At 37.3% G+C, this 72,089-nt stretch overlaps 2 non-coding genes across 2 annotated transcripts; both read right to left on the reverse strand.

Annotated features, from left to right (window-relative positions):
* Positions 1-33,666: 33,666 nt before the first annotated feature.
* On the reverse strand, positions 33,667-33,773 carry LOC120281419. The gene has a single exon (XR_005542568.1). It is a non-coding gene; the product is annotated as a small nucleolar RNA R71 (small nucleolar RNA).
* A 36,667-nt stretch (positions 33,774-70,440) lies between these two features.
* LOC120281178 lies at positions 70,441-70,547 on the reverse strand. The gene has a single exon (XR_005542510.1). It is a non-coding gene; the product is annotated as a small nucleolar RNA R71 (small nucleolar RNA).
* Positions 70,548-72,089: the final 1,542 nt, after the last annotated feature.

The following is a 72,089-nucleotide window of genomic DNA, read 5'->3' on the forward strand; positions in this document are numbered from 1 at the left end:
TCCTAGGGAGAGTAATGTCCAGGTGCCCGACCTCCTATCGATTGCCTCTCCTATCATTTCATTGCCTCTCTTTCTTATTTCCATTATTTTTATTTGCATTGATATTGTTCACACCATTCTTGAACCATCTTCATTATAGTTAAATAGCAATTCTTGTGTTTCTGAGCACTATTTCCTGTGGATATGACAACCCACTCAACAGGGTACTTTATTAGTTTGACAACCCGTGTACTTGCGGTACACATTCGCAAATGGGTGTGTCAAGTTTTTGGTGTTGTTGTCACGGAATAGGCGTTTTGGAAGCATTTTGCACTTTCCTATTTTAGCTATTCATCACTAATTCTATTTCACACTTTCTTAGTTTCCATCGTTCTAATTTGTTTTTTTCATTTGATTTCAGGAAAAATGATCAACATAACCAAACTATTTGACACAATCACAGGAATGGTTAAAGACATAGAATGGAAAATTCAATTGTTTGCAATAGAGTCCACTTCATGTTGTTCCATGCAAGAACAATTCACAATCAACCACCCCATGGAAGAATCAATTGTTAATTACACGATTGAGATTCAAGATCAAAATTGTGAGCTAGATAGTGTGCTAGATCAGTTTGGAAAGTCTGCACTACCATCTGTGAGCTGTCATTTGGAAAACAGCTTTGAAAGGGTCCTTGCTCAATTTGATTCTTTCTGTTACAAACAAAGGCATGAAATTTTCTCAGTGGAAGTTTTGAATATAGTCCAGGCAACTTGTGAGACAAGAAATGTAGATTTTGTTCAAAATCATTCGGAATCACATGCACAAGCAAATGGTTTGGAGGAAGTGCTCGAATAAGATTCGGTATAGTTCAAGGAAATTGATAGATTGAGAGAGAACAGATTGCGACTGTCCATTGAGGAACCCCTTCATTTAGTGCTTAAAACTTTGCTGGCGCATTTGGAATATGCTTTCTTGATGAAAGGATCAAGGCTTCCTGTTATTGTAGCTTCAAATCTCTCGGCAGATCAGAAGGATAAGTTTGTGAGCATGTTAAAAAGACATAAATCTGCCATTGCTTAGAATATTTCAGACATAAAAGGCATCAATCCTTCATTTTGTACTCATAAAATCTTAATGGAGGATAATTACAAGTTTGTGATTCAACCCTAGAGAAGATTGAACCCAAACATGAATGAAGTTGTTAAGGTAGAGGTGGTGAAGTTGTTGGATGCAGGAATTACATACCCCATCTCTTATAGTGCATGGGTGAGCCCAACTCAAGTTGTCCCAAAGAAAGTGGGATGACAGTGGTGAGAAATGAAAGGAGTGAATTAATTCTAGCTAGGATAGTTACAGGTTGGTGTGTCTATATTGATTACAGAAGGTTGAATGATGCAACTCGAAAGGATCATTTCTCATTGCCGTTTATTGATCAGATGTTGGAGCGATTGGCTGGGCATCAATTTTATTGCTTCCTTGATGGTATGTCAGGATACTTTCAAATTCCTATAACTCCAGAAGATCAAGAGAAGATAAGTTTTACTTGCCCCTATAGTATCTTTGCTTATAGAAGAATGCCTTTTGGGTTGTGCAATGCACCGGCGACGTTCCAACATTGCATGACGGCTGTTTTTGATGATCTCCTAGAAGACATCATCATGGAGGTGTTCATGGATGATTTTTAAGTGTTTCGAGAGAGTGTTGAAGAGATTTGAATAGACGAATCTTTTTCTTAATTGGGAGAAGTGTCACTTTATGGTCCAAGAAGGCATTGTATTTGGTCATATGATTTACCAAGTGGGAATGGAGTCAGACAAGGTGAAGATTGAAGTCATCGGAAAAATCTCTCCACGTACAAATGTGAAAGGAGCTTGAAGTTTCTTGGTGCATGTGGGTTTCTACAGAAGGTTCATCAAGGATTTTTCGAAGTTCACTCAACCATTGACAAAACTCCTTGAAAAGGATACTCCCTTTGATTTTGGGAATGACTGTTTGGTTGCATTTAACTTGTTGAAAGAAAAATTAGTACAAGCACCGATTCTGATCATGTCAGATTGGAACGAACCCTTCGAGCTCATGTGTGATGCAAGTGACTATGCTATTGGGGAAATTTTGGGTTAGATGAAAGGTAAGCAGTTCTAACCAATCAATTATGCTAGCAAGACTCCCACGAGTGCTCAAAAGAACTATACAACTACGGAGAAAGAATTTCTAGCAGTGGTGTTTTCTTTTGACAAGTTTAGGCCATACCTCATCTTATCTAGGGTTACTGTATTTACCGATCACTCGGCACTCCGTTATCTTATGAACAAGGCTGATGCAAAACCGTGGTTGATTCGTTGGATCATATTATTGCAAGAGTTTGACGTGGAGATAAAAAATAAGAGAGGAACTAAAAATGTGGTTGCCGACCATCTATCTTGGTTGGAGGGGTGCAAAGGTCAAGAGTTGTCAAGCAAAGAAATTAATGATTTCTTCCCCGAAGAATACATATATGCAGTTCAGAGTTGAGAATCAGAGGGCGCTTCCTTGTTTGCAGATTTTGCGAACTACTTGTCGGGGAAAGTAGTTAAGCAGGGCCTCACATTCCAATGAAAAGAAGAAGTTCTTCAGTGATTTGAAGAATTACTTCGATTCATACCTGTTTCGCATTTGTGCAGATCATGTGGTCCAAAGATGTGTAATAAGGGAGGAAGGTTAGGATATCTTAGCACATTTCCATTCCGGGCCAGTTGGGGGACATTATGCTCCAAGTAGAACTGCTGAAAAAGCATTAGCTGTCGGGTTCTATTGGCTGACTTTATTCTAGGACGCACATCAGTTTGTTCTTCGATGTGACAGATCTCAGAGGGCTGGAAACTTATCACGACGGGATGAAATGCCTTAGAACCCGAAGTAATTTTGTGAGGTGTTTGATGTGTGGGGGATTGATTTCATGGGACCATTTCTAAAGTTTAATGATAGTCAATATATTTTGGTGGCGGTGGACTATGTTTCTAAATGGGTGGAGGCTCAAGCTCTACCTACTAATGATGCTAGAACCATGTTTAATTTTTTGAAGAGGTTGTTCACTTGATTTGGAACTCCATGAATTATCATTAGTGATTGAGGAACTCATTTCTGCAACACTCAACTTGAGAAAGTGTTGAAGCGCTATGGAGTGCATCATCGCCTTGCTACCCCGTACCACCAGTAGACAAGTGGTCAAGTGGAAGTCACGAAATAGAGAGCTTAAGAGAATCTTGACAAAGTCTATGGAATAGGGAGAACGGGATTGGTTGGAATGCTTGGATGACACACTTTGGGCTCACCGAACGGCATATAAAACAACGATAGGGACCATCCCCTATAATTTGGTATATAGTAATTAATTCCATTTGCCCATGGAGCTCGAGCATAAAGCCTATTGGGCCATCAAGGGAGTGAATTTTGACTTGAACAAAGCTTGGTAACAAAGATTGATTCATCTCAATGAGTTGGTTGAGTAGAGGATGAAGGCATATGAGAATGCAAGGATTTATAAGGAAAAAATTCGGAAGTGGCATGACAAGCATATCAAAAATAAGAAAGAATTCAAAGTTAGCGATCAACTATTAATGTTCAATTCTCGCTTAAGGCTCTTTCTGGGGAAGCTAAAGTCCAGATGGTTTGGGCCATATACCATAACTGAGGTGTCACCCCATGGGGCTATTGAACGGACATCGGATAAACCTTATTTTGGTGGAGAGGTTTGTAAAGATGACAAGGAAGTATTCTTTCTCCATGAGGCCCCGTGAGGTAAGAACAGGTATGTCAAGCTAAGTGATGTTAAACAAGTGTTTATTGGGAGGCAACCCAATATCTTTACTGTTTTTCTAGGTTTTAGTTTACTACTTTTGTAAATAAGGCTTTGAGTGTTGGTGTCTTGATTTTTACATGCAATTACTATGTTTTTCTTGTGGATTATCGGTGCATTTGTGTGCTTAATTATGAGTAGTGAAGTTTCTTGGTCATTTGAGCTTGTCTTTCATGATTCTGTGGTTAATGTTGCAAAGTGTAAGCAGGCTTTTAGTATGTATAAATGTGCAGAAATTTTCTGCAGAGTCTGTAATTTTTTCTAAGTCATCCAGAGAAGACATGGTTGTGTGGAATTTCCACATGGCTGTGTGTTTCTATTCAGAGCTCAACTTCTCTATCCCGAGAAGACACAGGGGCGTGTGAATGCCCCTGTGAATGACCTTGTGATGGTCATACACCCATGGGTAATTTCAACACAGGTGTGTGTTTCTTTGCAGAGCTCAGAGCTCCATCTCGAGAAGACATAGGGGCATCTGTCTGCCCTTGTGGATGACGTTGTGATTTACACATGGCCGTGGGTAATTTCCACACGCCCGTCTGAAACTCTGTAGAGAGTTCTCATCCATCCCGAGAAGACACAAGGGCGTGTGAGTGCCCCTGTGAGTGGCCCTTGTGAAGATCCACAGCCATGTGGAATTTCCACACGGGCTTGTGAAACACTTAGAGAAATTTCTCTAATGGACAGAAAAGCCATAGGGGCGTGTGGGTGCCCTTGTAGGTCAGCCACACAGGCGTGGGGAATTTCCACATGCCCGGTGTTGAATTTCCACACGCCCATGTGGATGCATTCAAAGAGAGTCAGAGGCTATCCCGAGAGCACATACGGGCATGTGTATACCCTTGTGAAGCTCCTCTCTGGATTCACACGAGCGTGGGTAATTTTCACACGCTTGTGTGGATGTGTAGACAGTGAAGAGCCATGATTTTTTCTTTATTAAATGCCAATGCCTCTTCATTCTTTAACTCCCCACACTCAAACATTGTCTCCTTTTACTCCCCCGACCCATCACCATCTATATAGAGAGTTATAGGGTTGTTTGCCGGCTGTATTCAAGGTTTTTCATCTTCACTTTATCAGTAAGCCCTCTTTCTCCTTTCCTTCCACTAAACTTGATTTATTTCTATTAAACTGGTGATTGTTGTTTCATTTGTATGTTAAAATGGTTGTTGTGTGGTTTAGAGTGTGTTTTAAGCAAAATTTTGATGTAATTTTGGATTTTTACATAGTGGCCGTGCCGTTTTCATGCCCCGTGGATCCACACGGGCGTGTGGAATTTCCCCACGACAATGTGGATTGTTTTGTGAGTTTATTTGATCGATTCTCTATTCAATTTTTGCAGATATGGCTTCTAAAACAAAGAAAGTGGCTGGCAAACGTCCTATAGAGACTCTCCTAAGCTAGAGCATATGGAATTTGCGATTCCCGAGCATCAGGCTCGGTTTGAGAGGCTTTCAAAACTCAAGTTCGGACAAACATAATTCCTCGACTTGAGTGAGCTCAGGGAGGTTCAGTTAGATGATGATATGGCCGACGAGGTCGAGGAGCTATTGTCGATGGGCAGTTTGCGCAGATTGTTGTCTCTTTGTGACTCTGCCATCTGTATGTTGACGTTATGGGTGCTGGCGTCACTTAAGTTCAATCACTCTTATTAAAGTTTTGACATCATAGATTCTTTTCAGTTTAGAGCTTTCGGACATTACCACATCAAGAGCATGACTCAGTTCTCGATCTGACTTAGGCTCTATGAGGAAGCATTTATTGATACAGAGGATTATGAGCAGCTACCTACAGACTACCCTGGCAATTTGATGCCACAGCATGCATATAGAGCACTATGTAGACAGGGACAGTATGAGCCGGGGGTGTCCAAGGCCACTTGTCTTTCCTGACCTACATATTGTTACATTCATGACATACTGAGCAAGTCAGTGAACAGCTGTGGTGACCGTACCTGTTGTATCATTTGGATGAATGCTGGCCTTAGCTCAAAGTTCGGCGCTGTAATCGAGGATCGCACTATGCCAGATTGTGTCCCCAATAGCGACGGCCTCGTGTAATCAGAAAGTGTTCTCTATTGCTCATGCTGTTTTGCCATGTTGTCAAACCCTTCAACTTCCACTTCAGCTAGATTCGAGGGTTCTTGCATAGGTTCATTACCCTTTCTTCTGAGTGTACATTCAAGTTAAGGATCACCTTCAATTAATATTGAAGGGTTTCCTCAGGTCATAACCTGGAGCTGTACCAAAATAAAGAAAACAAATTAGAACAATGATAGAATAAGAAGATGTGAAGTAGAATGAATGATGAATGGCTAAGATAACAAACTACAAAGTAACTCTAAGCGCCTACTCCCTGGCAATGGGGCCAAAAACTTAGCAACCCTACATGCACAAAAGAACACAAATATATATGTATTAGTGCTTAAACCTGATAAAAATAATGCTCATCATAAGGAAAGAAAACTTCGCATTCTTAACACACAAGCACTTATCAAACTCCCCCATACTTAAGCTTTTGCTTGTCCTCAAGCAAAAATAAAACATTGGAACATAGAAGAAGTAAAAACTGAAAGGGCTTGGCCTTAGGTTCACCAAAGCATGCAAGGAGAGCATTCTACAAGAATGAGAAATTTCAACACTAAATACGAAAAATCAATGCTCTAGCTAAAAACTTGAATAAAAAAGGACAACAAACCCGAGATCGTGTAAGTGCGTGTAAACTCACTCAAATAAACCCGAAGTATACTCCTCAAAGTTCTAAGTGCAAGAGACTTATTATGTCTCCTAATTAACACTTAATGAGTCGTGGAAATCCTTAAACACATGGTCCCAAACCTAAGGTCAACCGTGGCTAACTCTACACTATGTCCCGGCGGAGAAATCGATCAATCTCAACACCTCATACTATGTAGAGTTGCAAGATGTTATAGGGATACCAAGTGATAAACACTATTCCAATGTATAGATCTAACCCTTTGGTTCAGGTGGAAGACCCCTAGTCACAACTAAGCCCTAGGTGCTAAAGTCACTTCAACGCTTCACTCCATTGCCTATGCAACTAAGCCCCAACGGAGGTCATCCGTTAGCCCATTCACTCTACTATGACCGCAAAGAACTCTTAGAATGTGGAGGTAGGATAAATCACATCGGAGGGGAAAGGGGACGCTTCGCTACCTCTCGACTCACACTTTTGACCCTCTCCAACCTTGCTTTGTCTAACCCTCATGGTGTGTCACTCATCCACAAAGGTTACCAAGATGGTCTCTCAACCCTAGTGCCACTCTAATGGAGAAATCATTCAACAAGCACTCAAGATTAGAACTTAATTAGAAACATCAATTAAGGAAATCATAACAAAAGGTCAATGAAACAAAAGGCATCCTAAGGTTTACATAATCTAGGTATTCAGTAGGGGTTTTGCTCTCCATGGAGCAAGATATAATCAATAATGAAATAAAAAGTAAAAATATGCAATCCATAGTTAAGCCCCCTTGGTATTCATGTAGATGGTCTTGTGTAGTGGCCTCGTCTTCTCCAAAGGTCGCCTTGTCTAGCCTAGGGCACACCTCACCGACAAAAGTTCCCCAATAACTATCTTCCAAGAGAAACGCGGTGTCAAAGCTGTAGAACCACTCCAAAAGCCTTGCCAAAGCCCCTGTAAACCCTAACTGTAGGGCTCTCAAAAGATGGAGAAAAGATGGGAAAAAGAATGCTGAAATCGAGCTGAAAAATGGCTTTAAATAGGCTGGAATCGGGCATCAACATGGGCCTATGGATGTTCCACACGCCTTGTGGAATTTCCACACGGGCATGTAAAATTTTGACACGCCAGTGTGGATTCTCTGGAATTCTAATTTTTGGCTGGCTGTGAACAATAACTACTACATTAAATTGCTACAACGATTTGCTATATGAATCTGCTACTGTACCTCCCCAACCGCCAAAAACTCTCCTGAATCCACTTTTCATCGAGGCAACATAAACGGGCACACGTTTATGCCATAGATCGCGTCGATTCTTCAATAAACGGGTTCATTGGTGAAGATCTTGCTATCAATGCACAAGTTAGGATACGCAAATGTAACTGCCTTCGTGCCCCTCCAACTCATTAAAATGGCTTGAATACATGGAGGTTGGCAAACATTCATGTATCTTAGAGCCCCACTTGTGTCTTCGGGTTTGTTGCTTCCAAGATTCCACCAAAATAGTACGTTCACGATCTACTTTTGGCTTCTTTTCTTAATACATAGCTTCACAACACTACATGAACAAAAGAACACAAATACACATGTATTAGCACTTAAACCTGATAAAAGTCATGCTCATCGTAAGGAAAGAGTACTTCACATTCTTAACACACAAACACTTATTAAACTCCCCCACTATTAAGTTTTTGCTTGTCCTCAAGCAAAAATAAGACATTGAAGTATAGAAGAAGGAAATATTGAAAGTGTTTGGCCTTAGGTTCACCAAAGCATGCAAAGAGAGCATTCTACAAGTAAGGGAAGTTTCAAAACTAAATACAAAAAAATTAATGCTTTAGCTAAAAACTCGAATAAAAAAGGACAATAAACCCGAGATCGTGTAAGTGTGTGTAAACTCACTCAAGTAAGCCCAAAGTTACTCCTCAATGTTCCAAGTATAATAGATTTATTTAACTACAAAACGTAACAAAACAAAAAGATGGTAGTAGCTTCACACATCCTCTAAGTTAGCCCTTTCCGAAGCGGCCGCTAAGGTAGCTTTTCACACTTTCGAGGTAGTAGCTCTTTCTACTGGGGTGGGAGCTTTCGCTCATCCCATGAGATAGCTCTTTCTCTCATTAGGGACATAACTAGTATCCGACTTATGAAAGTAGCTTCATATTTCATAGGTGGTAGCTTTTTCCACCCAAAATGCATAACTAAACAATATATCTATTTATATATATATATATATATATATATCATTTTAGCAAAATAACACAAGAAACAAAACTAATTAGTCCCTTAAACATCAAACTTGAGTTTCTAAAAGAGTTTCATGAGCGAGTGGTGCAACAAGTGTCAATCGAGGAAAATTCCTAGAAATTCAAGAACAAACTAGAGCATGAAAGCATTCAATGTTAAAATTCTCCTAAACTCAAGAATATACTCTTTGCAACTAAGGTGAACCACCATTGGCTATGTGAGCATGTATGTCAATCAAAATTTATATAAAGGACATATGCAATGTGATGGCCCCTCCCACCCCCACACACACACACACCCACATTTAAGATGTATATTGCCCTTAATGCACACATGCAAGCATAATAAAAGTAATACAATTTAAAACACATGTGGGAGTGGGCAAATGAAACAATACTCCCCTGACTCCTAGTGGTGCGTCTGATGGAGCTAAATCCTTGGGAGTTGAGTTCCAATGGGTTGTGAAACACACACGGCCAAGTGTACCACATTGGCCATGTCCATGAGTAGTTCTCAATTTCCATACTGACAAGACCATCTGCACGCATACACAAGGGGGTTCAGTGAAGCTCAATAAACAAAAACGACTCGAGAATATAAAAGATAGAGCAATGAAATACAACTCAAGACAAAAATAAAAGATAAACTCAGAAGGAAGATCCTTTATGAGTATACAAGTCCAAAATAAAATTCAAAAATAAAATACGAAAAATAAGAACAAAGAAGGTAAAGATGCCTCAAGTGTCGGTGTCAATTGTTGGTGCATTTGTTGACGATGCTTGTGAAGATGATGCTGGTGCTGCAAAATAAATGAAGATTGGGTCGAATAAAAGAGAAAATGAAGCTTATCGACGAAATGAGAATGAAAGAATAGAAAATGGCCGGAAAACTCAACAACCCTCTAAAATGACCGTGAGAGATCGGGAGAGTGAAAGGACGTGTTCTTAGAATGTTTGGTAGTGAAAAGCTGAAAAGGCAAAATAAATTTATACAGAGAAAACATAGCCTTTTTGAGTTCTGTACATCCACACGGGAGTGTGGAAATTACCCACGCCCGTGTGACTCCACGGAGAGATGCACATGGGCAAACGCACGCCCCTGTGGTTTCCCGGGATGACACCTATGCTTCTGAATGCAAACACATGGGCGTGTGGAAATTCCCCAAGCCTCTGTGCCCGACCCACAGGGGCAGACACACGCCCTTGTCTATTCTCTGTCCAACCCGAGAAATTCTTCAAAGTGTTTCACACGCCTATGCGGAAATTCCCAACGGGCATTGACATTGACAGGGTAAGCTCATAGGGGCACCCACATGCCCATGTGTATTCTTGGGATGGAGGAGAGCTCTTCTGTAGAGATCCACATGGGCGTGTGAAAATTATCCATGCCCGTGTGGTTATCATAGGGTCATCCACAGGGCGCGAGTCCATGCTTCCTGTGTTTTCTCGGGAAAAATCACAGTCTATGCATGAACACGCACGCCTGCATAAATTACACACGTGTGTGTGACTGTCACAAGGTCATTCACAGGGGTGAGTCCACGCCCTTGTGTCCTCTCGGGAAGAGCTCACAGTAGAGACTCACGGCCGTGTGTTTTCTATGGATAACTTTGAAAAACTGTAGGCTTTGCAGAAAATTCCTGTACATCTCAATACACTCAAAGCCTGCCCTGTCATGCAAAATATAGCAAGGAAAACATAACAAACTCGCTCAAACGACCAACAACTTCGCCATATACATTTAAGCACACGATAACACCAAATGATCCACAAGAAAGGCATAGCAAAAGCATCTAAAAGATCTAGACACTAACACTCAGAGCCTTATTCATGCAAATACTAACTAAAAACTAGAAAAACATTAAAAACTTGGGTTGCTTCCCAAGAAGAGCTAGGTTTACATCACTTAGCTTGACGTACCTCTTCCTTACCTTATTGGGGCTTGAAATGATTGTGTTTATCCCGACTAGAAATTGCCCAGCTACTTCCTTTAAACCAAAAATCTACTTGTCGGGGCAGAATATTTGTTGGAGAGTCCAACTATCTTACCTTTGTCCTCCAAGGAAACAATTTGGGTTGGGAATTTTCCAAGCTTAGCACAGATGGATCATTGGATGGCTTCAATCTCCTACACACATCTTCTTTCCAAACCCGAGTCTCTTTCATGCAATTTATGAGTTGATCAATCCCTAAGAGGGGTGCTCATTCCATTACCGTAGGATTTACTTCTTCTTCCATTTCAACTTGAAAGCAATATGTCTTCGTCGACCCTCCTTGCATCATTTCTTGCTCACAAACATACTGTCCATTCAAACAATCCTCACATTGAATGAAAGATTCTTCTAGCATCCCCTCAGTCTCGACAACATCATACTCCTTTCACCCAACTTCTTCATTGCTGATCACTACCACATCATCTCTATAAGGAACTTAAATTGCTTGCTCAAATGCTTGTTGTTCCTTGGAGAGTGTGTCAAGTATCCCTCCTAACTGATGCTCAAGATTTTTATATGAACCTTCATGACATCTTGGTGTGGTCTCCATATTTTGGGCGCAGACATTGGATGCTTCAATAAAGTTAGGTAATACTCTTTGCAACTGAAGTGCATCCTATCTGAGTATCTCACCCTTTTGACATTACTCTTGAGGTGCTTCCCAATATTGTCCATCACTATTCCACACGAAGTTTGGGTAGCCCTTTTCAATTGGATGATATGTGTTGCAACAAGAAATGCTCTGTTGTTGTGAAGCAATCATTCTATCCACTTTTTCACTCAGAGATTCAACTCGAGAATACAGAGCAATGAGCGGATCAATCATCATTTAAACTCCTTGCAAGAAAAGGTAAGACATGACAAAAGAAAACAAATGAGAATGATGGAATAATAAGAAAGTGTGAAATAAAATCAATAATAAATAGCTAAAATAGCAAAGTGCAAAGTGCTTCTAAAATGCCTATTCGCTGGCAATGGTGACAAAAACTTGACAACGCCTCTTGCTTGTGACCCGCAATTGCACGGGTTTGTCGAAGTAATAAATCCCAGGTGAGTGGGTATCGTATCCACACTGAATAGTGAATAGAAACATAATGATTGCTATTTAACTAGGATGAGAATGAATCAATGATGGTTTGAATAAGATTGATATGAAAAGACTAAAATAAATAAGAAAGAGAGGCACGATAAAATGAGAAGAAAGACAATCGATAGAAGTGGGATACTCGGACAATTCTCCCCCTAGGATTAATGTTTTCAAGTGCAAGACCAACTATTATGTCTCCTAATTGATGCTTAATGAGTTGTGGAAATCCTTAAACACACGGTCCTGAACCTAAGCTCAACCGTGACTAACTCTATAATATGTCCTGGCGGAGAAATCAATCAATCTCAATACCTCACACTGTGTAGAGTTGCAAGACACTCTAGGTATTCCAATTGATAAACCCTATTCCAATGTATAGATCTAACCCTTTGGTCCAGGCGAAAGACACCTAGTCACAACTAACCCTAGTTGGTAAAGTCATGTCAATGCTTCACTCCATTGCCTGTGCAACTAAGCCCCAGCGGAGGTCATCCCTTAGCCCATTCACTCTACTATGGTAGCAAAGAACTCTTAGAATTTGAAGGTAGAATAAATAACATCGGACGGGAAAGGGGACGCTACGCTACCTCTTGATCCTCTCCAACCTTGCTTTGTCTAACCCTCATGGTGTGTCATTCATCCACAAAGGTTACCAAGATAGTCTCTAAACCCTAGTTTCACTCTAAGGGAGAAATCATTCAATAAGAATTCAAGATTAGAACTCAATTAGAACATCAATTAAGGAAAGCATAATTAAAGGTCAATGAAACAATAAGCATCCTACGGTTTACAAAATCCAAGTACCCACTAGGGGTTTTAGCTCTCCATAGAGCAAGATACAATCAATAATGAAATCAAAAGTAAAAACATGCAATCCATAGTAAAACCCCGTCGGTATTCGTGTTCATGGTCTTGTGGAGTGTCCTTGTCGTCTCCAAAGGTCCTCTTGTCAAGCCTAGGACACACCTCACCATATCGGTGCCGATGAAAGCTCCCCCAATAACTATCATCCAAGAGAAACGCGGTGTCAAAGCCGTGGAACCACTCCAAAAGCCTTGCCAAAGCACCTCTAAACCTTAGCCGCCGGCCTCTCAAAAGATGGAGAAAAGATTGGAAAAAGGTTGCTGAAAAAGGATTGAAAAACGGCTTTAAGTAGGCTGGAATAGGGCATCCACAAGGGCCTATGGATGTTCCACATACCCTTGTGGAATTTCCACACGCCAGTGTGGATTCTCTGGAATTCTGATTTTTGGCCCGCTGTGAACAGTAACTGTTACATTAACCTGCTGTAATACCCCCACCAAAAACACTCCCGAATCCATTTTTCATCGAGGAAATATAAACGGGAACACGTTTATGACATAGATCACATCGATTTTTCAATAAACGGGTTCATTGGTGAAGATCATGCTATCATTGCACAAGTTAGGATACACAAATGTAACTGCCTTCGTGCCATTCTAACTCATTGTAATGGCTTGAATACATGGAGGTTGGCACACATTCATGTATCTTAGATCCGCACTAGTGTCTTCGTGTTTGTTGCTTCCAAGATTCCACCAAATAGTGCGTTCACGATCTACTTTTGGTTTCTTTTCTTAATACTTAACTTCACAACCCTACATGCGCAAGAGAACACAAATACATATGTATTAGCGCTTAAACCAGATAAAAGTCATGCTCATCATAAGGAAAGAATACTTGTATTCTTAACACACAAACACTTATCAGAGTAGCCTCGTCATCTCCAAAGGTCCCCTTGTCCGGCCTAAGGCACATCTCGCCGGATCGATGCCGATGAAAGCTCCCCCAATAACCTTCTTCTAAGATAAGCGCGGTGTTGAATCCATAGAACTACTCCAAAGACTTGCCAAAGCCTCCCAAAACCCTAGCCGATGGTCTCTCAAAAGATGGAGAAAAGTTGGAGAGAAGGGTGAAAGATTTCTTCCAAAATCGGGCTGAACCGCGGCTTAAATAAGGTTGGAATCGGGCATCCACATGCCCCTGTGGATTTTTCACACGGGCCTGTGGAATTTCCGCACATGCGTGGGAAATTTCCAAATGGCCATTTAGATTCTCTGGAAACCTGATTTTCGGCCGGCAGTGAACAATAACTGCTACAATGTATTGCTACAGTGATTTACTATAGTACCTGCTATAGTACTCCGCCAAAACACTCCCATACTTTTCATCGAGGCAACATAAATGGGCGCACGTTTATGCTGTAGATCGCAACTCTTCTTCAATCAAAGGTCTCATTGGTGAAGATCTTGCTATTAATGCACAAGTCGAGATACGCAAATGTGATTGCCTTCGTGCCCCTCCAACTTATTGTAATAACTTGAATATATGGAGGTTGGCACACATTCACGTATCTTAGAGCCCCACTTGTGTCTTCGTGTTTGTTCCTTCCAAGATTCCACCAAATAGTGCATACACAAGTCGAGATGCTCATGTAGCCAATGGCGGTTCACCTTAGTTGCAATGGTTATATTCTTATGTTTAGGAGAAGTTTCAACATTGAATGTTCTCATGCTCTAGTTTTTACTTGAATTTCTAGCAATTTTTGCCCAACTGACACTTGTTGCACTACTCTTTCATTAACCTTTTTGGAAACTCAAGTTCAATGTTTAAAGGACTACTTAGTTTTGTTTCTTGTGTTAATTTTGCTGAAAAAAAAGTTATATTTGTTTTGGTTGTGCATTGGGGGTGGAAAGATCTACCACCTATGAAGTACGAAGCTACTCTAATAAGTCAGATACTAGTTATGCCCTAATGAGAGAAAGGGCTATCTTATGGGTTGAGTGAAAGCTACCACCCCGGTAGAAAGAGCTACCACCTCGAAAGTGTGAAAGCCACCTTAGCGGCCGCTTTGGAAAGGGCCACCTTAGAGGATGTGTGATGCTACTACCAAATCTTTTCTTTCTTTTTATACATAAATTAGTCCCCCTAACTTAGAGATTTGAGGAGTATACGTTGGGTTAACTTGAGTGAGTTCACACACACTTACATGATAGTTGTCCTTTTTTATTTGAGTTTTTAGCTAGAGCATTGATTTTCGTATTTGGTGTTGAAATTTTACTTACTTATAGAATGCTCCCCTAATATGCTTTGGTGAACCTAAGGCCAAGCACTTTCGATTTTCCTTGCTTTAATGTTTTACTTTTGCTCCAGGACAAGCAAAAGCTTAAGTGTGTGTGTGTGTGTGTGGGGGGGGGTTTGATAAATGGTTGTGTATTAGTAATACGAAGTATTCTTTTCTTACAATGAGCATTATTTTTCTCAGATTTTATCACTTATACATGTGTATTTGTGTTTCTTTTGTGTATATAGGGTTGTGGAGATGAGTATAGAAGAAAAAAGCCAAAGTAGATCATGGAGGCACTTTGTTGATGAAATCTTGGAGTAAACAAATGCAAAGATACAAGTTGTGATCTAAGACACGGGAGTGTGTGCCAACCTCCATTATTATAAAGCTAATACATGTTTTGGAGGGGCACAAATGTAGTCATATTCGCCTGTTTTAAGTTGTGCAAAGCTAGCAAGATTGTTGTAAAATGTGATTGTTATTGAAGAAGCAACGCGATCTACTACATGAATGCATGCCCATTCATGTGGCCTCGATAAAGAGTGTGGATTCGGGAGCATTTTGGTGGAGTACTATAGCTATTTACTATAGCAAATTATTGTAAGAAATTATTGTAGGGACTTACTGTTCACATGCCACAGAAAACTGAATTTCCAGAAATTCACATGGGCGTGTTGAAAATCCACACGCACTTGTGGATGCCTAATTCCAGCCTATTTAAAGCCGTGATTTAAGCTGATTTGGGAATCCTTTTTTCCATCCTTTATTCATCATTTCCCCATCTTTGGAGGTGCCCGTGGCTAGGGTTTAGAGATGCTTTGGCAAGGTTTTTGGAGTGGTTTTAGGGCCTTCGACACCGTGTTGCTTCGGAAGTGAGTTATTGGGGGAGCTTTCGTCGGCATTGATTCGGCGAGGTGGGTCATAAGCTTGACGAGGGAAACCTTTGAAGAAGATGGGGCAACTCCACAAGACCATTGACACTAACATCAAAGGTGTTTTATTCATGGATTGCATATCTTTACTTTTGATTTCATTATTAATTGTATTGTGCTCCATGGAGTGCTAAACCCCTTGAGGGTACTTGGACTTGTAAACCCTAGGATGTTATTATTTCATTGACCTTTTATTATACTTTCTTTAATTGATGTCTTTAATTGAGTTTCAATCTTGAATGCTTGTTGAATAGATTTTCCCTTAGAGTGACACTAGGGTTGAAAATCCATCTTGGTAACCTTTGTGGATGAGTGACACACCATAAGGGTTAGACAATGCTTGATTGGAGAGGGTTGAGAGAGTAAGTCGAGAGGTAGCGGAATGTCCCTTTTTCCCTCCGGTGTGATTTATCCTATCTCCACATTCCAAGGGTTCTTTACGGTCATAATAGAGTGAAGTGCTAAGAGAAGAACTCCGCTGGGGATTAGTTGCATGAGCAACAGAGTGAAGCGTTGAAGTAATCCTTAGTATCTGGGTTTTAATTGTGACTAGGGGTCTTTCACCTGGACCAAAGGATTAGATCTATATTAGGAAATAGGGTTTATCACTTGGAGTCCCTAGAGCGTTATGCAACTTTGCACAGTGTGAGGTGTTGAGACTTAGTGATTTCTCCGCCAGGACATAGTGTAGAGTTAGTCACGGTTCACCTTAGGTTTGGGACCGTGTATTTTAGGATTTTCACGACTCATGAAACATCAGTTAGGAGACATAATGATTGGTCTTTCACTTGAAATAATTATCCTAAGGTGAGCAATGTCCAATTGCCACACTTACTGTCGATCGCCTCTCCAATCTTTTATTTGCACCATCTCCCTCTTTTCTTATTTCTATTTGGATTGATTTTGTTCACTTCACTATCGATTCATCTTCATTCTAGTTAAATAGCAATCATTGTGTTTCTGATCACTATTCTCTGTGGATATGACTACCCACTTACAGGAGTATTGTTACTTCGACAAACTCGTGCACTTGCAGTCAACACGTAAAAAGGGTGTTGTCAGTTATCATTTCGTGCGTGCTTGGAGTTTTTCGATGATTATTCTTGGAGTTGATGATTGTTAGATGAGTTTTCATGCTCTATTTGAAGTGGTTATGAGTGTATTATCCTTGGTTGTTAGTTGCCTGAGTGTAGAAAGTGTTTTAAGAGCAATAGGTGCCTTTGAAGGCCGGCCAAGAGCAATGATGGGCAAACTTGCTCATCATGCTTGGCCGTGAAGCACTCTGGATAGCTTCATGGCCTGTTTTTTAAGCCTACTCGTTAACAAATTGGGTTCACTATAAACGGGCAAAATGGCTACCATTTTCTCTCTCCACTTCTATCCTTCTTCTTCTTTCTTCTTCTTCTTCTTCTCAATTCTTCTTTATTTCTCCAACCTTTTCACTCATTTTTCCACCATTATTATCCAATTTTCTTACTCTAGAACATCTCAAACCCTAGAAAAATTCTCCGGTGAGCTTTTTCGGCAAATAAAATTATTCACTTTCTTTCTCTCATCCTCTTGAACTCGGTAGGAGCTTCAATCAAAGGTTTTCTTTCATATTTTTCTCCTATTTAATCATTTTTGATAATCTTTGAAAACCTAGAAATACCTCATTGTTTGCGTTGATTTTAGGCTCAAATCAAAGCTAGTGTCATTGTTATTCATTTGTGTGAATGTATGTAAAGAAATGTTTTGTTAGGTGTTGTAATTCGGGAGAAACCCATTGTTTAAGTGGCGATGTTACTGTAGCAATCACGAGTTTACTGTGGCACCAATAATCTTTTGTTGTTTCTTCAATTTTTTTGAATTAGAGTGAAGCTCTAACCTTTAGAACTTTATTAGTAACCTTAAGACCTGGTTTTGAGCTAACCCTATGATCAATTTAGGTTTGTTTGGTAGAAGGAACCTGCGGTTTCTTTGCTTGGAGTTTTGTACTAATCTTTGATGTTGTTTGTTGTGATTGGTAAGGAGGTGAGGCGATAGCTCGAGGTAAAGAGTTAGCCGAGGATTAGCTTGCGAGGAAGAGGAATCGTCAACTTGTGAATGGGACTATTAAGCAAGACTCTATTAGAAGATTACCCATATTGATATGTTTATATAATCTATCTTGCTTAATGAGTTTTGTAGATTGCTTTTGAGAAGTTTTAACTCTGGAAGGAGTTTATTGCTTGATGCTTCTTTTATTGAATTTGTGTTCAAAGGAAAGAATTTCCGTGTTGTTTCTTGTGTTGGATTAAGTAAATTGATTTGTGTTAAAAGCTTGAGTTTTGCTTATGCTTTTATCATTTCCTTATGGAAATGGCTGAGATATTATTGTTTTTGGTTATTGTGTTGGCTATTTTACTTTGTGTTGAGTTGTGATTATTGTTGAGTTTGTATGGTGATACCCAACTGGAGTAGGCAGTCTCCACGGGCAGTTGTGGAGGTGGCGTGGTATACTGGCTGATTACTATAAGAGCCAGTTTAGGTGGGAGTGTAGAATCCTGACTGTATATTCATCGGGTAGACATTGTCACCATGCGGTGAACCGATGGGTCAACATCAAGGGCATGAATACTTTGACGGCTCTAAACCTAGCCGCGGCCAAGATGAAGGTTTAGGGAGGTTTCTAGACAACTTTATGCTAGGTGAGTGTTGGGTGTTGCTTTATTCTGGGTTGAGATTTATTCTCATCATTTCTTTTATAGTGTCATCTTGAATTTGTGGCTAGCGGGCCAAGCCCAGCTGTCGCTCTTAGGAGAACAGTCTCCCATAAATTTGATTTGACACTAGTATTATGTTTACTTATTGTGAAACTCATGGTATTTACTTTGTTATACTTATAATTGGGAACTATTTTGATTTACATGTTTTTTGTGGAAACTTTGCTTCATGATTAGTTTTTCCATAATTTGGAACTCTATATTCAATATTATTACACTTTGATATTCTTAAAATCTAATTGAGTTAGAATGCCTTCTTATTCTATCTTTCTTGCTATTTTGTATTAAAGTTTGCTATTATCTGTATTCGTGAGCTAAACTAGTTATTTTATTTGTAAAGTATCATATTTTGAGATTTATTTTATTATAGTGTTATATTTTTATTAGAGTTGTGCTTACTTCCTCTCAATGAGTAACATTAGTTTCTTACCCTGCTTTCCTCTTCCTAGTCTTTTATAGGTAGTAGGTGCGGCTGCGTGGCAATGTGCTGAGCATTTACTACTGTTCTATCTTCTATGTATCATTTCAATTCATGTATGTTTTCTTGGTCATGTTGTTTGATTTATGGATCCACTAGTGAGTAGTAAACCTTGTTGTATAGTCTTGTATCTAAACAACTCTTAAACCCTTGGTGTATCAGCTATGCACTGTTGTTATTATTGTTGCTTTCCTGTGCATTTGTGAATCCCTCTACTTCTGTTTGTTATTGTGGTTATTGTTGTTGCTACTTCCGCTGTGTATCAGTGTAAATATTGTTGTTTCCAGGTTGTTGGTTAGCCTTACGACGACCCGAGGGTTGAGTGGCGGAGTGTCCCTCCTAAGGATAGTCACGATAGTTGTCACATCACTTGGGCCTATGGGTTGGGGCGTGACAACTCTCCTCCTCTTTGCTACTTGTTTTTCAATGTTTATTGGGTGTTTCACTATCATTTTCATCAACTATGAAAGGTATGTCTCTCTAAACCCTAGTTTTAAGAATGCTCATTTCTTCTTCTCTCCCCTCAATTTTTCTTGCTTAATGGATGGTTCTATTATTAGGGAATGGTTGTTTGTTATTTTTGTGTGTTTTTGGGGGAATTTTCATGCTTGTAAAATTTTTTATTCTCCATGTTCAAAGGAAACTCGTGCAAATTTTTTTGAGGAATACTGTAGCAATTCTTTAAATTTCTCATTCTCCACTATCATGATCAATTGTTTCTTTTAATCTTTGTTTAATCCCTTACTTCTTGTCTTGTAGGTATGTTGTCAAAGAATATGGTCACCAAGTGAGCATAGAGGGATGACGCATCCCCCATTATTGAACCATGCTTCAAAAATGACAAGCACAAGGCAAGATATGCATAATTAGGCCAAAAATCATTTTGCACAATCCGTCATATAGATTGGGATATCTCGAGGGCATTGGGCTAGGATGAACCTATCTTAGAGCACATATCACATGATGGTTGGGACAAGGTGTTTAACATCAAAGAACCTACCTATCGTAAGCTTACCTTTCAAGTCTTGAGCACAATTGAGGTGGTTAGGCACTGAAACTTCATCCAACAACAAGCTCACTATCATTCCAATTTTTGGGAAGAGGTACAAGATCGATCATGCCAACATGGGTGTTTACTTGAGGCTCTACACCGATGCCGACACACAATCACCTGACTTTTCATGCTTACCCGTGGATTTCCCATCTCACACTTTGCCAAAAAAGTATTAGGCCACCATTGCTAGTTCTAGGAAGAGCATGGCATCCTAGATGACAAACCCCGTCCATCACTACATTCACGCATTACTGACTAGAGGAGTTGGGGATCGGTCAGTCTCTATAGGAGTTGTGTCGCGCACTGATCTTCTCATGCTTTATAGCATCTTTGAGTGCTATTAGATTCATATGGGATACCTCTTTGCAGACATCCTCTTTCATCGGGGACAATACCTGCACCTCTATAACCATCTTTGTTGGACCCTACATCACATAATTGATTAGAGGCATGGGCTTGATCGAGCATACTCGAGGTATGCACATCATCGATAGCAGCACCCCTTTTGGGATGTCTACTTTGTCTTCTATCAAGATAGTGGAGAGGAGGGATGACAGTTACTATCTTGCATAGTATCAGGGAACAAGAGAGTGTGATGCCGGGCCATCGTATAAGACAGAGACAAACTCAGAATTTGACCCGGAGGATGGGCCAAAGTCAATTCAGATTAGGCTCGAAGAGTTATAGGTAGAGACCAAGCATCAGTTTTGGGTTTTTGAGCAGGGACAAGGGAGATTGTTGCATCCCATTGCCGAATCGAGTGAGACATGGCTAAGATTTTTGCCTACATTCACGAGTCTTCTTCCTTTGTTGGCACCAAATCTGCTTCCACCACATCTATGACACCACCTCTCCCACCAGACACATAGTACGCATGAGCTGTCTTTGTGATGTTCTTGTTGATTGTTTCTAGTAATTTTCCATATTTTGTGATATGTTTGTTGTTTTGTACTTTGTAGTTAGTAAGGGTTCAGTTTAGCATCAATTTATTTTGATTCTTGTCAGTTTTCTTCTCCATATATATGAGTTGGGAGTTGTGATAAGATTTTTGATCTTTATAGGATTATTACGAAAGGAGCTTCACTCTCACCACCCCTCTTGGATCAAACTCACCCTATGTTCAAACACTTAATGTTCAATTCTTATTGAAAATGGGGAAGTTTCTTTACAACATCTCCTTGTGCTTATTTGTTATCTATCACCATGTACTGTTGATTTATGTACATTAAGGGCAATGTATAACTCTAGTTGTGGGAATGGGGTATTTTATTTGATTGCATGCTTGACTTACCTGTGATAGCTATGATGCTTAGTTAAGAACTTCCAAGCTTGAAAGAATGATAGATGTGAGTTGTATCTTTATTTATGTTTTTATAGAATTCTTGTTTTATCTCTAGTGCACCTTTATGCTTTGTCATACGCTCCTGCCAACCAATCACTTTGTTATTGCCATTAGACTGTTAAATTATACACTTAATTTTCTTTTAAGAGCTTTTAGTTCCTTTATTGTTTTTCTTTAGCCTTAAGTAAAGTTTTGTAGCTAGTTTCTATACCATGGAACATGAGATATAGTGTGTATGTATGAAAAAAAAGAAGAAAAAGGAGTTTGTGACAGTATTCCTCTACTAATAAAGCACGGATGCGTCTATGTAGAAACGTAATCAAGTAAGTTTCATGGCTCTTGTGCCTAATTAGCATGTGCATCCTCCAGAAATATTTTTGTGTGGTCTACATTAGTCGGACTAGGGAAAATATATATATATATATATGCATAAAATAAACTATCTCTATTAATCTCTTTGAACATGTTGTACAGTCACTTGAAAGCTAGAGTTTTATTTAGGAAATGAAGGATCCTTAATTGACTATTTAGGGTGGCTTTAACATTTCTAACACCAGTTATCATCGTGTGTGGGGTGAAACAAGACTATTTTTTCTACTTGGTTACTCATAGGATAACTCACTATCTTGATTTCTTTTTATTTGTGCTTGTGGAGTTCTTTACTTTTGAGCATAAGGTCATGCATTTAGCCATTTATCTTCATGCCCCTGTTCTTCATGATTGTTTCCTTGGGGACAAGCAAACACTTAGATGTGGGGATTTTGATAAATGCCTAAATGCGTGTATTCTATATGTATATATGTTGTATTATGTATGTATTGATTAATGATTCGATGTTGTTTTTGTGGTTTAATTGGTCTTATTCATATTAAACGCCTCAAAGATGCCCGAAGTGAGCTTGACAACCCAAATGAGAAAGAAATTGACACCAAAAATGATGTTTTAGAGCCATAGGCACTATAACAACACTTCAGCATGCACTATAGCACAAAGAAATTCTGTATTAATACTCGTTACATGGTAGTTCTAGCATCCTTCTCACTTTAGTAGCCAGGGGAGTCGACATCCGTGACCAGTTTCACCCCTTGATTTTCATCCCTTTTATCTCAACTATAGACTCCTTTCTTAGTTGTTCTTAATTCTTTTGGTAGTTTAGAGTAGTCACTCGATCATGTAGGCTAAACAACATGTGAAGAGGAAGTAAGGGTAGCTCCTTGGGCCCTGGTAATACAACCCTTTCACGCTTGCGCGAGAGATATAACTTGATGACCTTGTGCACTTGCGGGTGTTCGCACGCGACATCAATGGCCCATTCGATGTATGTTCTCTCGAGTATAGTTTGTATAAGAACCAACGTAATTTAGTTCAAGAAATAAAGATTTTAAGAGGAGCACAGTCATGCCAGGAGCACACAGACCTTGGTCTTAAGGAATGCAGGGGTTTGCTCCTGCCCTGTTGGACATTTGAACAAATAAGAGCATAATCATGCTTCCCGAAGAGCACGACCATGCTTTGGGGTGACCTTCTTCCACGAAAAACCCTAAGGACTAACATCATCATGAGGTAATCAACATGAGTAATATTCATCCATTTTAAGCCAAATGATTTACAAAGCATTTACAAATACAAATAAAGGAAGTATGAAATCATCTAAATCATCTAAATTAACTCAATTGGACAATGAATTAGAAAGTTATCACTGATTAAGCGTAGCAAGATCTATAACCTCATGTGTAGCTACAACAATCAGATCGGTGACAAAAATAATATTTCTAACCTATCAATCCTTTTGAATTTCAAAATTTGCCCTCCATTGAAAAGATATATTTTGAAATTAGCTTTCAAATAAAATAAAAATCAACGTAGCTGCACTTATGAACTCTAGTGTAGCTACAACAATCAGATCGGTAACACAAATTAGATTGCTAACATGTCATTCATTTTAAATTTCATAATTTGTCCTTTATTAAAAATATAGATGTTGAACTTACCTTTCAAATAAAATGAAAATCAACTCAATTGGACATTGAATTAGAAAGGTATGACAGATTCATCGTAGTAATACCTATAAACAAATGTGTTGCTACAACAATCCGATCAGTGATAAAAACCAAATTGCTAACCAATTATTTATTTTGAATTTATAAATTTGTCGTACATTGAAAACATGGATGTTGAATTTAGATTTCAAAGGTATATCTATAAAAAAACTATGTGTAGCTACAACAATCAGGCTGGTGATGTCCTACATAGAAAAGGTAGATGTCGAATTTATCTTCTGGTTAAAATAAAAATCAACTCAATTGGATAATAAATTAGAAAGTTATGATTGATTCAGCATAGATGCATTTATAAACTCATGTATAGCTACAATAATCAGAGCGGTGATATAGATTAGATTGTTAACTTGTCATTCACTTTCAATTTCCAAAATTTATCCTACATTGAAAAGATTGATATAGCACTTGTCTTCCAAATAAAAAAAAATCAACTCAATTGGATTAAAAATTAGAAAGTTATGACTTATTCAGCGTAGCTACATCTATAAACTCATGTGTAGCTACAACAATAAGACTGATGACAAAAATCAAATGTCTAAAATATTAGTCATTTTAAATTTCAAAATTTGTACTCTTTTGAAAAGGTAGATGATGAACTTAGCTTTAAAAGAAGATAAAAATCCAACTTAATTATACCATAACTTAGAACATGATGATTGATTTAGCATAGTTGCATCTATAATAAACTCATGTGTAGATACCATAATCAGACTGGTGACAAAAATAAGATTGATAACCTATCGTTCATTTTGACTTTCAAAATTTGTAGTGCATAGAAAAGATAGATGTTGAACTTAGGTTTTAAATAAAAAAAATCAACTCAATTAGACATTAAATTAGAAAGTAAGGATAGATTCAGCGTAGCAGTATCTATAAACTCATGTGTAGCTACAACAATCAAGCCAGTGATAAAAATCGGATTGCTAAACCTCTCATACATTTTGAATTTCAAAATTTTCCCTGCATGGAAAAGATGGATGTTGAAATTAGCTTTCAAATAAAACAAAAATCAAAGTTAATTAAATAATAAATTAGAAAGTTATGTCTGACTTAGCGTAGCTGAATCTTTAAACATATGTGTAAATACAAAAAACAGACTGGTGATACAAAAATCAAATTGCTAACCTATAATTCAGTTTGAATTTCAAAATTTATCCTACATTCAAAAATAGATGTTGAACTTATCTATCAGGTAAAATAAAAATCAACTCCATTGGACAATAAATTAGAAAGTTATGATATAGTCAGCATAGCTGCATCTATAAACTCATGTGTAGCTACAATAATGAGAGTAGTGACACAAATTCGATTGCTAACTGACAAATTTCAAAATTTATTTCGTCATTAAAAACATAGATATTGAAGTTTTCTTTCAAATAAAAGAAAAATCAACTCAATTGGGAAAAAAACAATTAGACAGTTACGTGACTAATTCAGTGTAGCTACATCTATAAACTCATGTATAGGTATAACAATCACACCCTTACAAAAATTAGATTGTTCAAATATCATTCATTTCAAATTTCAAAATTTGTTCTCCATTGAGAAGATAGATGTTGAACTTAGCTTTCAAATAAAATAAAAATCAACTCAATTGAACAATAAATTAGAATGTTTTGACCGATTTAGCGTAGCTTTATCTATAAACTCATGTGTAGCTACCACAATAAAATTGGTGACAAAAATAAGATTGCTAACCTGACCTTGACTTTGAATTTCAAAATTTGTACTACATAGAAAAGATAGATGTTAAACTTAGCTTTCAAATAAAATAAAAATTAACTCAATTTAAAAATAAATTGGAAAGTTATGACTGATTCAACATAGCTATATCTATAAACTCATGTGTAGCTATAACAATTAGACCGGTGACATAAATCAGATTGCTAACTTGTCATTAATTTTGAATTTTAAAATTTGTCCTTTGTGGAAAAGATAGACGTTGAACTTAGCTTTCAAATAAAATAAAAATCAAGTCATTTGAACAATAAATTAGAAAATTTATGACAATTTCAGCATCATTGCATTTATAAAGTCATGTGTATCTAAAAAAATCGGATTGGTGATTAAAATCAGATTGCTTACTTATCATTCATTATGAATTTCAAAATTTCTCCTGTATCAAAAAGATAGATATAGAAATTATCTTTAAAATAAAATAACAGTCAACTCAATTAGATGATGAATTAGAAAGTTATGACTGATTGAGCATAGCAACATCTATAAACAGATGTGTAGCTACAATAATCAGACCGGTAAAACAAATAAAATTACTAACTTGTTATTCATTTTGAATTTTAAAATTTGTCCTCAATCAAAAAGATAGATGTTGATATTAACTTTCAAATAAAATAAAAATCAACTCAATTGGTCAGTAAATTATGAAAATTATGATCGATTTAGAGTAGGTGCATCTATAAACTCATGTATAGTTACCACAATCAGACCGGTGGCAAAATCAGATTGTAAACCTCTCATCCAATTTTGAATTTCAAAATTTGTTCTGCATTTAAAATATAGATGTTTACTCAGCTTTCAAAGAAAAGAAAAATCAACTCAATTGGACAATAATTTAGAATGGTATGAGTGATTCATTGTAGTTACATCTATGAACTCGTGTGTAGCTACAACAATCAGACAAGTGACAAAATCAGATTGCAAACCTGTCATTGATTTTTAATTTCAATAATTAGGCCTATGAGAAAAATCATATTGCAAACCTGTCATTAATTTTGAATTTCAAAAGTTGTCCCTCATTGGAAAGATACATGTTGAACTTAGCTTTCAAATAAAAGAAAAATTAACTCAATTTGACAACAAATTACAAAGTTATGATTGATTCAGTGTAGCTGCATATGATAACTCATGTGTACAACAATCAGATCACTCACACAAATCAAATTGCTAACCTATCATTTATTTTGAATTTTAAAATTTCTCCTCCTACAAAAACATACTTGCTGAACTTAGCTTTCCAATAAAATAAAATTCAACTCAATAGGGCAGTAAATTAGAAAGTTAGGGCTAATTTAGCGTAGCTGGATCTATAAACTCATGTGAAGTTACAACAATCAGGCCGGTGACGAAAATCAGATTGCTAACTGATAAGTGCTTGTGTAGACATATTTTTATATATGTTTTACATGCATTGAGCATCATTTTTACTCTGGTTTATGTCTCATATTGTGTATTTGGTGTTCTTTTATGCATATAGGTTGTGAATGCCTTGAAGAGTAAAAAGTAAGCAAAGATAGGCTATAAAGACACAATGTTGGGAGTTCTTGTTCAATTCAAGGACCAAGACACGAGAGAAGTTCATAAACATGGAGATGTGTGCCAACTTCCAAGAGGATTCAAGTCAATTCACTAGTTGGAAGGGTACAAAGGCAGCCACATCTTCATGTTCCTACTCTTTGTGAAGATTGCAAGACCTTTCAAAGATGCGTCGATGAAGAAAAGTCTTATAGCCTACCACATGGACGTGTGCCCGGACATGTGGCCTCAAGAGAAGAGTGTTTGGACCACCTCAAGAGAAGAGTGTTTGGACATGTGCCCGGACTGTGAGAAGTACTGTAGCAAAATTTCTCATCTTTTGTGTGGCTCTTGAGGGGTGAGACGGCTAGGGTTTGGAGAGGAGGTCTTTGCGGCTTTGGAGGCGCTTCGTCACCAACTTTGATCGATTCCTCCTCCGTCATAGCATCAAGAAAGCCACCGGTGAACCTAGCTTCGGAGTGGGTCCTTCTAGACGTCGAAGCTCTCCATCAAGGCCATCAGTTTATATATAAGGGGGTTTATTTCTATGGTTTTAATGTACTTTCATTCATTGATGGTGTGTTTTGTATGTTGCTCCATGGAGAGCTAAAACCCTAGAGGGTATTTGGGCTTGTGAACCCTAGGATTCTGATCTTTTGTGGATTTGCTTAGTGTTTCTATTTAATCCGAGTTTGATTAAGTTTTAATCTTGTATTCTCATTGCTTGCTTGTTTAATTAATCCTTGTGGTTGATTGGATTTGCATGATATGTTACTTTGATGTGAGAGAGGTCTCCATTAGAGTTAGAACTTCAAGGTTAAAGAGGGTTGAGAGGGTGAGTCATGAGATAGTGGAGTGTCCCCTCTCCCTTCCGATTGAGTGTATTCTATCTCCGTTCCCTAAGCTCTATGCAACCATATTTTGTTTGAGGCGTGAAATTGAGAGATTTCTCCGCCGGGACCTTGTAGGGGGTTAGGATCCTTCGATGGGAATTAGGGTTGGATCAATCTTTAGGAATCGGATACACCTCTTGGAATCCCTAGAGTACTTTGCAGTCATATGTGGTGTGAGGTGTTGAGATTGAGCGATTTCTCCACCGGGACCTCGTAGGGGACTAGTATCAGTGATCGGGAGGCCGGATCCGATTATATTTGGATTTCCACGATTTAACTTACTCATCATAGAAACACTTTCCTTATTCGGTACCTAATAACTGAATCCTAGGGGGAGCATTGCCCGAATACCCCACTTTTACTGATTGAGATCTCCGTCCATTTAACCTTTGCATATTTGTCTCCGGTATTCATTTCTTCGCACATTAGATCACCACACCTTTCCATTTATCATTAGGTTAGAAAGCAGAGAAGAAGTTAGTACTAGTAGCCCTGTTCCCTGTGGATTCGACTACCCACTCACCGGGGTAATTATTACATCGACACCCGTGCACTTGCGGTACATACACGCATATTCGGACGTGTCACTAACATATCATTCATTTTGAATATCAAAATTTATCCAGCATCAAAAAGATAGATGTTAAACTTAGATTTTAAATAAAAGAAAAATCAAGTCAATTATACAATAAATTAGAAAGTTGTGACTGATTCAATGTAGCTGCATCTATAAAAACATGTGTACCTAAAACAATCAGACAAGTGACACCAATCATATTACTAACCTATCATTCATTTTGAATTTTAAAATTTGTTCTACATGGAAAAGATAGATGTTAAACTTAGCTTTCATATAAAACATAAATTTAGTTAATTGGAAAACAAATTTTAAAGTTATAACTGATTGAGCATAGCTGCATCTATAAACTCATGTGTAGGTACAACAATCACACTAGAGATAAAAATAATATTGCCAACCTATAATTCATTTTGATTTTTAAAATTTCACCCGCATCAAAAAGATAGATGTTGAACTTAGCTTTCAAATTATACAAAAATCAACTAAATTTATAAAATAAATTATAATGTTACGACATATTAAATGTAGTTGCATCTATAAAATCATGTGAAGCTACACCAATAAGATAGATAACAAAAAACAGATTGTTAACTATCATTCATTTTAAATATCGAAATTTATTCTACACCAAAACAATATATGTTGAACTTAGCTTTCAAATAGAATAAAAATCAACTCAATTGCATAATAAATTAGAAAGTTATGACTAATTCATCATAGCTTCATCTATAAATTCATGTGTAGCTACAATAATCAAATTGGTGACAAATATTAAATTGTTAACCTATCTTTCATTTGCAAATTCAAAATTAGTCCTGCACCAAAAATATAGATGTTCAACTTAGCTTTAAAATAAAACAAAAATCAACTCAATTGGACAATAAATTAGAAAGTTATGATCTAATCAACTTAGCTACATCAATAAACTCATGTGTATCTACAACAATTTGACTGGTGACACAAAGCAAATTGCTAACCCACCATTTATTTTGAATTTTAAAATTTTTCCTCAATTAAAAAAAGATAGATGTTGAATTTATATTTCAAACAAAACAAAAATCAACTCAATTGAACAATATATTAGAAACTTATGACTGATTCAGCGTAGCTGCATTTATAAACTCATAAGTAGCGACAACAATCAGACCCATAACACAAATCAGATTACTAATCTATTATTCATTTTGAATTTCATAATTTATCTTGAATGGAAAAGATAGACGTTTAACTAAGATTTCAAATAAAATAAATATCAACTCAATTGGACAATAACCTACAAAGTTATAACTAATTCAGCGTAGATGGATCGATAACCGGATATGTAGCTACAACAATCAGACCCCAGTGATACAAATAAAATTTCTAACTTGTCATTCATTTTAAATTAAAAAATGTATCTTCCATCAAAAATATAAATGTCAACTAAGCTTCAAATAAAATAAAAATTTACTCAATTTGACCATAAATTAAAAAGTTATGCATGATTCCACATAGCTGCATCAATAAACTCATGTTTAGCTACATCAAATTAGCTTTCAAATAAAATAAAAATAAACTCAATTGGACAATAAATTAGAAAGTTATGACTGATCCAGCTTAGCTACATCTATATAAACTCATGTGTAGCTACAATTATCAGACTGATGACACAATTCAATTAGCTAACCTATCATTTATTTGGAAATACAAATTAGTGCTTTAATGAAAAGATAGATGATGAACTTAGTTTTAAAATAAAAAAAAATTCCACTTAAGTTGACAATAAATTAGAAAGTTATGACTGATTTAGTGTAACTACATCTATAAACTCACTTGATGCTAGAATAATCAAACCGATGAAAATATAAGATTGCAACATGTCATTCATTTTGAATTTCAAAATTTGTTCTTCATTAAAAAAATAGATGTCAAATTTAGCTTTCAAATAAAACAAACATCAACCCAATTGGATAATAAATTACAAACTTATGATAGATTCAGCGTAGCTGTATCAATAAACTCATGTATAGCTACAACAATCATACCAGTGACAGAAATTAGATTGCTAAGCTATCATTCATTTTCAATTTCAAAATTTGTCATGCATTAAAATGATATATATTGAACTTAGCTTTTAAATAAAATAATTATTAAGTCACTTGCATAATAAATTAGAAAGTTATGATTGATTCAGTGTAGCTACATCTATAAACTCATGTGTAGCTACAACAATCACATTGGTGTTAAAAATTAGAATGCTAACCTATCATTCATTTTAAATTTCGAAATTTGTCCTGCATAGAAAAAATAAATATTGAACTTAGATTTAAATGAAAAAAAAAATCAACTCAATTGGACAATAAATTAGAAATTTACGACTGATTCAGTGCAGCTGCATCTATGAAGTCATGTGTAGATACAACAATTAGACAGGTGACAAAAATCAAATTGCTAATCTGTCATTCATTTTGAATTCAAAATTTAACCTCCATTTGAAATATATATTGAAAATATATTTCAAATAAAATAAAAATCAACTTAATTCAATAATAAATTAAAATGTAATGACCAATTTAGCGTAGCTGCATCAATAAACTCATGTGGAACTACAACAATCAGACCGTTGACACAAATCAAATTGCTAGCCCATCATTCATTTTGAATTTCAAAATTTGTAATCAATAAAAAATATAGATGTTAAACTTAGATTTCAAATAAAATAAAAATTAACCCAATTGGCTAATAAATTAGAAAGTTATGACTGATTCAGCGTAGCTGCATCTATAAATTCTTGTGTAGCTACAACAACAACACCGATGACAAAAATTAGATTGCAAACCTATCATTTATATTGACTTTCAAAATTTATCCTCCATTAAAAAGATATATGTTGAACTTATCTTTCAAATAAAAGAAAGATCATGTTAATTTAATAACAAATTAGAAAGTTATGACTGATTCAGCGTAGCTGCATCTGTAAACTCATGTGTAGCTACAACAATCAAACTAGTAACAAAAATTAGATTTCTAACCTATTATTAATTTTGAATTTAAAAATTTATCCTCAATAGAAAATATAGATGTTGAACTTAGCTTTCAAATAAAATAAATTCAACACAATTGGACAATAAATTAGAAAGTTACGACTGATTTAGCATAGCTGTATCTATAAACTCAAGTGAAGTTATAACAATCACACCGGTGACAAAAATAAGATTTACAACCTATTATTTATTTTGGATTTCAAAATTTAACCTCATAAAAAATAAAGATGTTGAACTTAGCTTATATATAAAAGAAAAATGATCTCAATTGTACAATAAATTACAAAGTTATGACTGATTCACCGTAGCTACATCTATAAAGTCCTATGTACCTACAACAATCATAGTAGTGACAAAAATCAGATTGCTAACCTATCATTCATTTTGAATTAAAAGTTGGATTCAAAGATACGTGAGTGTGTGCCAACCTCCATGTATTCAAACAATCACATGGTTTGGAGAGGCACAAGGGCAATGATAGCAAGATCTTCCCCAATGAGTCTGTTTATTGAAGAAGCAACGCGATCTACGACATAAACTTGTGCCCATTTATGTTACCTCGATGAAAAATGTGGAATCAGGAGCATTTTAGCAGGGGTTTTGTAGCAGAGCACTATAGAAGCACACTGTAGCATTTACTGTTCACAGCCCGCAGAAAAATCAAGATTCTAGAGAGTCCACACGCCCGTGTGGAATTTCCACAGGGGCGTGTGGAAATTCCACAGGGCTGTGTGGATGCCCGATTCTAGCCTATTTAATGCCGCGATTCAACTCGAATTGAGGACCCTTTTTCCCATCTTATCTCCAACTCTTGAGAGGCTTGCGGCTAGGATTTAGAGAGGTATTGTGAAGGCTTTTGGAGTGATTCTATGGCTTCGACACCGCGTTTCTCTTGGAAGATAGTTATTGGGGGAGCTTTCATTGGCACTGATCTGGCGAGGTGTGCCCTAGGCTTGACAAGGGGACCGTTGGATAAGACGAGGCTACTCCACAAAACTATCAACATGACTACCGAGGGGGATTTTCCTATGGATGACTTGTTTTTACTTTCAATTTTACTATTGATTGTTTGTTGTTCCATGGAGAGCTAAACCCTTAGTGGGTACTTGGATTTGTGAACCCTAGGATGTATTTGTTTCATTAATCTTTTATTATGCTTTCCTTAATTGATGTTTTAAATTGAGTTCCAATCTTGAATGCTTGTTGAATAATTTCTCCTTTAGAGTGACACTAGTGTTGAGAGTTGATATTGGTAATCTTTGTGAGTAAGTGACACACTATGAGGGTTAGATAAAGCTAGATTGGAGAAGGTCGAGAGGGTGAGTCGAGAGATAGCGGAGCGTCTCCTTTCACTTCCGATGTGATTTATCCTGCCTCCATTTCCTACAGTTCTTTGTTGTTACAATAGAGTGAAGTGCTAAAGGATAAACTCCATTGGGACTTAGTTGAGGGAGTGACAGAGTGAAGTGTTGAAGTGACCTTTAGTATCTCGGGCTTAATTGTAACTAAGGGCCTTTCGCCTGGACCAAAGGGTTTGGTCTACATATAGAAATATGGTTTATCACTTGGAATCCCTAGAGTTTCTTGCGACTTTGGACAGTGTGAGATGTTGAGAATGATCAATTTCTCCTCCTGGGCATAGTGTAGAGTTAGTCCCGGTTGACCTTAGGTTTGAGACCATGTATCTTAGGATGCCTATAATTTATTAAGCATTAGTTAGGAAGCATAATAGTTGGTTTTGCACTTGAAGCGATAATTCTAGGCGGAACAATATCTGAGTACCCCACTTCTTATCGATTGCCTTTTCCTCTCATTTATTTGTGCCTCTCTTTTTTATTTCTTTTATTTTGTCTACATAACATCTTATCAACACAATCATTGTTTCATCTTCGCTAGGTTAAGTAGCAATCTTGGTGTTTCTATTCCTTATTCCCTGTGGATACGATACCCCACTCACCTAGGATTTATTACTTCGACAAACCCATGCGCTTGTGGGTCACATGCAAGCGGCGTTGTCAAGGGTTTTGGCGATGTTGTCGAGGAAACCCATGCTAAAGCCGGAAACATAATCTAGTATTGTGCGACCCCTGATTATAGCTCCAAATTTTGAGCTAAAGCCGGCATTCATCCAAATGATATAGCAGTCAGCTCAGTTCAATGGTTTGACCGATGAGGTTTTTGGAAGTTTGTGACATGCTGAAGATCAACGGAGTTTTGGATGATGCTATCAGATTGAGGGCTTTCCCATTCTCTCTCAAAGAAAGAGCCATGCAGTGGCTTCATGCCTTACCAAAAGCATCCATCACGACTTGGAATGAGATGGTCGAAGCTTTCTTTTGCAAGATACTTCCCTCTAGGAAAATCAGCAAATTAAACTTTATAATGAGATATCGTCGTTTATTCAGATGGAGCTTGAATCCATGTTTGAGATGTGAGTGTGATTCAAGGATCTCTTACAGAAGTGTCCACAACACGGATTTTCCGAATGGATGATCATTCAAGCTTTTTACAACAGGTTGAATCCAAGTACAAGACAACTTGTAGATGCCGCCGCAATAGGTACAATGGGGAGCAAGACCCCTGATGAATCCTAACAGTTGGTAGAAGAAATGGCCATGAATAGCTACCAATGGAATGCTAGGGAAAGGAAGAAAGTGGCTGGACTCCATGAGATTGATGCAGTTACATCCTTGGTAGCCCAAGTAGAGGCATTGAGCAAGAAATTGAATACATTGACTTTATCGAGGGTGGCCGCTATCACGAGTTGTGATAGTTGTGAGGGTTCACATATTCCGTATGATTGTCCTATCTTAATTGCTACTTCAGCCCCAAGTGAACAAGTAGATTTTGTGGGTAACTCGGGAAGGGTACAAGGTAATCCTTATAACAACACCTACAACAAAGTGTGGAGGAACCGCCCCAATTTCTCATGGAGTAAACAAAGGTAGCAAAAGGCCATGGCATAATCTATAGTTTCACGCTTGGAGACCTTGATGACCGATCTAGAGAAAACTTTGACCATATTTGTTTAGTCATCGGATACTTGTTTTTAGTAGGTCAAATCTACACTTCGCAACCACACCACTTCATTGCATAATCTAGAGAATCAAGCGGGGCAAATTGTGAAGTCTCTATCAGAGAGACCATAAAGAAGCTTGCCGAGTAACACCAAGACTAATATACGAGCACATGTGAAGGCGATCACTTTGAGCAGTGGTCGTCAGGTTGAGGGTAGGCTTCCTTGTGAGAAGCCCAATGTTAAAGCACCCGAGGTCGTGGAGGTTGAGGAAAGAGCAAACAAAGAGAAGGAGATGGTACCCCAACCTTACAAGCCAAGAATCCCTTATCCTTCAAGATTGAAGAACGACCAAAATGATGAGCAATACAAGAAGTTCTTGGGTTTATTCAAGCAATTGCACATCAACATTCCTTTTGTGGAGGCGTTGTCTCAAATGCCTCGGTATGCTAAGTTTTTGAAAGATCTTTTGACCAACAATAGGAAGTTATAAGAGAGTACATCAGTGATCCTAGATGCTCTTGTTTGGCGATGTTGCAAAAGAATATGCCGAACAAGAAGAAAGACCCTGGAAGCTTCATTATCCCGTGCAACATTGGCAATTTGGGTGAAGAAATGGCATTGGTGGACTCAGGGGCTAGTATCAATGTCATGTCATCTTCTTTCTTTCAGAAGCTTGGCTTGGGAGAGTCTAGGCCCACTCGGATGACATTACAATTGGCAGACCTAATGGTGAGACATTCGAGAGGCATCATTGAAGACGTGCTTGTCAAAGTTGACAAGTATATATATTTTCAATAGACTTTATAGTGTTCAACGTAGATGAGGATGCAGATATTCCTTTGATACTTGGGAGGCCTTTCTTGCGCACTTCCAAGGTACTCATCGACATGGACGGTGGGGAGTTGATACTGAGGATGGCCGATGACAAGTTGACCTATCACCTCGCCAAAGCCATGCGACATTCTCTTAACTTTGATGATACTATTTACTTTCTTAACACTATTGATGAACTAATCGATGAATATGTGCAGGAAATGTTGAATTCGGACCCGTATGAGGGGTTGCTAGACCAAGAAGTGAAGGAGGAAGAAGTAATGATACTTGGTCTAGAGGAAAAGTACCATCTATCACGGGGATTGTGAAGAAGGTGCTCCGGAAGATGAAGCGAGCAAGAAACACCATAAGAAATGCCCCAAGTATGTTAGGGATGCACAAGAATGAAAAAAGGGTGACACACCCTCATGTGGTAATAAACTCAACAACTCTCCCTCTACCTTCGAAAGACTTTATTTATCATGCTTCCAAGTCATGGGTAATAGGGAAACCTTCATCTATGAGCCCCCGTGAGGTAAGACAAGGTACTTCAAGCTAAGTGACGTTAAACAAGCGTTTCATGGGAGGCAACCCAAGTCTTTACTGTTTTTCTAGTGTTTAGTTTGGTGTTTGCATGAATAAGGCTTTGAGTGTCAGTGTCTAGACCTTTTCGATGTTTTTGTTGTGATTTTCTTGTGGATTATTTTATGTTATCGTGTGCTTAAATTTGTTTGGTGGAGTTGTTGATCGTTTGAGCGAGTTTCCTCGTGTTTTTCCCTGGTATATGTTACATGCAAGGCAGGCTATGTGTGTGTGTACACGTTTAGACATGTTCTGCAGAGCCTGTAGTTTTTCTGAGTAATCCAGAGAAAACATACGGCCGTGTGGGAATTTTCACACGGCTGTGCATCTTTACTGAGTGCTCATCCCGAAGGGACACAAGGGCATAAAATCATCCCTGTGAACGACCTTACGATGATCACATGCCCGTGTGCAATTTCCACAATGGCGTTTGTCTTCCTGTAGAGATTTAGAGATTTTTCCTAAAAAGACACAGGGCGTGGACTTGCCCACTGTGAATGATCCTGTAACAAATACACGGGCATGGGTAATACCCACATGCCCATGTGGATCTCTGCAGAAGAGCTCTCCTCCATCCCAAGAATACACATGGGCGTGTGAGTGCCCCTGTGAGCTGGTGCTGTGAAGGTCCATGCCCATGTGGAATTTCTGCACGGGCATGTGTTACACTTAGAGAGTTTTCTCGATTGGACAGAGAAGCCATAGGGGTGTGCGTCTGCCCCTGTGGGTCGGGCACACGGGCGTGGGTAATTTCTGTATGACCATTTGGTTGCGTTTAGAGGTTCAGAGTGTTATCACGAGAGCACACAGGAGTGTGTGTTTGCCTGTGTGAAGCCCTCTTGTGGAGGCACACGGGTGTGGGTAATTTCCACACGCCCGTGTGGATGTACAGAACGTCAAGATGCACGGGTTTTCTTTAAAAGCTCTTCGTGTTTCTTCATCCCCTCACTCCCAAACCTTCAGAGATTGCACCCATTTGTTCTCTCGACCTCGCACCATTATTTTGGAGAGGTTTCGCTTGAGTATTTTCTGCCGATTTCAACATTTTCATCTTCATCTAGTTGGCAAACCATTTTTCTCTCTTTTTCTTCGCTACACATGAATTTTAATTGCGTGAAATGGTTAATGTTGCTTTGTTTCTATGTTCATATAGTCTAGGCATGCTTAGAAAGGATTTCGAAATGATTTTAAGTTGTATTTATGGATTTTTAGCATGCAGCCGTGTGTTTTTCATGCCCTCGTGGATCCACACGGATGTGTGGAAATTCCACACGACCATGTGGATTTCTGTTATACTACTTTGTGAGTTTCTTTGATCGATTCTTCATCAATTTTTGTAGATATGGCACCTTGGTTAAATAAGTAAGCTGAGAAACGTCCACTTGAGCCATTTCCTAAGCCAGAGAATATAGGATTCGCTATTCCGGAGCACCAATTTTGATTTAAGCGGTTGTCAAAGTTGAGATTCCGACTATCTCGTCTTCTAGACACGAGTATATTGTGGGATATACAGCAGGGAGATGAATTAGCTGATGAGGTTAAGGATCTCATTTCGGTGGGTGGTTGGAGACAGTTACTATTGATCAGGGAGCCAGCCATCCATGCACTCACACTTGAGGTTTTGTCATTATTTGAGTTCGACAGATCTTACACGAGATTTGATAGTGTTGACGCCATATAATTCCGGGCATTTGGACATCACTATGTTATAAGTGTCACTTTGTTTTTGATCCTGATGGGCCTATATGATGAGACATTTATGGCCACTGAGGAGTATGAGCAACTTCCGACTTTCGATTGACTACCCTGGTACATTGACTCCTCTGCGAGCATATAGCACTTTATGCGGCCAGGGACAGTATGAGCCAGTGGTGTCCAAGGCCACGTGCCTTTCCCGACCTGTGTACTGCTATCTTTACAACATTTTGAGCAGGTCGGTGAATAGCTACGGTGACAATATAGGAGTCCTGAGCCGTCAGGAGCTACTGTATCTATATTCGATGGTGTAGTGTCAACCGATCCATTTGGGGCACATACTAGCCGAGTATCTGAGCCACCAGGGCCAAATACATTATAGTTGGTGTCATCTTTTCAGGCCGGTACATTAGCAGACTCGTGATAGGCATGGGTCTGCTGGACGCCATACGTGGGGCTAAGAAGATGACTGCTTCTTCATCATTAGGCCTGGAGACATTAAGATTAATGAGATTGGTGCACAGACACGGGCTTGGAGTATATGTTCTGATTACGCCAGCCCCAGAGATAGCTGACGATGGAGGTGACACAGTTGAGGGGTCACAACAGGTTCCCGAGCCTCAGCCCGAGCATATGGTGACCAAGGTGTCCCCTGCAGCACAGGAGCAGCCTCTAGTGCGTATGTTCTCACCCTCTTGAGCCTATGATTAATTTGAGAGGCTCGAGAGCGTGGTGGGGATGCTTCGGACAGAGATCGCCGAGGTCCGTGCAACACATGTTGCACAACATGCAGAGGTGATGGCATGTCTCGACATTCTACAACAGTTACTTGAGCGAGACATCGACTCACCCTTTATCATGAGACCCTGGACCCCTCCAGCTCAGCCAGCATCACCAACACCAAATCCATCGGCACCATTTGACCTATCTCCACCAGCAACAGTAGTAGTAGTAGTAGAGCCGACCGCCGATGACACAGACACTTGGCGCGTTTTTCTTTTAGTTTCTTTATATTTTTTTGTATTTCACTTTTGCACTATTTCTTGGACTTGTATTTCACTGCATTACTTTTATATACTCGAGTTTATTTTTGTTTATTGAGCTTCACTGAACCCCCTTGTGTATCCGTGCAGATGGTCTTGTCAGTATGGGAATTGAGAACTAGTCATGGACACGGCCAAGGTGTTTTACACTTGTTCGTGTGTGCTTTACAGCCCGTTGGAACTTCACTCCCAAGGATATAGCTCCATCAAATGCAACACTAGGAGTCAGGGGAGTATTGTTTCAATTGCCACTTCCACATATATTCTTGATTTTCATACTTGTTAATGAGCTTGCATGTGTACATTGAGGGCAATGTACATCTTAAGTATGGAGGGGAGTTCGCTTTACACATATCCTTTATACTTATACTTTCATTGTGCATGCTAACGTAGCCAATGGCGGTTCACCTTAGTTGCAATGATGGTATTCTTGAGTTTAGGAGAACTTTTTAACAATGAATGTTTTCAAGCTCTGATTTTTACTTGATTTTCTATGAATTTTTGCCCGATTGACACTTGTTGCACATCTCACTCATTGAACTCTTTTGGAAACTGAAGTTTGGTGTTTAAGAGACTAATTAGTTTTGTTTCTTGTTTTGTTAAAAAAAATGGAAAAAGAGAAATAGTTTGTACTTGTTTGTGTGTATTGGGGGTGGAAAGAGCTACCGCCTATGAGTATGAAACTACTCTCATAATTTAGATATTAGTTATGCCCTAATGAGAGAAAGATCTATCTCATGGGATGAGTGAAAGCTACTACCCTGATAGAAAGAGCTACCACCTCTAAAGTGTGAAAGGCTACCTTAGAGGATGTGTGAATCTACACCATTCCTTTATTTTGTTGTGTTTTGTAGATAAATAAGTCCCTTATTACTTAGAACTTTGAGGAGCATACTTTGGGTTGAATTGAGTGAGTTTACTCACTTACACGATTTCGGGTTTGTTGTCCTTTTTTATTCAAGTTTTTAGCTAGAGCATTGATATTTTGTATTTAGTGCTGAAATTTTCCTTACTTAAAAAATGCTCTTCTTGCATGCTTTGGTGAACCTAAGGTCAAGCACTTTCAATATTTCCTTCTTCTATGTTTCAATGTTTTATTTTTGCTTTGAGGACAAGCAAAAGCTAAACTGTGGGGGAGTTTGATAAGTGCTTGTGTGTTAAGAATGCAAAATATTCTTTCCTTGTGTTGAACATTACTTTTATTAGGTTTTAGCGCTAATACATGTGTATTTGTGTTACTTTCGTACATGTAGGGTTATGGAGCCAAATATGTAAGAAAGAATCTAATGTAGATCGTAAATGCACTATTTGATGAAATCTTGGAAGGAACAAACCCGAAGACACAAGTTGGATTCAAAGATATGTGAATGTGTGCAAACCTCCGTATATTCAAACAATCACATGGTTTGGAGGGGCACAAGGGTAGTCACATTTGCGTATTCCAACTCGTTTAATGATAGCAAGATCTTCACCAATGAGTCTGTTTATTAAAGAAACCACACCATCTACGGCATAAACGTGTGCCCCTTTATGTTACTTCGATGAAAAATGTAGAATAGGGAGCATTTTGGTAGGGGTACTGAAGTAGGTTACTATAGCAAAACACTGTAGCAATATAATGTAGCTGTAACTGTTCACAATCAGTAGAAAATAAGGATTCTAATGAATCCACACGGCCATGTGGAATTTCCACAGGGGCGTGTGGAACATCTAAAAGGGCATGTGGAACATCTACAGGGTCGTGTGGATCCCTGATTCCCGCATATTTAAAGCAGCGATTCAGCCCGATTTGAGAACCCTTTTTCCTATCTTTTCTCCAACTCTTGAGAGGCTTTCGTCTGGGGTTTAGAGAGGTATTGGCAAGGCTTTTAGAGTGGTTCGATCGCTTGGACACTGCGTTTCTCTTGGAAGATAGTTATTGGGGGAGCTTTCATCATCACCGATCCGGTGAGGTGTTCCCTAGGCTTGACAAGAGGACCTTTGGAGAAGATGAGACTACTCCGCAAGACATCGACACGACTACCGAGGGGGTTTTCCAATGGTTTACTTGTTTTTACTTTTGATTTTACTATTGATTGTATCTTGCTCCATTAATTATTTGCACTTTCAACTAAATTATCATACAATACATATGCAAACAAAAATGTATTCTTACCAAGATTTTCTCAGTTTCTACATTCACGTGGGATCCATTTTCTCCCCCTTTTAGAAGCCCCTGCAAGTAAACAAAGTAGTAGGGTCATGCTAGTTCATATGGATGATCCTTTAGCTTTTTTTCAAATGTATGCATATATATGTCCAATAATACTTAAATAATAATAAATCCCATGAAATTAAAAATAATAACAATTAGTAACTATAGATTTTGTGATTAGTTGCGTACCATTTCTGCTTTCTTCCTTGCAAAACTCTTTGATCCCGCGTATGTGTGTATTTTTGTTGCTTTCTACATGCGAGACCAATTTTTTCAACCTCCTATATACGACATGTAGTAAGAAGTAAGTAGAATGTTAATTATGAGTAACATAAACAAAAATTTTTCTAACCTCCCCTTTCCTTGAATACCAAAAGTCCACCAACTCCTCCCACTGCCAATGAACCGTCCCGTCAGGGTGGTTGTCTTTGTTTGCTTATGGTCCAGCCTCTCTTTTAAAGTAGCGTTTCTTCAAGTCATGCTTGTAATCACGCCACTATTCATTAATAACACTTAAATTATCAAGTTATTGATACAATTTCATTTTCAAAAGGATGATGTTGTCATTAAAACAAAATTCTTAAGGTTACATAGTGTACCGCTCACCTCAACAAACTTTAGTAGTTCCTCCTTCAACGTCTTTCGCACTTTATGTAATTTTCATAATGGAGGCCAACCCGCTGACCACATCGAGCAAGCATCCCTTAAAACCCATATAGTAATTCACCCTCAGGGCCAATTGGTTGGCTGAGTTCATTGCTGCTCACAAAAATTTTATCATTAGGAGGTAAGGAGTACAACTCCTAGAAAGTAGTAGGCCCTCTTCTCACTCGCTTTCCAACGTTGTTAACTACAACAGATGACATGAAAAAGTTAAAAATAATAAATTAAAGGATCAGACATATTTGCTACCTAATGCAAAATTTAAAACCATGGCATTCATTTTAATGAAATGTGTTTGAAGATCATAACTTACCTGTAACCAAATTAAGATCTTCATGATCCGCACAAGCTTCATTAGATTCAGATGATGTAGAAATAGAACATTCGGGCTGAACATTTGCTACTTGTGTGACCCTATCATATTTGGTAGCATTGCCTGTTGAAGCATTCACACAGACACCATCTCCAGAACCATCATTCGTGGTGCCTTCAGATCGCACGACTTTCATGCATTTCAAATTTTCTCTTGGCATTCTCAACCTATTCAATAATGCGATAAATAAAGACAAGACAATTCAATATCAAATTCTACTAAAACAAATATATATATTTAAATATATATATATATATTCCTTGGTATCAGGTTTTGGTTTGCATGAGAAAGCTCTACAACACTCAAACCTTTTTATCATTTCAAGAATCAACCTATGTGGCTTGATCCTCTAGGAATAATTCAAAATTTAATTCTCTACATAAAATTATTTGTTATTTTATTTGCACTTTTCAAATTCATTCATGCTTCATAGTTTGAATAAATATCAGGAATGACTCATAGGATGAGAGACCAAAATTCAGAAACAAACATGCCCCTTTGATACACACTAGTTTGTTTTCACCTAGTCATGTTGTAAACATAATAAGTAAACAAGCTCTAGATTTGTATATCCATATCATCATCATTAGTTAATACGATAGTTTTCTATTATGTGGGATGAGTTAGTTTCACATTTGAAGAAGTACTAGAATGATTCATCAATCAAACTAGGTCCAACCAAAATGCAGGACAGTATGAGCAAAAGATCGAGACATTCATGATATGATTAGTCCTGCATACATACACTGAGGCAGAGAACAAAACCACTCAAATCTTTAGTAATATTATCAATTTAACAGTAAGTTCCGACAAACAATTATAAAATGCACAAAATTTAATTTTAAAATTAGTAAAAGTTTAAAAAATGTCACATAATTCTTTGTCGAGCTAGAACATGCCCGGAGTGTTAAAATTCTAATGTTCTGCTTTTTGCTTGATTTTATGTGGCTGCCGAAGTTAAAAAATCTGTTGTCAGATAAAGAACTGTAAGGATCATTCTTGAACTATATTCTTCTTAGCTTCTTTCATTATCTCAGGAGGTCATTTCAAGTAGATTGTGGTGTATTTAGTTAATTGGTTGCTAATCCAAATAGTTCATACTCTGTTGTGGAAAAAGTTGGTAAACCATTGGTCTTTATTTTGTTATCTTTGATTGACAGAATGAAAAACAACTAATATCTTGAGTGCTTGGCATACATTCAAGGCAACAAATAAATTCAAACGATTTAGTAGTGAAGATAACCGACGTCTTCGAGAAATTTAATGTCACGGACAATGACAATGGATCTATAGAGGAGAAATGATCTCTATTAGTGAATTGGCAATACATGATTTTATCATGGAAAAGAATAAAACTCTAGATTTATTTTAGTTATGGCAATCTTCATGTATATGGCCTTTTTCTTTTTTTGACAAATAATCTGGAAGTCCATGTATTTAGTGGCACCATGAGATATACAAGTAAACACCGACTTTTTAAATGGGTCATAAAAGCAAAACCCCTTTATTTTTGTAGCCAATTAATATATAAATAACTAAACAAATGAAAGAACAATGGAAGGATGACCAGTCACCAAAGGGAAGTTGGTGTTCATCCAATGCTTGTGTTTCCTTCATTTGAAATTTTGAATACTCTGTGAATTTATTCTTAAGCTTGAATTTCGAAATTGATGATTGAGAATTTATCCATGGAACAAATATTCTGAACTAGTAAAAAGAAAACTCCTTACTAGCAAATGTCAGACAACACTATAGAACTACATAGATATGCAAAATATACTATTGCTCTTAACATTGACACTCCCTACTGGTCCTGTGAAATCAGGTGCCACCTTTATCGATCAAGATTTCACATTTGCTATAGTTGTTGTTGGAGAAGTTGCGTATGCTAAATTCTTGGGGAACAGATCAAGTTTTTCGTGGCCATAGTAATTGGATAGAAAACAACAACTCAACCACAAAGACTCCTAACAATAGTAACATGTTCTCCTATACTTAATGCGATGGATATTTGCACATCCTAATCATCAGACAGTTTAGCAAGTATGTTTGCAGATTTAAGTCAATTTTTGCATGAAATTGCAAAAGCTAGATCACAACAATCAGTTTGTCTGCTGGTATAATTTGTACATGTAGAGAAGAAAGCATGTGTTTATGATAAGATGTGAAAGAGATCAGAATCATAAAAGATTGTGTTTGAAGCTACCTACTTACATAAATTCATTGTTGGGATTAAGTTAGCAGTGTTTTCTATAACTTTTTTGCTTGTTGCAATCTCATGAACCAACAAGAACTGGATTCAAACAATCAAACAAAGAGGAGACACGTTAGAAATGGCAAAAATATATTCTTTGAGAAACAATAGTGATGTTAAATTAGGAAAAAGAAAAACATCTAAGACGATTTCTTGTATTCAAAAAATAATAATAAGTAGTCATCATCCCTGCACGATAAGTTTCAACTTGCCAATTTTGACTTAACAATAAACCTTATCATGTATTACTTCTCTTAACAATATATATATGATGAACCTTCAACTAACAATAAACCATGGCCCAAATCTTCGCTGCATAAGAAAAATCAACAGATACAAATTAGATACTTAATGATCATAATTCTGAACTGCATGCACCTTCAGTTCATACAAATGTAAACTGCATACTTTGCCTTACAGGTATAATGAATGTACTGTTCACCCATGCTTGTATATATGAATGTACTGTTCAATTAATTAAGAGAAATAACAAAATTAAGAATGAAATATAACTGAACATAAAACATATGAGAAACATATAAGTAACTCAAGAAACACTGAATGAAAATGAACTACCTTGCATATATATATGATAACATATAGCTAGCGAAAAAAGAAATGAACTCAAATGAAGATGACAGCTATACATACACACACACATGTATTAACAGTAGACTTACTGAGATATATTTGTTATTAGTTACACATAAATGTCTTCTAAGAAATCTTCGTGAACCCATCTTGTTTGTGAAGTTGCATCTAACATATCAGCGTCACTCGAGGGGAAGAATTACGTTCTTAACCCATTCTCTAGAAATTCATCCCCCATATTAAACACATCCCTTGGTTGGTTGCGTATCATGATGGACCAACCGGCTTCTTTGTGATCTTTGGAGTAAAAAACTTGCTTCACTTGTGATGGGAACACGTAAGGCTCATCGAGGATGTGGTCAACGGTGTGAATTAATCGATTGAAATTGACCATGGTAAATCCAGAAGCATTCTTCCTAGTTCCTCTACTTGTGTTCACATCAGCCCAATCATAACGAAACAACACGACCTTGCATTTTCAGAAGTAATCCAATTCAATTATGTCATTTATAATCCCATAGTAGTCAATATTCCCTTGAGAAGGGTTCACATCCCAAGCAGTAGCATAGCTAGTCGTTGACGAGGTGATAAGACATCCTGAGTTTTGTGTCCTTCAAAATCTCTCACAAGATTTAGTATGAAATCTGAAGCCATTAATAATGTAACCCTTATAGCATTTAATAATCCTATTTGGACCTTGCGCTAGAAATCTAACTTCCCCATATAATTCTGACCATTAAACAACCTAGTAAAGTACATGGATGTAATTTAGTCAAGTAGAAAACATATTATATGTTAAAGAAAAAAACAATGTTATATCCCTTGCTTACAATTTCTCCCAACCCTTCATGAAAAGTTTCAGTAAATTTTTTGTCACTTTCACGTGCATTTGACCGTCGACCTTGGAAATTGATCTCGCAAATTTTGCCTGTACTCACTGTTAGGTATGTGTGTAAGTTTCCACAACTAACTCTGCATTAATTAAAAACACAAAATGTGTGACTTACATTTGAAATGCTTGAATGGTCTCGTGATGCACTAATACATAACGATGCGCTTGTGCCCATGATTTCGTTTCCAACTCCGCTATATCAACCTTGCCTATAAGTTCCCCAATAGTTGCAAACAAATAATGAGTCATATTTATTTCTTGATTGATTTCTCATAAGTTGCGGGGAGGTTTATCAAATATGGTATTCACATCAACCATATATCTCGAACAGAAGGTAACGCATTCCTCTGCCAAGAATCCTTCAGCACTTAAACCTTCAAGATATCTTTTATTCTGAACATAAGTTTTTAACTTGAGCAAAAACCTAGAGTGAGTACATCTAATTAGTATTATGAAGAGATGTGTTGGGTAGGATATAATTAAACAGTGGTGCTGCAAGTAAAGTAGTACCGTTCAATAGGGTACATCCACTGGTAATGAACGGGCCCACCTAGTTTAGCTTCAAGAGGAAGATGAATAACTAAATGCACCATTATAGTGAAGAATGAAGGAGGGAAAATCTTCTCCATCTGGCATAAACAAATTGCCGCTCGAAGTTGAAGTTTGTCCAACTCATTTACATTAAGAACTTTACCACATAGAATTTTAAGGACATTACAAAGTTCTAAAATTGCATGTGTAACGGGCTTTGACATTGATGACCGTAGGGCAATTAGGAGTAGGTCATGAAATGATACATGACAATCATGTGATTTTAGAGAATGCAATTTTCATTCCTTCTGATTCACGCATCTGTAAATGTTCGAAGAGTATGCATCCGAAACTTTGATATTTTTCAGAACTTGGCAGAACATGTCCTTTTTCCTTTTTGTCATTGTGAAAGAAGCAGGGGGCAGTCTTGTTCTTCCATTTTGGCCATATCAAATCTAGATTTCATATTATCCTTGAATTTCCTATCAAAGTCAAGAATAGTTCCAACTATATTCTCACAAATGTTCTTCTCAATGTGCATGACATCAAGATTATGGCGTAGTAGATTATGCTCCCAATATGGCAAATCAAAAAAGATACTTCTCTTCTTCCATAAGTCCGCGCCATGCAAGCCATCTTCGTCTAGGTCCTTATCATCACTGTCTACATCACCATCCCGTAGTTTTTTCCTTAAAGTAGAAGTTGTTGATTTACTCAAGTTACCTTTGTTATGTTTTCCGTAGGTTGTCTGCACATCTTTAAGCTTTAATAAAATGTCTGAACTAGTAGGGATTGAAGGAGGTCCACGCAACTCTATCGTACCATCGAACAAATGCTTCTGAAATCTGTGTGGATGATTTTCATTTAACCATCTCCGATGCGCCGAGTAACAAAATTTCCTCCCATTAGTTAACCACCATGAACAAGTATTTGCAGAGCAACATGGGCATGCATATTTTCCTTTTGTGCTCCAACCTAATAAATTGGTGTATGCTGGGAAATCATTTATAGTCCATAGCAAAGCTGCCCACATGCAAAAATTCTGTTTTAAGGATGCATCATATGTGTTGACACGAGCCCATAATTGTTTAAGATCTTTAATCAAAGGTTACATGAAGACATCAATGTCATTACCTTTGCCCATCTCACCCGGAATTATCATGGACAAAATAAAGGAGGATTGTTTCATTCCAATCCAAGGTGTGAAGTTGTAAGGAATTAGTACCACTGGCCAAGTACTGTACGAAGTGCTTAACAACTTGAATGGGTTAAAACCATCAGAGGATAGGCCAAGCCTAACATTTCGTTGATCAGAAGCGAAGTTCGGGTATCTAGCATCAAACGATGTCCATGCCTCAGCATCAGCTGGGTGTCTCAAGTTGCCATCTCTTGTGCGACCATTGGCATGCCAAGATATATCAGTAGAAGTTTTTGATGACATGAATATCCTCTGTAGTCTTGGTATAAAAGGAAAGTACCTCAAAACCTTTGCTGGTCGCTTATGGAGTACTTGATCACCATCAACATTCTTAGGTTGGGTAGATTCAGTAGGCAACCATCAAGAAGCGCCGTACACATGACATTCCTGTTGCATTTCCTTCTCCTCCCAATAAAGCATACAATCATTTGGGTAGCTATGTATCTTCTCGTACCCCAATCCTAGATCTTTTATGACCTTCTTTGATTCATGACTATTTGCTGGAATTGTGGCCATCGGAAAGAACTCCTTGAAAAAGTCAATCAAGTAATCCAGCCCTTTCCCAGTTATACCACACATACGCTTTAGGTGAAAAAGACGGATACAGAAATATAATATAGAATGCTTTGATCGGTCATAAAGTTTACCAATCATATCTTCGAGTAGTTTGTAGAACTTTGACGCTTCTTCAGAAGGGTGTTCTTTATTTAACCCCATGTGGGTTTCATTACCACCTTCCATTCCATTAGTATGATGTGCCTAACAAATGTTGGGGCATCAAGGTGATGTTGCATGTTAAACGCATCCTGCAACAATTCCTCCATACCATCTTGTATGGTTGATGTGTTGTTTGTCGTAGGATGACTGGTAGAACTAGGTGAAGGAGTGTTTGTAGAAAAAGTTCTCGATAAAGGAACATTTTCTCCATGGAAGAACCAACAGATATACCCTTGCAAAATACCATCACATGCTAAATGATCGAATGCTACTTCATGTGTTTTCCAAAGTACATTTTTATATTTTACGCATGGACAGACAATCTTGTTATCGCTGCTTGAGTTATTAAATGCAAAATCAAAGAAATTGTTCAACTCCATTCACATATTCTTGACTCAATCTTGATTTATTCATCCAGCTCTTGTCCATCTTTGAAACCTTTTTTTTAAGGAGAGTAATTTGATGCTTAGGAAAAAAAAAATTAAGGATTGGGCAATGTTTATATTTATACAACCAAACAGCATATACGTCAACACCTCTATACCAACTAGAATATAATCAAAAGTTTAGATTCATTGACACCCTTTCAGTACTTATTTCATAAGACAAGAAAAAACACAAATCATTTTTTAGATAAATTTACCAAACTTTTGACAGCATATACGTCAACTACCTACAAACAAAACCTAAGACTTCAACCACATTAAATCTCAAGCAAAACAAGCATGCAAATTTTCCATCTTCTCAGAACAAACATCAAATTTCAACACGTCTCTAATTTTACCAGTTTTCATTTCACAAAATTTTAAATCAAAATGAAACTTCAATCCATTACTAGTTTACAAAAAAAAAAATTATTTATGTGAATAAGATTAGTACCTGGTTGTGATATGATTGATACTTCTAGTGCTTCTGATGTCAACAGTACTAACAAAAACAAGACCAAACTTTGTGTTATATATAATGATTTGATAGATGCTTTAAACCTTGAAACTACTTATTTTTATGTATATATTCCATCTTCAAAGTACCATGTTTGTCCAAATTTTGTTTACATGAAGAAGAATGAAATACCATAAATAAATAAGTAAATACTAGTATAAATAGTATTAATTTTTTTGGAAATAATCTTTTCTAACTCCATGTTCAAAAAATTTTGTTAGAACTAAAGGGCTCACTCTTAATCTGAAATTAAAAGGGCTAATTCATTCTTATTTCTTATCAAAATATATGCTAATTTGTTCAACAGATATTAATAGCTAAATATAAACCTAAATAAGTCTCTAAGACAGGCAATGCTATTTTAAATATTATATCTAATCTTTTCAAAGACCATAGAAAAATTAGTTGAACAGAAAATCTAAATAGTCATCACAAGCCTTGGTTTAGAACTAAATCAGTAAACCTCAAAAACTTAACCTAAATATGATCATAAGAGTTTAAACAATTTTCCATGCTAAATCAAAGGTTTAATTTTAAAATTAGTTCTAAAGCCACAACTGAAACTTAAACATTCACTTCCTTTGCTTGTAACTTTCTGTCCTACTTTAAGAAATGAAATCACATCAACCAATAAGATATTTTTTTCATGCAAATATGACATATGAGATGAATGCACGCATATAAATAAGTAAATTATTTTTTATGAGAGATCAAAATAAATAACTCTCTCATATCTTTTACAAAATAGAAAGCCATGACAACAAAAGAAAAAAGTAAAGCAATTAATTTAGAGACCTAAATTATGTGATGTAATCAACCAGTTACTGATAATAAAATTCCAACATTTTCCTAGATCAAAGTTTTAAAGACTAAAAAATGTCTATAAATGAATAGGAAGGAACAATCTAGAGTACCCAAGTCTTTTCCAAGTAGAGATAGATCCCCAAGGAACCTTCTATTTCTCTCCACTAACTCTCCACCATCACTCTCTGCCATCCAACTCAAAGGCAACAGAATCTTCACTGCAATTCCCTTCACAAACTCTCCACTTCTTATTTTTTTCCCTAATCTTTTCGCAATACTCTTCAACCAATCTGCTCACTATTCTCTCCCAACAATCCTCTCATCCTCTCATGGCTTTATTTGAAGAACTCATAGAACCACTGAAATACTAGGTATCTATTCTCACTTAAGACCAAAACTCTCTGTGTATCTATACCTCAATCTCAATCAATGAATTTGGTTCTTGTTAACTAATATCTCACCAAAAAAAAGGATTTTTTTAAGACATTGGCTCTAAAAGTCTCCATCCACTATGAAGGTTGCAAGAGAAAAGTTAAGCAAGTTCAGCAATCAATTGATGGTGAACTTCAAACCCTAACTAAATCTTGTTCCTTTTTCTAATTTTCATCTCTTCATTATTGTGAATTCCTCTCATTTTTCCTCCAATTTGGGCATTTGCAGGGGTTTATAAGATAGCCTTTGATGCACAACAACACAAAAAAAGATGAAATTCAAGACGGGAGAAGGGATCCAAGGTACCTCGAAAGGCAAAGAGATCTGAGATTAGGAAGGAGTGCGCACAGGGCATTCTTTGAGGGTGCAGATGAAATCAATAGTTGATTCACTACAAGGGAGCTACATTCAATGATAACAAGTTAGGGAAACTAAGAAAACATTAGATAAAATAACAGTGGCAATATATACCAATCAAAGGCAATATCGCTGATGAGAATGTCGGCCGATCGATGGGGAGGATGTCGGCTGATTGATGCGGAAGATGGTGGCTGATCGGTGGGGACAATGTCGGCTAATTGATGGGGAAAGATGGTAGGCTGATCTATGGGGGAGAAGCAGCAAATTGATGGGGAAGACGGTGGCTGATCTGTGGCGATGATGCTTTCCTAGACAAAGAGAGAAGTCGCAGGGAAGGGCTCAACAAAATGAAATGCCTAACACTAGGAAAAGAGAAAAGGATTTAATATAGGGCATTGATGCTTTCCTGGTGTTTACCAAAACACCGTATATACAACGCCGTCATAGATCAGTCTTTGCATAGTAATTACCGGTGTTTAACAAGATCAATGCCACAAAAAAAATGAATTAACTATAATTAAGTAACGAAAATGAATTTGTCCGGCGTTTATCATGATAACCACCGCCAAAAAATATGAAACTTTCCCGGTGTTGGAGATGCAAACACCGGTAACGAAAAATATTTTCGCGCCAAAGTTATTTTTTAGCCCGCCAAGCAACTTTTGTGGCGTTTTTGATTAAACACGCCGCAAAATGAAATATATTGCCGGCGTTTTAATTAAACGGCGCCATAAAAGTGCCGTGAAAGGCCTAATTTGCTGTAGTGTGTGTAGCTACAACAATCAAAACGGTTAAAAAAAACTAGATTGCTAAACTATCATTCATTTTGAATTTCAAAATTTGTCCTTCATTAAAAAGATAGATTTTGAATTTAGTTTTCATATAAAATAAAAATCAATTCAATTGGTAAATAAATTAGAATGTTATGAGATATTTAGCGTTGCTGCATCTATAAACTCATGTGTAGCTATAACAATCAGATCGGTAACAAATATCAGATTACTAACCTGTGATCCATTTTGAAATTCAAAATTTTTTCTCCACTGAAAAGATATATGTTGAACTTAGCTTTAAAATAAAATAAAATGAACTTAATTGAACAATATATTAGAAATTTATGACTAATTTTGTGTAGCTGCATCTATAAACTGATGTGTCGCTACAACAATAAGACTAGTGAAAGAAATTAGATTGCTAGCATGTCATTAATTTTGAATTTTACAATTTGTCCTACATCAAAAAGATATATGTTGAACTTAGCTATATCTAGAAATTGATGTGTAGCTACAACAATTGGACTGGTGAAACAAATCAGATTTTTAACCTATCAATCATTTTAAATTTGAAAAGTTATCCATGATCAACAATATAGATGTTGAACTTAGCTTTAAAATAAACAAAAATCAACTTAATTGAAAAATAAATTAGAAAGTTATGACTGATTCAATGAAGCTGCATCATAAACATATGTGTAGCTACGATAATCATACCGGTGATAAAAATCAGACTCCTAACATGTTATTCTTTTTGAATTTCAAAAGTTGTCCTTTGATGAGTGTATTTAATATCATGTTTTCCATACCTCCAATGATCTATTTTGCTTGTCTTTTGGCACTTTTTGTTTGTAAATGATGCCATTCCGGGTATGTTTACTCATGTTGCAGGTTTTTACGGGCTCACAACACATAGGAGTGAAATCGGGGATACAATCAACTAAAGAAGCACAAATTCTCTAAGTGTCCAAGGAAACCATAGAAGGAGCACGAGCGCATTAGCTCCCCATGATTTTCTCTGGAATGAAGCTATCCGGCCTTTTAGCATGAGCATGGGCAAAGCACAAGCATGCTTTCCACCCATGAATATCTCTGGTTGGGAGCTTCTTGTGCTTTCAAGGGAAGCACGGTCTACATGGCCCTTTCATGGTCAGAACGATTAGATGATGCTCATTAGGTTTATAGAACAACTTATAAAACTTCTGCAGGGCATACCCCTTATCATTTGGTTTATGTTAAAGCTTGTCATTTACCTATAGAGTTGGAGCATCGGGCTTACTGGGTGATTAAACTGTTGAATGTTGACAATGGGGATGCGCAGCGAAAATGAAAATTCTAACTGAACGATTTAGAGGAGCACAGACCAAATGCTTATGAGAATGCGTTATTGTACAAGAGGAAAGTAAAAAGGATCCATGATAACCACATCATGAAGAATAAAAAATTTCAAGTTGGATAACAAGTCCTCCTTTTCAATCCTCGATTGAAGCTCTTCCCCGAAAAACTAAGTCCCATTAGTCAGGACCTTACATAGTCACTCAGACATTCTCTCATGGCGCAATCAAAATTTCTCACCCTACTAAAGGAACATTAAAGGTGAATAGGCATCGGTTGAAATCTTATGCACTAAGAGAAAAGCCTCCACCTTCCATAACTTCTAGAGCAATTTTACGTCATGGTCCTCCATGATAGAATATGACAGGTATGTCAAGCTAGTGATGTTAAACAAGCACTTCTTGGGAGGCAACCTAAGTTCTCATGTTTGTGTCTTTTGTTCTTTTGTTTTGTTTTGTTTCTTTGTGTTTGGTATGTGTTTTTGGTGGAAGTTGCTCTTTTCTTCATTCACTTTACTTTCTCTTGGATTCTTTTGTCTGAAATTTTTCAAGAGCCTGGTTAATAATTATGTAAAATAGGGGAATTGACAACGCCCCTTGCATATGTCTCGCAAGTGCACGGGTTTGTCTAAGTAATAAAATCTTAGGTGAGTGTGTATCGTATCCACAGGGAGTAGAGAGTAAAAATACTTAAATTGTTTCTTAACTAAGCGAAATATGAATAGTGATTTGTGTGACAAGGTGTAATACAAACAAAAGTAAAAGAGACAAGAGAGAGAGCACAAGTAAATGAGAGGTAAGGCAATCGATATAAATGGGGTACTCGGATATTGATCCTCCTAGGACAATTGTTTCAAGTGCAAAAACCCTCCATTATGCTTCCTAACTAATGCATTAATGAGTCATGGAGATCCTTTAATACACGGTCCCAAATCAAGGGTCAACCATGCCTAACCCTACTCATGTCCCGGAGGAGAAATTGAGCAATCTCTCAACCCCACACTCGTATAGAATTGCAAGGAGTTCCAGGGATTCTAAGTGATAAATCCTCTTCCTATATGTGGACCTAACACTTTGGTCCAGGCGGAAGGTCCCTAGCCACAACCTAAGATGCTAAAATGACTTCAATGCCTCACTCTAGTGCACTCGCAACAAAGCCCCAGCGGAAGGTCATCCCTTAGCCCATTCACTCTACTATGACCGCAAAGAACTTGAGGAATTGGAGGTAGAATAAACTCACACCGGAGGAGAAAGGGGGCGCTCCACTACCTCTCGACTCACCCTCTCAACCATCTCCAATCTAGCTTTGTCTAACTCTCATGGCGTGTCACTAACTCACAAGGGTTGCCAAGAAAAACTCTCAACCCTAGTATCACTTTAAGGGAGTATTCATACAATCAATCTCACGCCCGACCCACGGGCCCACGGGACGTGACAATCACCGTAGCAATCCCGAGGGATAACCCGCCACTCAACTCTCAGGATACCACAAGGCTGATCAATACACATGGAATTCAACAATAGTAATAATAACAACAACAACAATAATAGTAGGATACAGAAATTATAGAGGTTCACAAGTAACAACAACAACAGTAGGATACAAAAAATATAGAGGTTCACAAAATACACAGGGAAACAACCCTAACAATAGTAGGAGATAGTAATACACAAAAGTTTAAGAGCATTTAAATACTAAACCATGCAACAAGGTTTTCTACACACTAGTGGATCCATAAGTCTTATAACATGTTCCACGACAACAACATACATGAACTAAAGGAAATACAACAGAAGATAGAACATAAGTAAATGCCAAGTACGTTGCCACACAGCCACACCTACTACCTGCAACAGACTGGGAGGAAGAAAGCGGGATGAGTAACTCAAGTTACTCAGTGAGGGGAGGTTAGCACAACTTTAGCTGAAATACACCAATAGCAATAATAATAAAAATAAATCATCAAAATAAATGCTTTACCAAAATAATACTAGTTTAGAAACATTATTACATATAATAGAAGTCTTCAAAAGAATTAAAATAAGATAATAATATCTAGAAAACCCTTTTTACCCCAACTAGGGTTTACAACACAAAAATCATAAAACATGGTTTTGAAATAAACATAATACCCAACACTCACCCAACATAACATGGTCTAGAAAACTCTCTAAACCTTCGTCGTGGCCATGGCTAGGTTCAGAGCCGTCAAGGTACTCATGCCCTTGACGTTGACCCATCAGTTCACCGGTTGGTGACTCCGGCTACCCGATGAATATCCAGTCAAGGCTCTACACTCCCACCTGAACTGGCCCTCGTAGTAATCAGCCAGTGAACACGCCACCTCAACAGGATGGCCGTGGAGACCGCCTACTACAGCAGGATATCACTAGAACAAATCACCACAATAAACATAACTCCACTCGGAGTACAATATCCATCCATAAATCAATAATACCTCAGCCGTTTGCACGAGGACAAGATAAACACATAAGCAAAGCCCAAACTTTTAATACAAAATAATTTGCAAGTCCCTAACACAAGAAGCACCAAGGAAATCCTTTCCTTTCAACAATTCAAATCAAAGATTTCCACAACAAATCTCAAGTTTCATACAAGAAAAAGAATTTCACAAACTCATGGATACATATATCAATCACAATTTCCATGATAACAAATCAAAAGCCAAAAGACACATCCAAGATTTTCTCAACAAGAACTATCATTCACAAAAATACCAAACAAGTATAAATCAATAAAACATACTTGAAACATGATATGCATATATATATATATATATATAGCTATTGGCATTCTGCTAATAAAGCTATGCTAAATAATTCCACTCACCAGATTGGCAATTTGTCTTCCTCGCAAGCTACTCCTCGGCTAAGTCTTTGCCCCAAGCCAAGCTTCTTCTCCTTGCCAAAGCATAACAAAACACAAAAATATTTAACAAAAACAAAAAAAAAAGAAAAACCCTAAGTTTTCTAACAAAGAACCCTAATTCGATCCTAGGGTTAGCTCAAAACTAGGTTTAAAGGTTACCAATGAATTTCTAGGGGTTTCTAGCTTCATTCTAATCCAAAGAAATCAAAGAAACAACCAAAGATTGCTGGTGCTACAGTAACCTCGGAATTACTACAGTAAAACCGGGCCTTGAACTATGATTTTCTCCAAATTTACAACACCAAATCAAGAAATTTCATCACAAGCATTCTCACACATGAACAATAAGTCAATGGCTTCAATTTAAGCCTACAGGACCAGGCTTCTACAACAACAGATCGCTACAGAACCAGGCTGCTACAGGACCGGTCTGCTACAGAATTAGGCTGCTATAGTACGGGCTGAAAAATCTATAGAAATGGGCTATATCAATCTACAGTAAAACCTGTTTATAATAATCAATGCATTCAAGATTGGAACTCAACAAAAACATCAATTAATGAAAGCATAATAACAAGGTTAAATGAAACGAGTACATCCTAGGGTTCACAATCCAAGTACCCACTAGGGGGTTTACCTCTCCATGGTGCTAATTACAATCAATGAAATCGAATGCAAAAGCAATAAATCCATAGAAAACCCCCTCGATAGTCGTGACGATGGTCTTGTGGAGAGTCCTCTACTCGTCCAAAGGTCCCTTTGTACGGCCTAGGATACACCTCGCTGGATCGGTGCTGACAAAAGCTCTTCCACTAACATTCTTCCAAATGGAGCATGAGGTCAGAGCCGTAGAACCTCTCCCAATCCCTAGCCAATACCTCTCAAAACCCTAGCCGCAGTCCTCTCTCAAGTTGGGGAAAAGATGGAGAAAAGAATGCTTAAATAGGGGATGAAATTGGCTTTTAAAGGGCTGGAATTGGGAATCCACACGCCCCTATGGATATTCCACACGGGCTTGTGGAATTAACACACGGGTGTGTGGAATTTCCACATGCCCGTGTGGCTTCTCTAGCCAACTCCTTCTTCGGCCGGCTGTAAACAGTACCTGCTACAATAATTTGCTACAGTGTTGCTACAATGCCCTCCTACAGTACCGGTCCGAAACATTCCCGAAACCATGCTTTCATCGAGGTAACGTAAACATGCACACATTTACATTGTAGATCGCTTTGTTTCTTCAATGAACGGCAGTGTTGGTGGAGATCTTATTACACATGCACAAGCCAGAATACTTAGAATGTGACTGCCATTGTGTCCCTCCAAATCATTGTGCTAGGTTGAATACAGGAGGTTGTCACACATTCTAGCATCTTGAACCCGACTTATGTCTTCACGTTTGAACCTTCTTAAGATTTCCTCCAAATGGTGCACTCACGATCTACATTGGCTTCTTTCTCTAATATTCGGCTTCACAAACCTATATGCATGAAAGTAACATAAATACACACATATTAGTGTTATAACCCGATAAAAGTAATGATCATCATAAGGAAAGAACAGTTTAGATTCTTGTCACACAAGCACTTATCTGAAATACAAAGTCCTACGTTGTTTTAGGATGAGCACGGGTAGAGCAGTCCCATGCTCAAGCCATGATTTTTTCTATTTTTATCATCCGAAGCATTTTAGGATGAGCATGGGGGAGCAAGATAGTGCGTACCAATGAGCATGGTTTTCGAGCTTCTTGTACGACTGTGCTTTGCTGCCTGATGTCCTAATAAGTTTTCTAAAGATAATCATAGGGAGGAAGCACGGGGTAAGCACGACCATGTTTTTCCTTGCCTCTTTTGCCCAATCTTGTGCACACGCCCATGCCTTAGCCGTGCTTCAGCGTGACCGATCGACTTCCCTCTCTTTTCCTTATAATTCAGCCACCACCATTCATTTGTTTCATCCCTCTATCATATTCATGTGTTTGCCTCATTTTGTATGTGGTAATTCAAATTTTTCATATATATATTTATATATGTATATATTTTTTTCCTCATGTTTCAATGTGTTTTCTAGAGTAATTTTCATGTGTGAGTGTGCTTAAGAATGTCCCAAGTCATTAGAACAAAAAATGATGTCAATCGGACACCAATTGAGTTGTTTAGAGCCATTATAGTATAGGTTGAATGGGCATGACGGGGTCCATATGGGCTGGATACATCCTGGTATAAAAATTCCAGAAATTTTAAACGCCCTTTTTCTCATCTTTTTGTCATTCATTTTTATACCTTTCCTTAAGGCCTTTTCTCTTCCTCTTTCCACCTCCTCTAGCAACCTCATCCCCACTTCTCAAACCCATCATCCCTTGCTTTGAATAAAGAAGAAACTTGAAGATCTCTTCTTCCTCTCTTGTGAAGTGCTTTCCTTAGGATTTTGAGAAGGTTTGAGGTAATGATGTGTTTTATTTGATCTTCTTCTTCGCCCTTTCTCTTATTTGGATTTTCTTTGAAGTTATTGATGGATAATCATGGGTTTCATTTGGATTTAAAGAATAGAAGAAGTTTGAAGTTGTATAACCTTAAATCCATTGAGATTTGAGAAAGATCTTTCATGTTCTAAATTTGGGTTACTGTAGCACCGAACCAAGTTTGGTTTGTTTTGCTCTTTTTGTTAATTTTGAGGGTTGTGAGATTTTTATTCTTGTTAGATCTTCTTGCTAGAGTGTTTAGCAAACCCTAGGAGCATGTATTTTTCCTTTTTGAGCATTGTTCTTGACTTCAATTGATCAAGTCATTGATGAGTTTTCCTTGCTTGTTTGGTTGTTCAAATGCTTCTAGGAGGTGAGACTTCAATAAAGGGGAAAAATCCAGTGGAGAAGTAACACCGGGGTATTTTAGCTCACATAGTTTGTGAGTTGGGATTTACTAAATCATGGGCAATAAATCATGCGTGCTTTCTAATCCTTAAATTGCTTGCCTTTGAATGATAAACTTCTTGTTGTTAAAACTCTTGAAATGTTTTCCATGGGATCTAGAAATCATGATGATTTATGACTTGGCTTAATTTCATGATTGGTGGTAAAGATTATATATATTATTTGTTGTTTGGAAACCCTATGTTTTCAAATATATGTTTTCAAGTTTTGTATTTTCAAGAGACTTGATATTCTTGTCATAATGACCAAAAAGGCATGTATGAACCAAAATGAATTTCCTTTTGATGATGATATATTCGAAGTATATTTTCAAAGAATACTCTTGTATGATGTCCTTGATGAAAATGGTTTTATTGATTATGTTATAATCATGTTATTCACTCTTGGAGTGAAAGTTTCTTACATGAAAACTTGTGATCTCTTGATGAGACTTATGCTATCATATTGATGTGTATATTGAACCTACCGGCTGGATTGTTATTTAAATGCTTTGATGGTGACATGGGGGGATCCCTAATACCGACTGCAATAAGGGTTAGAGTTACCATGGGCTGACCTAGTTGGTGTGGCGTGGAGTACTCAAATGAGGTTTCACCCTTTCAAGGGGCGCGTAGAGAGCCTGAAAAGGTGTGCAGGGTTGGGTGCCTGGATTCACCACACAGGTTTGCCAATGCCCAACTCCAAGATACGTGCATCTTGTTGGTTCCTAACCTAACCGAGGCCTAGGTTAGCGAATGGAGGATTTTCAAGGCTAGTTGTGATACTATTGATTATTCTAAATTGTTAATTTATTTATTTTAAAACGCTCTTAGCTATGAGTTATTAAAGAAATATATGAATTTGGATTTCATACTTGTATAGATTCGGTGATGATGTAGAAGGTGTTTATCATTTATTTCTTATGTTATACTTGTTATTTAAAGTATTTTAAATACTTTGAGAATCGAAGCATATTTTGGCATTTTATTTTTATTAAATCATGTATGAGATGTAGTTCCATGTTTAGCCCCTCACCGAGTAACTTAGTTACTCATCCCCTCTTCTTTTCTCTCCAAGGTGATAGCACAACGCGAGTAAAAGTATGAAGTACTTGGCAGAGTTAATTTTGTGATTTTCTTAAGCTGTGTATGATACTTAAAATATTTGGCTTGTATTAGAAGGATCTACTAGGATGCTATACCTTCATATTTGGTTTTACTTCTCTTTGATATTCCTAAATGTGTCAGTCAGGACCAAGTGATTTACGAGAGTTATACCAAGTGTTTTGGGAGATGTTATCCTTATTGTTATGCTTTCTCTATTGTGATTATCCATGTTTTTATCTTGTGTTTCAATGTTGTTCTTGTGTAGTAATGTTGTTGTATGTCCTCATTGTTAAATTATTTCTTGTTGTTATAGAATATTGTGCAGGGAACAGGGTAGCCTTACGGCGATTTAGGGTTGGTGCAGGTGTTTGACCTCCCTTGGGTTGTCATGGTGGTATGTCATGTGTGGGACCCGCGGGACGGGGCGTGACATTGTAGCTTTCTTCTTTGTTAATTAAATCCTAGTTCAACCCGTCTTCTCCTCAACTCCGGTAAGCTTTAACCATTTACCATTTTAGGAGAGTTGTTTTAGTGCAGTCTCAATCTCTTTGCTACAATGTTTTAATCCTTTTGTGTCATTGGTTGTACTATTTTTATTCATTTTCCCAGGCCAGTGGGCCTGCTGGATTTTTGGGGGTTTTTAGGGAAGATGGCTATTCTAGAAACATGGTTGTGGTTATTCACAGGCACACCCGTGCTTAGCTTGGATTTCTGAAAACCAATTGAATTCGAGTTGTTTGTTCTTGTAGATAATGTCTAGAAGCCGCACTACAACTAAACCAACTCAACTCTCAAAGGTCATTCGTGGTGATATTCAAGTGAGATTCAAATCACCTATCCATCATGATCGATTTGTTTGACTCTCCAACCATTGATTTGGGTGGCTACGCATCATCGATTTGGATGCCCTACATCTTTCCAATCAATTGAGGATGTAGAAAGACTTTTGAATGTTAGCGCATGGTAAAATGCTCTCACTATTAATGAGTTGACTTACCATGAATTAACTTTATGGTTTCTCTTTATGTTTAGCATGATATCCATTTTCAAATTCATGAGCATGAATATCATTTGAGTTACACAGAGTTCACACTCTTCTTAGGGTCTCTATCATCAATAATACACCAGCACCAATGTGTACCGACATCTTCATTCTTTTCAACCTCGTGGAGAGCTAGAAAATCATTATTGGAAGAGGTTGAACATTGGTAGTAGTCACTTCACACCTGGGGTATCCAGGACCTCATCTATCAAATCACCTGCACTCTGATACATGCACACTTTGCTTAGCGGAATAGTTATTAGTCGAGCAGTAGTGCTTTTGCTATTACTTAGTATGAGTTCTACTATCTACATAATATGGTTGATAATGTCCCCTATCATTTGTGATTTTTTATAGCTAAATAACTTTATCATCAAGCCACCGACCCTCAAGCAAGAACTATCTTCTTAGACCCATTCATTACTCGTCTCATCAAAGGAATAGGCTTGTTTGACTGTGTGGATTGGATGACCATTGTAGGCGGATATAACCCTATCATTTTTCACAGTCTGCAAAAGTTTGGCATACCAATGGTAATAACTTTAGAGAAAGGTAACACCTTCACACAAACACAAGCACTAGACTCCTTCCCTGTGACTGCGGACCGACAGAGATAACCCCCAACGGCACATGCCTCCTCTAACTCAACTAATCAAGTCATTTGTTCTTCATCAGCGTTCAGGTGGCTATAGAGGAGCGTAACCAAGATTACAGAGCACCTAGGTCTTATTTTATCTTTTGAACCAGTTTCCCTTTCAGACCTTCATGCCATAGGGTAGTGGACACTACTGACCTTAGAGCAGGTGATGCCAGTGTCTCCTCCTAGGTCTAAACTGACATTTTGGTTTGTTTACTTTATGCATTTACTTTCCGCATTCCCAATTCTTGTTTCTTTTGTTTTGTTTTGAATGTTGAGCTTCACTTGTGTTGCTCTTGTCTCATCTCAGGGATTGTGTGGTTGAATGGCTATTGGAATGCACATTAAGAGCGGCAACATCGCTCTTCACATTCAAGAAAGTCATTAGAATCCCTATTTCTTTGTACCTTCAATCATTGGTATTTGTTTCATATGCTTGTACATTGAGTCCACTGTTCAAGTGTGGTGGAGGGTTTTGATTGTTTTTCTATTACATGATTGCATATTTTATGACGATCTATGATTGGCATAGTTAGAATTTCTTAAGTCAAGAGGGAGTTATCCTTGTTAAGGTTATTATTATGAGCCAAATTGTTTCACTCACTCTTATTTTCAAAACCTAGATCAATTCACATTACCCTGGTGGTGGAGCAACTTTTTTTGGGTTGATTTTCTTTCAGAGACTTGTGTGTGTTCTCTTTGTATTTTTTTTCTTAAAATCTGGAAGTCGGATTCCTTTTAGGATGTCGTACCAGTTGTTTGTAATTTTGTGTAAAAAGTTGGTAAAAAGAGGTATCGCCCTTAATGAGTGAAAGCTGCCCTTGAGTAGTTAAATTTTAGGTAACACAAGTGTACATTTAATGAACTACTAGGAGAAAAGGCTACCTTTAGGGTGTATGAAGCTACTACACAGTTAGTTGAGTAAGAACTTTAGTCTCTATTGTTTTTGTCAACCTGGTGTCATGGGGCACTCAACCTAGGGTTTGCACACATTCACAAGGTTTTTGAAGTAAGAGTATAGTTTTTATTTGAGCATTCTTCATATTTTCCTTAACTGCCATTGGTTACTCCAGATTTTGGAATTTTCTATAGTTTTGAGAGAAGAGGTCATGCACTCATCCTTTTCATATATTAAGTTGATTGAGATTGCTTTGAGGACAAGCAATGATTCAAGTGTGGGGTATTTGATGAGTGCATTTCATATCATATTTTGCATACGTCTAATGCACTCTTTTGCTTGTCTTTTAGAACTTTTTTGTTTATAAATGATGCTATTCTAGATATGTTTTCTCATGGTGTGGGATTTTAGGGCTCAAAACACATAATAGTGAAATAAGTGATAAAATAAACTAAAGAAGCATAAAATCTCTGAGTGTCCAAGACAAGCACGGGAGGACCATGGTGTTGCTACCTACATATGATTTTCTATGGAATGAAGCTATCTTACTTTTTAGCATGAGCATGGACAAAGCACGAGCGTGCTTTTTTCCTATGAATATCTCTGGTAGGGAGCTTTTTGTGCTTTTCAGGGGAAGCATGGTCTGCGTGCCCCTTTCATCAGCGTGGTTAAGCTGAGGACAGGGAGAGAATGACTGTGCTCTTCCCATGATTTTCTCTGGATGAAACTTAGCCATTTCATTCAGAAGTCCCAAAACTTGCACGGCCTCAGGAAGACTGTGGCCAGGCCTTGTTGAGCACAAAAAGCCGTTTTTATCTGACAAATCTAGGATTTTGAAATTGACGCATTCCTTGCCTCTGTGTACTGCAAGTGAAGGGGTTCGTCGAAGTAATAAAATACCCCAGTGAGTGGGTAGTCCAATCCATAGGGAATAGTTGCTCGGAAGCACAAGTCTTTGCTATTTAACTACAGTGACAACCAAGTTGCGGAATTGATTCAAAATATCAATGCAAATAAGGATAAAAAGAAAAGAGAACAACCAAGAGTAAGAAGGAGAGGTAATCGATAGGAAAATGGTGTACTCGGACAATGCTCACCAAAGGGCTATTGTTTCAAATGCAAGACTAATATTATATCTCCTAATTAAAGTTTAATGAGTCGTGGAAATCCAAAGACAATGGTCCCAAAACCTAAGGTCAACCATGACAAGCCCTCTACACTATGCCCTAGTGGAAAGTAATACCCTGAACACCTCACATTGTGTGGGACTGCTTGAAGCTCTAGGGGATTTCAAGTGATAACTATATTCCCTAGTATAGATCTAAACTTTTGGTCCAGGAGAAAAGACCTCTTATTGTGATTAAGCCCCAACACCAAGGATTACTTCAACACTTTACTCTATTGCTGGCGCAACTAAGCCCTAGTGGAGTTTGTCTCTTGGCACTTCACTCTATCGTGATCGCAAAGAACTCTTGGAATGTAGAGGTAGGATAAATCACATCGGAAGGGAAAGTGGACGTTCCGCTACCTCTTGACTTACACTCTCAACCCTCAAAGTCTAATCCTAATGAAGTTGTCACCCCTTCAAAGGATTACCTAGATAGATTCTCAACCATAGTGTCACTCTAAGGGAACTCAATTAAAACATCAATTAATGAAAACATAATAAGAATCAATGAAACAAAATCATCCTAATGTTTACAAGTCTAAGCACCCACTAGGGGTTTTGGATCTCCATTGAGCAATACAAAATTGACAATGAAATTGAAAGAAAATGCAAGCAATCTATAAAGAAAAGCCCCTTGTAGTCTGTATTGATGGTCTTGCGGCACTGCCTCGTCTTCTCCATTGGTTTCCTTGTCAAACCTAAAGCACACCTCGCAAATCGATGCCGACAAAGGCTCCCCTAATAGTTGTCCTCCAAAGGAACTCGATGTCGAATGCCATAAGAAGGCTCCAAAAACCAAGCAAAAGCCTCTCCAAACCCTAGCCGCGCTCTCCCCAAAATATGGGCAAAAGATAGGAAGAAAATCCCTAAATAAAACTCTCAAAGCAGTAGTTATAGGGTTGGAATCGGGCATCCATATAGGCTTGTGGAATTTTTCAGAAATTCTTTTCCTATACGCTGTGAACAGTAACTACTACAGTATTTTGCTACATTAAACTGCTACAGTACTTCATCGAAATGCTCCTGAAGTCACTTTTTTTATCGAGGTCATATAAATGGGCACACATCCATATGGTAGATCAGGTCATGTTTCAATGAAACCACATTGACGAAGCTCTTGATAATATTGCACAAGTCGGAACATATGAGTGTGACTACCTTTGTGCCCCCCACTTGCGTATTCACTTGAGTATAACGGAGATTGGCACAAACCCACATGTCTTTGAGCATAACTTGTGTCTTCACTTTTATTCGATCTAAGAACATCATCAACAATTGCGTCCATGATCTACTTTTGCTTCTTTTCTTCCAAACTTGTCTCCACAACCCTAATTGCACAAAAGAACACAAAATACACACGAATGAGCTATAAAATCTAATAAAAATAATGCTCAATGTAAGAAAAGTATACTTCGTTATGAACACAAATATCTTTGGTTTGGAAGTTTTCTTCTCTGGTGTAGGAGCACTCAAAAGGATAATAATCAGTCTTCATCACATCACCTAACAAGATAAAAGTTGAGTTAGAGGTACCAGAGAAGTGGAGTTTGCTTATTCCATTGAGTTCTTGATGTACAATTGAAGATATCTTTGTAAAAAGCGGAAGTCATGATTTTTCTACTTAATATATTTATTTCTTTCTCTCAATTGTATGAATTCATAAGGGGCTAACCATCCTGGAATTTTGAACTATGTTGCTTAATTTACTTTGACTACTTATTTTTAATGTCTATGGAGTTTTATTGCATTCTTGTGTTATTTCATGTGTTGCATATCTTGGTTTGCTTGATTTGCATAGTTGCCTTAGCAAAACTTGGTGTGTGTTGATTATCGTAGTTGTAATTACCTTGCGTATTTGCAAAACTTGGTGTGTATGAGACCCATAGTTGCATTAGCAAAACTTAGCTTATTTGAGAACTGTAGATGCAGCAAAGCTTTTTAGCACCCACAAGAATATTAGAATGTACCTTGGTAGACATTAAACTCAAGTTAGTACACTGAAGCAAATAGGGACTGTTCCGGGGCATTGCCCTCTTGTTGTCAAAGAATCAACCCTAGTCTTCCTATTATTTCCATTCCTTTCTTTATTTCATAGTTAGGTAACTTTTTTATTACATGTCCTTTGATTGACTAGATATTAGAAGATTAGTAAGTACTAGGAGCCCAATCCCTGTGGTTTGACAACAACCCTCACGGGGTACCACTTTATTACTTCTAACGATCCGTGCACTTACAGAGAGTAGCATCATCATTTATTGAAAAATATAGATATTGAACTTAGCTTTAAAATAAAATAAAACCAACTCAGTTAGATAATAAAGTAGAAATTTATTACAGATTAAGCGAACATGCATCTAAAAACTTATGTGTAGGTACAACAAAATCAGACCGATGACAAAAATCATGTCATTCATTTTGAATTTCAATCTTTTTTCCTTCATCAAAAAGATGAATGTAGAGCTTTTGCTTTCAAATAAAATAAAAATCAACTCAATTAGATAATAAACTTAGAAGGTTATAACTGATTCAGCGTAATTGTATCTATAAACTCATGTATATCTACAACAATCATTCAAGTCACAAAAATCAGATTGCTAGCCTGCCATTCATTTTTGTATTAAACTTAAAAATTTGTCCTACATTAAAAATAATAGATAGTAAACTTATCTTTCAAATAAAATAAAATTAATTCAATTGGACAATAAATCAGAAAGTTACGCCTAATTCAGTGTAGCTACATCAATAAAGTCATGTGTTTTTAAAACAAACAGACCAATGACAAAAATTAAATTGCTAACCTGTCATTAATTTTAAATTTCAAAATTTATCTTGCATAGAAAAGATAGATGTTTAACTTAGCTTTCAAAAAAAAATAAAAATAAAATCAATTGGAAAATAAACTAGAAAGTTATGATTGATTCTATATAGCTGCATCTACAAAGACATGTGTAGCTATAACAATCAAATCAATGAAACAAATCAGATTGATAATCTATCATATAGTTTGAATTTTAAATTTTATCCTCCATAAAAAAGATAGATGTTGAACTTAGCTTTCAAGTAAAATAAATATCAATTTAATTGGACAATAAATAAAAAAGTTATGACAGATTCAACGTAGTTGCATCTATAAACTCATGTGTAACTACAACAATCAAATCGATGATAAACCTCAGATTACTAACATGTCCTTCAGTTTGAAATTCAAATCTAGTCCTCCATCAAATAGATATATGCTGATCTTAGCTTTAAAATAAGATAAAAATCAACTCAATTTGACAATAAATTTGAAAGTTATGACTGATTCAACATAGCTTGATTTATAAACTGATGTGTAGCTATAACAATTAGACTGGTGATAAAACTCAGATTGCTAAACTATCATTCATTTTGAATTTCTAAATTTGTCTTGTATGGAAAATATAGAGGTTGAGCTTAGCTTTCAAGTAAAATAAAAAGCAATCCAATTGAATGATGAATAAGAAAGTTATGACTCATTTAGCATAGCTGCATCTATAACTCATGTGTAGCTATAACAATTAGACTGGTGACAAAACCTACATTGCTAACCTGTCATTCATTTGTCCTTTATCAAAAAGAAATATGCTGACCTTATTTTAAAATCAAACAAAAATCAACTTAATTTGACAATAGATTAGAAAGTTATAACTGATTTAGTGTACCTACATATATAAACCAATGTGTAGCTACAACAATCAGACTGTTGACACAAATCATTTACCAACTTGCCTTTTATTTTGAATTTCGAAATTCTTCCTATACTAAAAAGATAGATGTTGAACTTAGTATTCAAATAAAACAAAAATCAACTCAATTGGACAATAAATTAGAAAGTTGATTTTTAACTTAGCTTTGAAATGAAATAAAAATGGACTCAATTGGACAATAAATTAGTAAGTTATGTCTAATTCAATGTAGCTGCATCTATAAACTCATGTGTAGCTACAACAATCAGACCAGTGAAACAAATCATTTTGCTAACCTATTATTTATTTTGAATTTCACAATTTATCTTGCATATAAAGGATAAATGTTTAACTTAGCTTTCATACAAAAAAACTCAACTCAATTTTACAATAAATTAAAAAGTTATGACTAATTGAGTGTAGTTGTATCTATAAACTCATGTGTTACTACAACAATTAGATAGGGGAAAAAGTTAGATTGCTAACCTATTATTAATTTTGAATTTAAAAATTTATCCTCAATAGAAAAGATAGATGTTTAATATAGCTACAAAATAAAACAAAACTTAACTTAATTGGATAATAAATAGGTAAGTTATGACTAATTTCTCATAGCTGTATCTACAAACTCATTGTAGCTACAACAATCAGACCATTGACACAAATTTAATTGCTAAAATAACATGCATTTTGAATTTCAAAATTTGTCATCCATAAAAAAGATAAATGTTAAACATAGATTTCAGATAAGTAAAGATCAACTAAATTAGACAAATAAATTAAAAAGTTTACGACTGATTCACTGTAATTGCATCTATAAACTCATGTGTTGTGATAATAAACACACCTATGATACAAATCTGATTGCTAACGTATTATTCAGTTTGAATTTAAAATTTTTTCGTCCATCCAAAAGATAGATGTTGAACTTAGCTATTTAATAAAATAAAATAAAAATGAACTCCATTGGATGATAAATTAGAAAGTTATGATTTATTCAGTATAGCTGCATGTACTAACTCATGTATAGCAGCAACAATCACACTGAGACACAAATCAGATTGCTAACCTATCATTCATTTTGAATTTCAAACTTTGTCTTACATGAAAAAGATAGTTGTTGAACATAGGTTTCAAATAAAATGAAATCAAATCAATTGGAAGATAAATTCGAATGTTATGATTGATTTAGCACAGCTGCATCTATAATCTCAAACATTGCTAACTGATAAGTGCTTGTCTATTAGTAATAAAAAGTATTCTTTTTTTTTATGATGAGCATTACTTTTATTAGATTTTAGCACTAATATATGTGTATTTGTGTTACTTTTGTGCATGTATGATTGTGGAGCCAAATATAGAGGAAGGAAGATGAAGTAGATTACGATTCCACTTTGTTGATGAAATCTTGGAGTGAATAAATATGAACACACAAGTTGTGCTTGAAGATATGTGAATATGTGCCAACCTCCTTGTGCTCAAGCAATTACATGGTTTGGAGGGGCACAAAGGTGGTCACATTTGTGTATTTTGACTTGTGTAATGCTAGGAAGATCTTCGTCAATCTTATCCCTTATTGAAGACGCGAAAGGATCTACAACATAGACGTGTGCTTGTCTATGTTGCCTTGATAAAAAGTGTGGATTCGGGAGTGGTTTTGGTAGAATACTGTAGCAAGTTACTGTAGCATGAAAAGTGTTGATTCGGGAGTGTATTTAAGTCGTGATTTCAGCCTGAGAAAAGAATCCTTTTCCCATATTTTTTTCCCCATCTCTTCACCATCTTTGGAGGCGGCCACGGCTAGGGTTTTGGAGAGGCTTTGGCTAGGTCTTTCGGGAGGTTTCACGGCCTTCGACATTGCGTTCCTTTGGAAGAGAGTTATTGGGGAAGCTTTCGTCGACATCGATCCGGCGAGGTGTGCCCTAGGCTTGAGGAGAGGACCTTTGGAGAAGGCACGACCATTCCACAAGACCATCGACATGAAGACTGAGGGGGTTTTCCATGGATTGCATATCTTTACTTTTGATTTCATTATTGATTGTGTTGTGCTCCATAGAGAGCTAAACCCCTAGAGGGTACTTGGACTTGTAAACCCTAGGATGATATTGTTTCATTGACCTTTTATTATGCTTTCTTTAATTGATATCTTTAATTGAGTTCCAATCTTGAATGCTTGTTGGGTTGATTTTTCCCTTAGAGTGACACTAGTGCTGAGAATCCATCTTGATAGCCTTTTTGGATGAGTGACTCACCATAAGGGTTAGACAATGCTAGGTTGGAGAGGGTTGAGAGGATGAGTCGAGAGGTAGCGGAATATCCCCTTTCCCCTCTTTTGTTATTTATTCTACCTCCACGTTCCAAGAGTACTTTGCTATCACTATAGAGTGAAGTGCTAAGAGACGAACTCCGTTGGGGCTTAGTTGCGCGAGCAACAGAGTGAAGCATTGAAGTAATCCTTAGTATCTAGGGCTTAATTGTGACTAGGGTCTTTCACCTGGACCAAAGGGTTAGATCTACATTAAGGGAATAGGGTTTATCACTTGGAGTCACTAGAGCTTTAAGCAACCCCATATAGTCTGAGGCGTCAAGACTGAGCGATTTTTCTATCAGGGAATAGGGTAGGGTTAGTCACGGTTGACCTTATGTTTGGAGACGTGTGTTTTAGGATTTCCACGACTCATTAAACATCAATTAGGAGACATAATGATTGGTCTTGCACTTGAAACATTAGCCCTAGGATAAGGAATGTCCGGGTACCCCACTTTTTGTCGATTGCCTCTCTTATCATTAACTTGCATTTCCTTTTCCTTTTCTTAGTTCTTTGTGCATTGATTCTTGTTCACATCACCATCGATTTATCTTCACTTACTTAGATAGCAATATTTGTGTTTTTGATCACTATTCCCTGTAGATATGATAACCCACTCACCTAGGTATTATTACTTCGACAAACCCATGCACTTGCATTACAACAAGCAAAAGGGTTGTTTGTCAAATTTTTGGCACCGTTGCTGGGGAATAGGCGTTTTCGAAGCACTTTGCACTTTGCTATTTTAACTATTCACCATTTATTCTATTTCACACTTTCTTATTCTTCCATCATTCTAATTTGTTCTTCTTTCTTTAGTTGCAGCTCCAGGTTATCACCCGAGGGAACCCTCGATATTGGTTGAAGAAGATCCTAAACTTGAACGAACACTTCGTAGAAGGGGTAAAGAACTTGTGTAAGAACAAAATTATTCAGCTTAAATAGAGGGTGAAGAATTTGAAAACATGGCTGAACAAGAGGGCCAACGAAGAACACTTTCAGATTTTGTTAGACCTACTATTCATGGGACACTATTGAGCATTGTGAGGCCACCTGGTAGCACCCTAGAATTTTGTGTTAAAGCCAGCTTTTATTCAAATGGTTCAAAAGATCAATTGGGTTTCTAATGATGCAATTCGCTTGAGGCCTTTCCCATTCTCTCTGAAAGGAAGGGCCAAACAGTGGCTCCATTCATTGGCAAGAGCTTCCATCACAACATTGAAGGAAATGGTCTAAGCTTTCCTTGTAAGGTACTTCCCTCAGGGAAAATCGGTAAACCTTCATAATGGGATATCTTCATTTGTTTAGATGGAGCTTGAAACTTTGTTTGAGACTTGGGAACAATTCAAGGACCTCTTGAGGAAGTGTCCACAACATGGGTTCCCCGAGTGGATGATCATTAGTACATTTTATAACTGGCTGAGCTCAAGCAACAAACAAGTTCTAGATGCCGCCGTAGGAGGTACAATGGGGAACAAGACCCTCGAAGAAGCTTGATAATTGATTAAAGAAATTTGTTTGAAAAGCTACCAATAGAATGCAAGGAGAAAGTGGCTGGACTCCATGAAATTGATGTGGTTACATCCTTGGCAGCCCAAGTAGAGGTATTAAGCAAGAAATTGGATACATTGACTTCACCAATGGTAGCCTCAATCACATGTTGTGATCATTGTGGGGGTTTGCATATGCCATCCGATTGTCCTATTTCGATTGCTACTTCCGCCCCAACTGAACAAGTAGACTTTGTGGGCAATTTGGGAAGATGATAAGGCAATCTTTATAGAAACAACTATGACCAAGGGTGGCTAAACCACCCAAATCTTTCATGGGGAAATCAAGGATAGCAAAAAGTGGTTGCCCCACCAGAATTTCAGCAAACACCTTTGATTCCGGAGAGAGTTTCAAAATTGGAAAGTGGTTTCTCAAAGTTTATTCAATCAAGCGACACAAGGTTCCAAAATATGGAGGCAACAATCCGAAATCACACTGCTTCACTACATAATGTGGAGAATAAACTGGGACAAATAACGAAGTCATTGGAGGAACTTCCTCTAGGAAGCTTGCCAAGTAACACCGAGACTAACCCACGAGAGCAACTTAAAGCGATCACTTTGAGGAGTGGTCGAGAGCTCCAAGAGAAGCTAATTGCCGAGAAAGATTCTGAAATTGCTTAAGAGAAAACCCCCACTTGGAAGGCTGCTGAAATTCCTCTAGATAAGCCAAAAGATAAGGGGCAAGACAAGTAGAAGGGGCCAGCTGTGTCACCCCTTCGTTTGCTCCAAGAATTCCTTATCTGGCACGTTTGAAGAAGGATCAAACTGAAGAGCAAAACTGGAAATTTCTGGATCTCTTTAAACAGATGCACATCAACATTCCGTTCGTAGAGGCATTGTCCCAAATGCCTCGTTATGTAAAGTTCTTAAAGGACCTCTTGACTAAGAAGAGGAAGATGGAGGAAAGTGTGGCTGTGGTATTGGAAGAAAAATTGTTCGGAAATACTACAGAAAAAGTTGCCAAACAAAATGAAATGTCTGGGAAGCTTCATCATACTTTGTGTAATCGTTGGTTTGGGGGAAGAAAAAACTTTGGCAGATTCGGGAGCTATTATAAATGTCATGCAGTACCCATTGTTTCAGAAATTAGGGTTAGGATAACCAAGGCTAATCCGCATGACTTTCATAGTTGGCCGATAGCTACATTTGTCATCCTAGAGGTATAATTGAAGATGTTTTAGTGAAGGTTGATAGCTATATTTTTCTTGCAGATTTTGTTGTGCTTGATGTTGATGAGGATGTGGAGGTTCCATTGATCCTAGGAAGACCTTTCTTACGAACCTCCAAGGCACTTATTGACATGGATGGAGGCGAGATGACATTGCGCATTGGAGAAGAAAAGATCACATATCGTCTTGCCGAAGCAATGAA

The sequence above is a fragment of the Dioscorea cayenensis genome, chromosome 2, assembly GCF_009730915.1.
Source record: "Dioscorea cayenensis subsp. rotundata cultivar TDr96_F1 chromosome 2, TDr96_F1_v2_PseudoChromosome.rev07_lg8_w22 25.fasta, whole genome shotgun sequence".
NCBI lineage: Eukaryota > Viridiplantae > Streptophyta > Magnoliopsida > Dioscoreales > Dioscoreaceae > Dioscorea > Dioscorea cayenensis.